We start from the raw sequence: 55,201 nt of genomic DNA, 5'->3' as shown, positions 1-55,201 counted from the left end.
TTTCTTTAAAAGGTTCCAAATCAATGAAAAATGTGATAGGGGATTCTTGGTGATTGTTGAAAGGAAAATGTTTCCCATAAGTCAAGTGTCATATCATATAGTTCATGTACTGTAAGTTCATAGAAATTGCCAACAAAGAAACCCAGCTCAGGGACACCTATGAAAATAGTAAAACCCTAGCCTAATGACATCAACCCAGCTCAAAAGTGATGAAATTAAATAAAGCTATCACATGGGTCAAGCATCAAGTCTCAATGTAGGTTTGAATATATTGGTTTTTAATAGAAATAATAAACAAATGAAAAAAAAACAGCTGCCTGAAGGTAATAATCCACTTGTGGGGGCGGCAGACCATTGAAAATTTGGCAATCCGTACTTAAAATATTATCTGGAAAAATTCTCTTCAACCATGGGCAACCCCACACCCAACCTTTTCCTTGCAGCCAAGCATGTTCTTAGTACATAATTTATTTCTTCAATCTCAATCTCTCCGTAAAGGGGATTATCTCTAATGTTAAACATAAGTTGACTTCTGAAGTTAAATAAAAGATCTTCTGACAAAATCAAAATTTTGGAGTGAAGACTCAGCTGTTTTTAAAATGTGTAGAACTCAGAGGAATTAAAGAGGCCAATGAATTTATAGCTGCAAGTATTAATTAGCAGACTTCCATGGCTGCCCGTTCATTAACTATTGTTTTGAAGCCAATCGAAGAATCAAGGGTCAGCAGGACACATTAACTATGATTTATTTTTTCAGATTCAAGTCTCTTCAGATTTGGCTTAACAGTGAAAATAGACAAGACTCCATGATTTTCTAGATTTCCAGAAAGTGCCTAATTTGTAACATGTTCGAATAGTGAAATGGCATTTGAGAATAAGCAAGTCATATGAGCCCACCTCTCTTTCCTACGTCATGATTTATTGCCAGAGGACACCATCGTTGAGCTAGATCATGGGCCACCATATATTACTGCAATTACTTAACTAGGTAGATGACTGATAAATTCTGCAGGAGGGTGAGCTAAACAAGCCTAACACTTGACTCAGATTTCTGTTCTGTACACAATCAATCAAACACTTAGAACAACATGAGACAACTTGTAACTAGCTTGAAACAAGAACACGTTCCTCCAACATGAGATGCAAAAATCAGAATGCTGTATTCGAAACCATTATGAGAATTATTTTCTTTCTTATTAAACCTTATCCTAGAAGGTGATCCTGCAGAAATGTGGTGAAATGGGGTGTTAAGATTCTTACAGTGGCATCCATAGATTGTTTGTACAGCTATGATACCCCCATCATCTGCAGTACCAGCAAAAGATGTGTTAATTACGAGCCAGTAATCAATAAATATTATGCTATGTTTAGTGCAATAAAAAAAGTGAGGTTAAGAAAAAGGTTCCAGAAGTTCAGAATAGATAGAAAATCAGATACTACACAAGTACCTACCATATAATATAACAAACAATTCTTCCATTCTGCTAATTATCTGCCCAAACTTTATATGACATTACACTGATTTTTGAGTTGTAAGTTCCCCATTCAATTTCATAGATATTATTACTCTTGGTGTTTCCGTATCATTTCACATTTCCCAGTCCATGTCCTATACCATTATCATTACAGTTAACAAGAATTGGAAATCATTGCATACTTTCTGTTTTTTTTCCTTGAGTCCTTATCCTTTACTTGTCAATGTCTCAGGGAGCAATTAATGAAGTGTACTACCTAATGTAAGAATAGACAAGCAAGAAAAGTTATGCACGAAGCTGCGGTTGCCTTGGCTGGAGTGAAGCTTGTGACAGTGGCAGACAGACAGCATGGCTTCAATCCCATCCTGTGGCTGGATTCAAAAAGGAAAAGTTACAGAAATGCAGTAACTTTGACTTTCTAGTTTACCTAAATTTCCACCAGCATCCCAGAATCACTTCAGTAGCAATGGTTGCCCAATACAGAGTTGTGGAGGCTATGGATCTTCCAGGAAGAAACTAGCATTCCGCAATTTGGATAATTCTTTTTGGAAGCAACTAGAATCACTTCAGTAGCAATTGTTGTCCAACACAGAGCAATTGTGGAGGCTGTGGATCTTCCAGCTCCAGGAAGAAACTAGCATTCTGCAATTTGAATAATTCCTTTTGGAAGCAGTTGCTCTGTAAGTAGTCCAATGTGCAGCGCAAATCCATAGAGCCGTAAACATTTTTCTAGGACCGACCCTTTCAATGGGTCTTTTTGGCTCTTCAATCCCAGAAAGCTGTAGCTAAAATACAGCTCACTATCCATGGAACCATCAATTTTTTTCCAGTCAATCTTCAACAGATCTTTTAGCTCTTCAATCCCTCCAAGCACAGCTCAAATTGATAAATCATGATCCAAGAAATTCTGGTTAAACACATACAGGTTGCTGAATATTGATGCAGGGAGGGGTTATTGTTTGTTTTGCCCAACCATGCTACTTTACTGCAGGTCAAATTTCATTGTAATAATGTTCCAGATCTATTATAGCCAGTAGCATGGCTGGAGGTCAATATAGGTTCCCATGGATGGCAAAACGATTTTCTTTACAGTCAACAACAAAGTGGTAGATTCAGTTTATGGTTGAGAATCATCAGTAGACATACACAGAACTTGTGAATATTGATGGAGCACAAAAGCATCAAAATTAAATTTTTAAAATTTTCTCAAATTATAGTAGCATCCTAATAAGGAACTTCCTCATGCTCAAGATCAAGATGGAGAGTCATAGTAAAGGGACAAAAAACAAATTGTTTTCCATGATAATACACCTTTATGGTTTCGGATGGAATCCTGCATTACAGTTTTGTTTAGAGATGGATGGTAATGGGCCCAATGAATTGACTCATCCCGTCTCCACCACAATTGGAAAGGGTTTGTGAATAAGATGAACAGGTTCAAGACTACGAGCTTCATAGCTTTGGATTATATTTACACATATTTCTATATCTATGCACACAAATTGATCTAGCAAAAACACATTCAATCTGGATAAACACTCTGAGTGCATCAGTACTTCCTGTTATCATCAATATGATGAAACATCTTTTCTTTCAGCAGATTGTCATAGAAAACCTACTTGCTTCCTCTATTCTTGAATGGGTGGCTCACCCATTCTACCATTCTCTCCTATTTCATTTCATTTTGAATTTTGCTTCACACCTGACATTTCCAAATTTCGCACATCCCATAATCACTCGACCATAAACATTCTTGACATCTCCCTCTTCAAACAAGCCTATCGATCCAATTCATTTGCTTGATCCACTAGAGATTCTTAATGGTATCTAACATTCCACAAGGAGTTAAATAGATTCCAAAAGGATGGTTGATTAAAGCCAAAATATGTGCTCTAATGGCACATATTCGATATGATTTGTGCACCAAAGGACATTCAAATCACCCAACTTGAACTAAATCGATGCTAAGGCCCTAACCATGAGTTTAACTTGTACTTTGGAGACTTATCTCAAATTCAAGGGAAGAAAAGGGTGCAAGTTGAATCACTTTAGATTTTGAAAGATCAAGAAAATGTTAAATGAGGAAATAAGTGAGTCAAGACTCATGGACCATGAGAACGAGGATATCATGAGTTTGGAAGATGAGAAATGACCATTATGGAGTAAGAAAGAAGGCAAGAAAACATAGGAAATGAGGCATGAAGCAAGATTCAGTTGCATGGAAATTTGGAACTCAAAATCTAGTGGTAACATGTACTCTGATTTTGAGGACAAATTTGGAGTACTTTCCGAAGTCCATTTTAGGCATACTATATATTGTTTCGAAGCTCGGGAAGTCAGAAGTTCAACGCTTCAAATGGTGTACAAATCAGAGCTGAAATAAAGAAGTTATGGTCATTTGAAGACAATTGTGAAAAGCTAAAGGGCCATTTCGAAATCCAATTCGAAATGACCCCAATTTCGATTTCACCCACTGTCACTTTGATGTTTTGCCTCCTCTACCTCGGGAATTACATCTAGGACACTCCATCCACTCTAAGTGGACCCCATATGACTAGAAATCACCATTTGATTATTTTTTATTCATTTTCTTAGATAATCATTTTTTTAATAAGTGGCCAATAAGAGTGTGCCACATGTTAGGTAATTGATGATATTATATAAACTCTCTTAGTTCTAAGTTTGAGGTATCTTGGATTTTTTTTCTGGAGAGTTTGACATTGAAGGTGGAAGAAGAGGAGAACTTTGGTTTGTTTTCTTTTTCTTCTTTATTAAATATATTGTTTTTAGTTTTTTTTTATTCAAATTATAGATTTTTACCCTATTATGAATTGTGAATGTGATATCACCCCCATGAGAGGCTAAGAAGCCAACTTAGGGTTTGAAACATGAAAACCTAAGGGCTAGGAAACCTATAGGGACAATGAGTAAATTATTATAACAATGAGAATAATTATTGGTTGGGTGATGATTTATCAATTTCGTTATTCTATTCTTGTGAGTTAGGTTAGGAAATGATACGGTAGGTTACTACCTGAAACTAGTGATTTTTTATAATTCTTGATCATTAGTTATCTTCATCTTCCCTATTGTTATTTGCCCCAAAACAAAGCTATAAGGAGTGGGAAGGATTAAAAAGTCAAATCTTAATATAGTAATCAATCTCATTCATTTGATGGTTTTAGGAATCTATTTTAAAAAAGAAAAATTAGGTTTCAGATGCAATTTTGAGTTATAGAACTCAAGTTGATCGCAAACGGCCAAGGATCCCAAAACCCTAAGATCAGCTTACTTAAGAAACCCTTGTTCTCTCTATTTCTATACCTTAAGTTGGATTGTGGAAAACCCCAAACTTGAATCGATTGAATTAAAAATTAATATTCAATTTGTAATTAATATAGTTTCATTCACTTAATCCCATTTCATAAAAGATAATCCCCAAATTGTTTTTCACTTTAGGATTTAAATAAAAGCAATTCATTTATTATAGTATTAACAATTTCCATAAGTCAGTCCCTAAAGACGATACTTGGAGTACTATAAAAGTCATAGTGACTCTTTTTCTAGTTTTTCTTGATCAAAGTTGCTATATAAAAAGGCTAAGAATTTTGGTACAACAGAGAAGTTCGGTAAAGAAATTGGCATCGTTGCCGAGGATTGGCAACTGTCATAACTAGGATATAGTGCATTGCTTTGTTTTAGTTCTTTTAATTTTTTTTTCTTTATATATATATTTTTTTCTATTTTATGCTTGGTTGGGAAAGAGATCTTTTAGGTAGACTTCAAAGAACAACTGAAGAATCTCAACCAAATATGGAGGACACTGAAGAGTCCAACAGCAACAACAACAAGCCACGACCACCTATGCAAGACCAAAGAACTATGAGAAAGTTTCTAAATCCTCCCAGGTTGAGCATACCATCATGTTTTATGCTACCTCCAAATCACGATCATGTTACCATTCGGCCTCAAGTGGTATCTCAACTACCCATTTTTAAGGGGACATAAAATGAAGACCCATACTCTCACATCAAGGAATTTGAGGACATCGTTTCAATTTTTTGAGAAGCCAACACTCCTTTGGAGATCTTCCGTATGAAGCTATTCCCCTTGTCATTGAAAGATAAAGCTAAGACTTGGTTAAATAGTCTTAAACCCTATAGTATCAGAAATTGGGGTGATCTACAATCAGTGTTTCTGCAAAAATTCTTTCCAACACATAGGACTAGTGCATTGAAAAATGAGATCTTGAATTTCAAGGCTATGGAGGATGATAAATTTTTTGCATGTTGGGAAAGATTTAAGGAGATGGTCGCAACATGCCCCTATCACAGATTTGACAATTGGATGCTAGTATTGTATTTCTATGAAGGCATGTCACCACCAATGAAACAACTTCTCGAGACTATGTGTAGAGGAGGTTTCATGAATAAAAACCCTAATGAAGCATTTCAATTCCCTGATTATGTTGCTGAGGTATCTAGAAGTTGGGAAGAACCAATTGTCAAGGAACCACCTAGAGATAGAATAGTGAACAAGGCAAGAGCTAGTGGAGTGTATACCTTACTTGAGGGTATAGATGTCTAAGCAAAGTTTGCGACCATTATGAGGAGGTTGGATGATTTGGAAGCCAAGGGAGTTTAAGAGATACAAATAGTCAATGAGGGCATAACTCAACTGTGCTTGACATGTAAGTCCACAAAACATGGTGTGCAATCTTGTCCCACTCTATTTGCAATGCAAGACATGTTTTCAAAGCAAGCCAATGCCTTAGGGACATACAAGCAATATTTTAACAATTCTCCATATTCCAACACTTATAATTTGGATTAGAGGAATCATCCAAATCTATCATGGAGAAGAGGTAACATGGCCAGTTTCAACAGCAAGGAAACCAATTTCAGGGTAATTAGACTAATGGGCAGCAAGGTTTTCAACCACAAGGTATGTCGTCTCAAATTTTTTAGCCACAACCTCAGACCTCATCGTCTAAATCAAGCTTGGAAGATATGATGAGATAGTTCATACAGAAGCAAGACAAACGTTATGAGGATCAAAGTAGGATAAATGCTCAAACATCTCAAGAACTAGCAGATATTTGAACCACTTTGAGCCAACTTGCTGTAGGCTTATCTCAAGAAAAATGAAAGTTTTCAGCTCAACCATAGAAAAATTCGAGATGAGTAAATGAAGTTTCTAAAGTGCAAAAGGAAGATTGCAATGCAGTTATCACACTCATAAATGGGAAAGAATATGAAGGGCCTAAGTAACCAATAAGTGAAGATATTTCTGTTAGAGATGAGCCAACTATAGACAAAAATGCTAGGAACGAGAAAGAAACTGAAAAATATGAGGAAACCATAGTGAGTAAAGATAAAGGGAGTGTTTCCAACCATTTGCCTTTCCCTTTAGCTATGTAGAGACACAAAGTGGGAGATAAGACTTTGGAGATTTTGGAAGTTTTGATGCAAGTGAAGATCAACATTCCACTCCTTGATATGATTAAGCAAGTGTCTGCTTATGCAAAGTTCCTCAAGGACTTATGCATTGTGAAGAGAAGAATTAAATTAAGCAAGAAAGCATTCCTCACTAAGCAAGTCAATGCCATCATTGAGAATAAGGCAATGGTGAAGTACAAAGATCCAGGTTGTCCTACCATCTCAGTCCAGATTGGAGACTCATTCGTGGAAGGGCTTTGTTAGATTTGAGAGATAGTGTAAATTTGCTTCCATATTCAATCTATAAGCAATTGGGATTGGGAGAGCTTAAGGCTACTACCATTACACTCTCTTTAGTAGACTGTTCGATTAACGTACACAGAGGAGTAGTCGAAGATGTCTTGGTGCAAGTTGAAAAGTTCTACTACCCAATAGACTTTGTGGTGTTAGATGCAAAATCATTGAAAAATGGTGTAAATTATATTCCAATTATTCTTAAGAGACCCTTCCTTGCTACAACCAATGCTCTCATTAACTGTCGCAATGGATTGATGCAGTTATCTTTTGGGAACATGACAGTGGAAATGAATGTCTTCAATTTATGCAAGCAATTGATAGACCATGATGATGTGGAGGATGAGGAAGCATGCCTTATAAAGGCCTTGGTGCAAGAACACACAAAAAAGTTAATGGAGGAAAATATAGATGGATTTTTCTCTACAATTGCTAAAGAAGAACGTATTGAAGTTGCTACAAAGTGGAAAGAAAAATGTACCATTCAATCTTTGAACAGTGTTGAGAATGATAAAGAAAGCAAAAAAGGGGAGGTTGAGATCAGCAAACCAGAGTTAAAGCCCCTACTGCATGGTTTAAAGTATGTTTATTTAGAAGAAAATGAAGAAAAACCTATGGTCATTTCAGTTACATTAAATGAAGAGCAAAAAATCAAACTTTTGAAGGTGCTTAAAGAGAATAAAAGGGCGATTGGTTGGTCCATTTCAGATTTGAAAGGAATATATCCCTTGATTTGCATGCATCATATTTATTTGGAAGAGAATGCAAAACTAGTGAGGCAACCACAAAGAATGCTAAATCCCCTTATGCAAGATGTAGTCAGAAATAAGGTATTGAAGCTTTTAGATGCAGGTATAATTTATCCTATCTCTGACAGTAGTTGGGTGAGCCCCACTCAAGTAGTACCTAATAAACACGAGATAATTGTGGTGAAGAATGATCAAGGAGAGCTCATTCTTACAAGGTTGACTACAAGTTGGCAAGTATGCATTGATTTTAGGAAGTTGAATCCAGTCACCAAGAAAGATCATTTTCCATTGCCTTTCTTGGATCAAGTTTTGGAGAGGGTAGCCAGCCATGACTATTATTTCTTCTTGGATGGCTATTCAGGTTACTTTCAAATTGCCATTGCATTGGAGGATCAGGAGAAAACCACATTCACATGCCCATTTAGCACCTATGCTTATAGAAAAATGCTTTTTGGTCTTTGTAATGCGCCGACCACATTTCAAAGGTGTATGTTCAGTATCTTCAGTGACATGGTAGAGAGAATCATGGATGATTTGATAATTTATGGGAAGACCTTTTATGATTGTCTCTTAAATTTGAAAAAAGTTTTGAAAAGGTGCATTGAGAAGGACTTGGTCCAAAATTGGGAGAAGTGCCACTTCAAGGCAACCTCAAATGTAGTACTTGGTCATATCATCTCTAGAGAGGGCATTCAGGTAGATCTAACAAAAATTGAGCTTATCTCAAAGCTACCTTCACCTACTATTGTTAAAAAGGTGAGACAATTTTTGGGACATGCAGGTTTTTATAGGAGGTTCATACAGGACTTCTAAAAAATCTCTCAACCTCTTTATGCTTTATTGCTTAAGGATGCAAAATTCATATGGACTAAAGCATGTCAAGAAGCTTTTGAGAGGCTAAAGTCACTCCTCACTACTGAACCAATTGCGAGACCTCCTAATTGGTCTCTTCCATTTGAGTTGATGTGTGATGCCAGTGATTGTGCAGTAGGAGCTATACTGGGTCAAAGGGAAGATGGAAAACCATATGTAGTGTACTATGCTAGTAAGACCCTCAATGATGCTCAGAAGAACTACATAACTACTGAAAATAAGCTCTTTGTAGTGGTGTTCGCACTTGATAAATTCAAGAACTACCTTTTGGGAACTTCAATAGTAATTTTTACTGATCATTCGGCCTTGAAATATTTACTCAACAAAAAGGATGCCAAAGCAAGACTTATCAAATGGATCATTCTTCTTCAAGAATTTAACATTCAAATCAAGGATAAGTAAGGGGTAAAGAATGTGGTTACTGATCATCTCTCCAAAGTTAAAGTAGAGTCGCATTTCGAGGAAGCACAAATTAATGATGAGTTTCTTAATGATGCACTTTGTTCAATGGAGAAGTTGTCTTGGTTCGCAAATATAGTCAACTACTTGGCAATTGGAGAGCTTCCCTCAGAATGGAACATGGAGACGAAAAAGTATTTTCTTTCACGGGCAAAACACTATGCTTGGGATGATCCATATTTGTATAAGTTTTGCCCATATCAAATTATTCGGAGATGTGTTCCAGAGGATGAACAACAAGACATATTGTGAATGTGTCATGAAGGAGTTTGTGGAGGTCATTTTGCTCCAAGGAAGACTTTAGAAAAAATTCTACAAAGTGGATTCTATTGGCCAACTATGTTCAAGGATTGTAACACTCGTTGTAAAAGTTGTCCACAATGTCAACAACCGGGGAAAATCAACACAAGGTATCAAATGCCACAAAATCACATTTGTGTTGTTGAGGTCTTTGATTGTTGGGGCCTTGACTTTATGAGACCATTCCCTCCTTTTTTTGGTAATCTCTATATTTTCGTGGGAGTGGATTATGTCTCTAAATGGGTAGAAGAAGTAGCATGCAAGAGCAAAGATCATAAAGTGGTGCTCAGATTTTTAAAGGAGAATATTTTCTCTAAGTTTGGCATTCTGAAAGCAATCATTAGTGATGGAGGTTCACACTTTTGTAACAAGCCCTTTTCCACTCTTTTGTAGAAATATGGAGTGAGGCATAAAGTGTCCACCCCATATCACTCTTAAATGAATGGGCAAGCCAAGCTAGCAAATCAGGAGATTAAGAGAATCCTGACCAAAGTAGTCAACACTACAAGAAAAGATTGGTCTACCAAGTTGAGTGATGCCCTTTAGGCATATAGGACAACCTATAAGACTATCCTTGGCATGTCACCATATCGGACTGTTTATGGTAAAACATGTCATTTGCTTGTAGAGCTCGAACATCGTGCATATTGGGCTATAAAGAAGATGAACTTTGATTATCTTTTATTTTATTCTATTTTATTTTTCCTTTGTTTAGTTTTGCATTTTCAATTAGTCATTAGCAATATGGTTAGCATTTTTTTATTTTATTTTTTATTTTTTAGTTGTTTTTAACTGACTAATGAGTTTATGAGATGTAGCTACTTAGCTTGCAAACATCCGGGTGATATAGAGAAATGCAAACTCCAAGGGAGTAAAAAGGTAAGCCTCACATGTGTTCAAGGTGACAAAGCTCCTACAAGTACGCTAATCCATATTTAAAACTATAGGTCTCCAAAATTTACTTGTGAGGATTATTGGTGAACTTTGAGTACAAATGATAGAGTACACAAACTAAGTGGCCCTTGGGAAAGATCCTAATTTTTTAAAATAAAAAAAAAAGAAAAAAAAAACATGAAGAGTTAAAGGTATAGTGGATGAGTTCAAAATTCCTTCGTTTTTAAATTTGAAATCTCAAATGAAGATGACGCTCTTGGAGACCACTCGTGGGTGATTTCAATATTATGATCCTTTCAAATTCAATTTTTTTTTCTTGGAATTGCAATTTTAAACCCACAGAAAGTGAATTCGAATTGAGATTGATTTCGAAATCACTAGTAAATGTTGAAATAGATGTTTTGAACTCACAAACAATGAGTTTGGAATACAAGGAATTTTGAGATGGATTTTGAATTTTGAAATGAGCAATTTTGATGCTTTAAAATGGACTTCAACACTCACAGCGGGTTATTTCGAAATGAAGGCAAATTCGAAATAAAAAAATAAAAAAAATGCAATTTCGAAATAGAAGTTGGAATCAATAGTGAGTCATTTCAAAATGGAGCTATTTTCGAAATCATTAGTGAAATTTCGAAATGGGTTTATTTCCCTACATTGAGGCTATAGTTAGCAAATTTGAAATGGTGGGCTTATCAAAATCAAATTTTTTGTTTTAGAATTGAGATTTTTGAACTTCAGAAGGTGAATTTGAAATTTGCCCAATTTAGAAATGATTTTCTTTCATTTCGAAATGATGTGTCTAAAATGTTTTTGTATACAGTGAGCCATTTCAAAATAAGGTAGTTTTCGAATCTAATGGTTACATTTTAAAATAGCTATTTTTTTTACCATCAATTAACGAATTCGAAATAAGGTTATTTGCGAATTCAATAGTTAAATTTCGAAATGACTCTTCTAAACCAAAATCCAATTCAAAATACCTAATTTCTATTTGGAGCTCATTCCGAAATCACCCAAACTCCTTTACAAATGGTCGTTTCCACTTCTAGACCACTTCATTTCCTCTCCCCTTTGTTTTCTCTTCCCTTGTTCATCTTCCTAGCTTCCATTGAAGGCAATTTTAAGGTTTCATGGTGGGTTTGTTGCATTCCAAGTACGCATTACACTCATACTCGTTTCTTGTTTATTTTTCATGGATTTTTCTTGATCTTTATGGTTTCGTTGTACGGTGTTGCTCCATATAAAATGCAGTGTTACCCAACTCTCATCAACATTGTTTAGGGTTTCTATTATTCCGGTTGGATAGATAAATCAAAAACGATAAATAACCCGAGTGTAGTGCAACAAGATTGATTTTGGTTTCACACAGTTCATTTGCTTTGCTTGGAAATTCAGGGCGTTAGAATTTTTGGTTTATACTTAGAGAAAATTTTTGAAAATTTTTTTTACATGATTCTTAGGGCTTGTTGAACATCTTAGAATACTTTGAGAGCAAAGTCCTTATTTTTCGATGAGTTTTGCATAATTGTTGCCTAATCTATGTTTTATATTCTCTGGAACATTTTAAACTCTCTAGTAGATTTTTCTATTTGTTCTGCACATTCTCCTAAGCTAACCAATCACTTTGACTTCCTTGTCACATGATATTTGAACTTAGGTATTGTTTGGATTATATCTAAGGCTTTAAAGACTCATGTTTTCATCATTGTTGGACACCTTGAATGTGCTCCCGCATTTTAGGAATGGTCTACCACTGTTTCACATGAATCCATAAATTTCATGAGCATCCAATTTTTCTCCACATACAATTTCTTTGTTTGTTTTATTTCATTTTTTTCTTAATTTTATTTTAGATTGTTTTCTTAACCCTAATGAATTTTTATATTTATTTTTATTTATTTATTTATTTTCCTTCTTTAAGTTTAGTTTGTTTTTCAACATTTATTTCAGATGGCTCGAGATAAAAGGAAAGTTGTTGTTCAAAGTGACAATGTGACCGGGCATTCCCCGAGGCAAAAGCGTGCCTGACCTCTTGTCCAAAGTCGAAGTGGCGTAGTGATTAGTGAGCCTACCGAGAGGCATGTCACTCGTTAAGCTAAGCATGTAGAGGCCAAGACGAAGGCTTGTTTTGATCGCCCAACCACTAAGAGGATTGAAGCCATGCATGTAGAGGCCAGGACGAAGGCCCGTTTTGATCGCTCAACCACTCCTACGACCACCAGGCCTACTACCACTCCTCCACATCCACGAGCAGCTTCCCTTACTCTAAGCCCAACACGTCCTCCATCTCTAAGAGTTTGGGATGATGACCCTAGGGTGGACCTATCTCGATCGGAGTTTGGTAAGGAATTCTCTTATGACAAAGGGATTTAGTACTTATAAGCCCAATGCACGATCCATGCGTCTCCTCGATCAATATTATTTTCTCGCATTGATGGATTTTCTCCCAAATTTTTATGCCGCTAGTGTATGAGAGTTCTTCTCTATTCTTGAGGATTGGAGAGGGGGGTATCGAGAGTTAAATTTTTCTATCAAAGGACGAGTTGATATTATTTCCACTAAGACCATTGTTGTAGCCTTTGGTTTACCATCATCTGCTCCTCTTGAAGCCTAATTTGCACCTTCGTCACAACCAACCTTTCCGAGGATTGCACGTATACTAGCACCTCGAGATACTCGTTGTCGTTCGCCCATTACTCGCCTTGAGATGCCACAGATCTTATGGTTTGTGGATCAAGTCATTAACACCAACATTTTTCCATTTGGACACTCTACAAAGCGCTCTGGTTTAATCTTATGGGGGTTATATCACATGTAGACGGTGAGTGGTGGAGTCCAACTCAACTCATCATGGATACCATCATTTATTTTTTTCAAAAGGTGAAGGAGAAACAGTTAGCTTCAACTCAAAGCAATCTCATTCCTTTGTCTCAATTGCTCTCATACTACTTGCTTCGCTGTGGACACTAGTTACCTGAGTTTGATTGCCGCATGGCTTCTCACACTTATGTTATCGATCAATGGACTCGAGTGATTCATTCAAGGTCACAGTTGACTACCCATGGAACTAGGCGAAAGAGAGCTTTGCATGTTGTTCCACTTCCATCTACTGCAGAGAGCCCACTTCCACCTACTCCTACTTTTGACACGAGCTTACTAGTGCTTCCTATTCTTTTTCCACCACCTCTTTTGAGTGCCCCAGAGCCTGTTGTTCCTATTTCTACACCAGTAGTACCAGTCTCTAATATCCCTAGACCTTCGCAGCCTCAGGTTGCTGATGCTATCCCGAGTACCTTATCGATCATGGCCCATCTAAACACACTTCAAGAGTTATTTGTGTCCATGGATTCCCGCATTGATGCTTGCTTAAGTAAGATGAAGACTCGGATGGATGACCTCACTTTTTTTGTATGGTAGTTCACTTCCTTGGTTATTCCACTTAGATAGAGGGAAGATTTTGTTACACCAGCTGATACCAACTTAGAGGTTGATGGTGGCCCAGAGGTGATTAGTTGAGGCTTTGACACTAGAGCACCGACGGTAGCCTATGAGACCATGCCTATTTTACAGACATCAGGTGATGCTACAACTAAGATTTTTACCTTGATCATTGATATTCCATATTCTACAGGTCAGGTCGATGGTGAGATTTTCATTCGAGTTGCTGACATTGGTGTGGAAATCATCATTAGCGATGACCCCCCTATGATGTAGAATGGTGGTGAGGCTATTACATCTATATTGGAGATCACTGATCAGGCTACTACACCTATATCGGAGGACATTGACCAAGTAGCCACCCCTGTGTTGGAGGAGATAGATGGAGTTGTTGTTCCTATCATTGGCGCTTGATTTTCATTTTTATACATACCTTCTTCGAGATGGTTGTATACACTATGGTATTTTTGGGGCATACTTATGCTCTTATACTTTCTTTTCGAATCTCACCATTTATAGTTTTCTTTATGCATACTTTTGCTATTGATCTTGTTGCTTTTGTGCAAGACCAGTTTATATGAAATCCTCATAACAAACTTCTCACCTGATGATCTGAAGGTAATATTTTCCTTTTTCCTTTCTTTTGACCCATTATCCTACACATTGGGGACAATGTGTAATTAAGGTTGAGGGAGAAGGTATATTAGCCCTAATTTTTATTTTTTTTAAAAGTTTGCATGCTATCTTTGGTTAGTTAATGAGATTCTTGATTTGCTTTGGTAATTCATGGTTTATTTTGCATGAGAATACTTTAAGTAGTATTATTTCTTTAGAATTTGAGAAGAAATATAGTTAAAGCAAGAGTATTAGTTCACATATCTCATCTTTCTATACCTTTAAGTGCAAAAATAGTTAGGTTGAATCCTTGGAATACCTTCAATTTTTCTTTGATGGTTATTTTCTAGTTAAGACTCAAAGCACACACAAAGCACGTGTACCCTTATGGTATCTTGATTAAGACAATTTCTTTAGCTTGAAAGGAGTTGTTCTTAAGTAGCAAGAGGAGGAGAAAAGAAAAACAAATTGAAAAAAAAAATTTGAAAATGACTGATTAAGCTTGAGCAATTATCCTAGGGGTAATTGCCTTATGTCTTCAAGCCTTGGCGCCCAAAACCAACTGGTTAGGAGTCATCGATATCTTGCTCGTTACACAAACTAAACTCAGTCTTGAAAAAATAAAAATAAAAAGGAATAAACGTTTAGGAAATTCAACCTTGTTCTACCTTGAGCTAGGGTGATAACTAAGGGGTAAGTGGCCTATAAAGGTCCTTAATACCTGGTACCTTGGGTGAAAACTCGGGAGTTGTCGGTGGATCCCTATTGAGCCATATAGAAGGAGATTTCCTAAACTAAGAAAGAAAAATCAAAATAAATTCTTCCCTCTTGAACTTAAAGAATGATGAAATTTGAGTTTAAGAAATGTTTTAAGAAAAATACTATGAAAGGACACCAAAATTAAGCACATGAGGTTTAGGTGGAAAGAACCAATCAAGGGAAAATCAAGAGACACTAAGGGGAATGCCAAACATTGATGCTCATTTTTGTATACGAAGATAAGGTGAGAAAACTAAAAAATTGCATATCTTGTGTCATCTTGCTCAATTCTAGGAAATTTGACTACTTAGGTATCTTGTGTGTGAAACATGTTATGTTGAGTCAATATGGTCTCATGAATCTCATTACATATTTTTCATTTTTTTTTTTTTACTTTTTTTATTTGCTAAGGACTAGCAAAGTTTGGGTTGAGGGGGATTGGAGCCAAATTATGTGCTCTAATGGCACAAATTCGATATGATTTGTGCACCAAAGGACATTCAAATTACCCAATTTGACCTAAATCAATGCTAAGGCCCTAGTCATGAGTTTAACTTGTACTTTGGCGACTTATCTCAAGTTCAAGGAAAGAAAAAGGTACAAGTTGAATCACTTTAGATTTTGAAGGATCAAGAAATGACTAAATGAGGAAATAAGTGAGTCAAGACTTATAGACTATGAGAAAAGGCAAAACGAGGATATCATGAGTTTGGAATATGAGAAATGACCATTATGGATTAAGAAAGAAGGCAAGAAAACATGGGAAATGAGACATGAAGCAAGATTCAGTTGCATAGAAATTTGGAATTCAAAATCTAGTGGTAACATGTACTCTGACTTTGAGGACAAATTTGGAGTAATTCCTAAAATCCATTTTAGGCATACTATATATCGTTTCGAAGCTCGGGAAGTCAAGAGTCCAACACTTCAAATGGTGTACAAATCAGAGTTGAAATGAAGAAGTTATGGTAATTTGAAGACAACTGCGCAAAGCTCAAGGGTCATTTCGAAATGATTTTGAAATTCAACTTATGACTCCCATTTGATGTTTTGTCAATGCCAATTTTGAATTCACCCACTGTCACTTTGATGTTTTGCCTCCTCTACCTCGACAATTGCATCTAGGGCACTCCATTCGCCCTAAGTGGACCCTACACGACTAGAAATCACCATTTGATTATTTTTTAATCATTTTTTTAGATAATTATTTTTGTAATAAGTGGCCAATGAGAGTGTACCACATGTTAGGTAATTGATGATATTATATAAATTCTCTTAATTCTAGGTTTAAGGTATCTTGGATATTTTTTTCCTAAGAGTTTGACATTGAAGGTGGAAGAAGACAAGAACTTTGACTTGTTTTCCTTTTCTTCTTTATTAAATATATTGTTTTTAGTTTCTTTTTATTCAAATTATGGATTTTTACCCCATTATGAATTGTGAATGTGACATCACCCTCATAAGAGGCTAAGAAGCTAACTTAAGGCTTGAAACATGAAAACCTAAGGGCTAGGAAACCTACACGGACAATGGGTAAATTATTATAACAATGAGATTAATTATTAGTTGGGTGACAATTTATCAATTTTTTTATTCTATCCTTGTGAGTTAGTTTAGGAAATGATACGGTAGGTTATTACCTAATACTAGTGATTTTTGATAATTTTTTATCATTAGTTATCCTCGTCTTCCCTATCGTTATTTGCCCCAAAACAAAGCTATAAGGAGTAAGAAGGATTAAAAAGTCAAATCTTAAACTGGTAATCAATCTCATTCATTTGATGGTTTTAGAAATTTGTTTTAAAAAGGAAAAATTAGGTTTCAAATGCAATTTTGATTTATAAAACTCAAGTTGATCGCAAAACGGCCAAGGATCCCAAAACCCTAAGATCACTTTACTTAAGAAACCCTTATTCTCTCTATTTCTATACCTTAAGTTGGATTATGGAAAGCCCCAAACTTGAATCGATTGAATTAAAAATCAATATTCATTTTGTTATTAATTTAGTTTTATTCACTTAATCCCATTTCATAAAAGGTAATTCCCAAATTGTTTTTCACTTTAGGATTTAAACAAAAGCACTTCATTTATTCTAGTATTGACAATTTCCATAAGTCAATCCCTGAGGATAATACCCAAAGTACTACAAAGGTCGTAGTGACTCTTTCTCTAGTTTTTCTTGACTAGAGTTGCTATGTAAAAAGGCTAAGTATTTGGTACAACAGATAAGTTCGGTCAATGGTGCACAACACATGGTACTTGGTTTTGTTTGTTGCCCTGTCATTGATATTGCTGGCTTATTAAGGCTTAAAATACAATATAAAAGCCTGATAAGTTAATCAAATATAAGTAGGTCAATAGCAAAATATGAGACTAACAATAAAAAATAAAAAACTCTCAATTTCGATGGGGCCTTCAGTCATATTAAGTGCACTACTGTCAGTGCCATTATCGATCTTATCGTCGCCTAAAATTGGACCATTGATCAACCAGTAGAAACTATCAGAAGATGTGTATAGGAACAATCCTCAGGTTTTTTCATTAATCTATTCCATAAGGCCCCTCCATATTCTCAAACAAACCCTTGGTGCTAATATCTTGGAATTCAACTCATATTCGTCACCTTATGGCTCATTTGGAATGATTCAAGGATTCAGATGTTTTCTTGTTCCACTATTGTATGTCAATGATATAAATCTAACCAAGTCTACTCCCCTGCATTTCACTCTTTTCATCTCATTCAAGCAGTCAGCTTGGCACAAACGGCAACTTTCACATCTTTTTTCTGTGCCTTGACATCCCACAAACGAATTACATTTTGCCTAACCCCAACTATTGCTTGAATACCTTAAGGGCTTCTCTACAATCATGTCACAATTGTGCCCTATACCAGAAGCATCTAGAAACTATGCACCATTGATTATGGTTATCCTCTCCAGGGTACCACAAGATCAAAGTCCTAGAGGATCTCCTAACTTTCTCCACCAAGTTCACATCACATTTTCATTTTCAAGCACCATTTCCAACATATGCATGCCGATGGTATCAAACTACCCACAATCTATATCCGCAGCAAATGATAGACTAATCCCTTCTGCATTTTAATTTCACTCCTTGGTGATCAGAACTTTGTTCAATTTCATTGCTACTATATTCAAAATGTTGATACATGTCAAGGAAAAGAAGAGAAAAAGAAATAAAAAAATGTTTCACTGTTAGTGATCTATTGATAATAACAGCAACAACAACAAAACACTCTGCTTATGAGAAAACAAACACTCTGTTTGATGGAGGGGGGAATGTACGGAAAGAAAGGAAGTAGAATTCTGATTCTTAGAGATTTCATTATGTAAGACCCAAGAAAACTGAAACCTCCACTAAATTAAGATTTAGGCTTGCTAAAGTTGCGAATTTTCTCTTTTCAATTTCCCCAGAACACAACAAAAAGCACACACGAATTCAAAGTTGACTTGATTTTCTTTTCTTCCATTGTCTCAACGACCAAGCAATCCGAGCAAAACCCTAGAGGGCAGAGTGTGCAAAGTAATCATATATCTCAAACAACAAAATGGCGGAAATCACATCAGAATCCAGAGGCACTTACCGCAATTTGGAGATTTGAGGCGTTACACGGCAACCAAAACCCGTTTACAAGAAAGAAAACCAACTCCTTGAGAAATTTCCAATTCCCTTTCCCGGGTACTTCACGAAAAATGAATTCACCCTCGAGAAAAGGAAAAAGAAAAGGAAAAGAAAATTAAATTATTTCCCCCCAATTCTTGTTTTTATCTAATTCGCCCCCACAGCAAATTCTTGAACATTTTCCAAGTACATCTTTTTTTATTTTGAAATTAAATTAATAATTTAATATAATATTAGAGTCCTAATTTCTGATATATATTTATATTTAGATGAAATTATAAGATTCAGCCTTAGAGTAAAAGAGTACACGAGAAAATAAATATTAATCATAAATTATGATATTATTTTGATCATAGCAAGCAAAATAACAACATAAAACTCATGAGTTGAATCCCTCCAAACAATCACTCTCTACCTTTCCCAAGATAACAACTCTACCACAGCCAAACAACTTTGCAGAAAAATCGAAATTCATTTTTTTTTCTATTGATTTTTATTCCCAAATGATGATCAAGCCTCTCTTAATTCACCTTCCCACAGCTCTTCCTGATCTCCCCTTCAGACCCAGTGAGTGGAGTGATATCACCCATCTTGATCATTCCGGCAACAAAGTCAGAAGTGAAGGTCTTTGGGTTGTTGACGTAGGTTTTAACTGTGGAGTCAGTGGAACCTCCATTGTAGAGAACTTGATCAGAGTGAAGAAGACCCTTTTGGTTGATCAGGTTCTTGTAGTAGTAGTTGTCAAAGGTGGTAGGGGTCTGAAGATCCAGAGGTGCCAGGTTGTTGTCTCCTGAACCAGAAGCACTCGGGCAGCTCGCTTGCCTTGTCTTAGCGAAGGAGCTATCGATGTTGGTTTCGTTGTATATCCTGGCCCTGAAGGAGGTGCATCTCGCTTGGCCTATTGTATGTGCTCCTGCAGGTTGATCCGTATATTAAAACCCGAGATATGATTTTAAAATATGCAATGCCATACTATGTAATTTTTTTATATATCTACCAGATAAAGCCACCATGTCCCGGGTTGAGAGGCCCTGAGCTTGGAACTTAGAGATGAGATTGCTGAGGCTAGAAGTGGGAGGGGGGATGTTGTTGTTGGCACCAGAGAGGCTAGCTGTTTTGGAATCTCTCCTTCCAAGCTTGACATCCCAGTCGGGCCCTCCAAGCTTTCATAAAAACCATGCCAAAGAATGATTAATTCTGGAGTCATGTATGATATATTTTGTAAAAGGAAAAGGCTAGTTAATTATGAACTCACAATCACGACCGAGTCGCGAGCAGCAATGGCTATGATATCGGCACAGGAGACTACACCAGGGCACACGCTCTCCACCTGCGACTTTATGTTATCGATCACATTTAGGCCTCTGATGGAGTTCTTATTGGGGACGGCGGTCTGCTCGCCAGTGAAGGAAGAGGTGTCGTCGAGGAGGACTGATGCATCGCAGCCCTGTAATTAAACACCAAGCATCAAACAGAGTAAGTATGAATTGGTCATATTAATAACTATAGCTAGCTTGTATCGTTTACTTTCTATGATAAATTAATGGAGAACAACAGTCTGAAGCAGATATTAATTATTAAGATGATTTTTTGTGATTTTTTTTTTTTTTTTTTTTAGTTGAGGACACCACCTCTTTTAAGCCTGTTGACTTTTTATTTCTTCTCAAGCTGTATCTAGGCCATTTCATTTGAAAATTGGGGTGTTCTAGCAACCAGGCCTTTTCATTTCAAATTTCATTTTCCAGGGCATGGCTAGAAACAAAAAGAATTAGTCCCTAAAAGCATAACAATTTAGTAAAACTATATTTCAAAAACTTAGAATGGTTAGATAGTAAGTCAATAATGTATATCATGACTTCATGGGTAAATTTAATACTATGCATATTAAGCTACCAACAGTTTGAACTATTATCATTATGGACCAACAATGTATATCAGGCTAATCCAAGTTAGTCCCGACACCTTCTTGCCTCAAAGATAGGTTTGAAATAATGATCTACAAACTCTCTCAAACTCACGACTTTAAGGACAAGTTTGATACCATGTTAAACTATAAATGCACCTAAAAGCATATTAAGAAGCTCTTGACCTGGTCAAGAACGAATCTCGAGGTGAGTTCAAGTGTTTAACTACGACCTTCCCAGCCAATCTGTTTAACCTACACCTCATGCAGTAGCTATTCGGGCTACCCCTTTGACCAAAGAAAAAAGTAGTACATGTTTAATGTGAAGGTTGGATGTCGGCAAGGCCCAAGACTCCGGAAAATAAAAAACCTAAGAACAAAAATTAAAACAGCAACCTCGTAAAAGACACTCCCAAATTAACCCAAAATTGAGCTAAGAATCCCTATGACCTTATCTAAGATTTTTCTTAGACTTCAAATATGAAACATGCATGACCCAACACTCAGGCCCATACACTAAGAACAAGAAGCTAGAAGGATTACATTGACAAAGCAATCATGGAAGAAGAGACGGAGGAGAGAAGCGCCCATGCGGCGTTCTTTCGAAACCGCCGATTGAACTCCAGATTTCACAGTATCAAAGACCTTAGGACAAGTTTTAGAGTAAAAGTTGGTCGAGAGTTGAGCAGAAGAGCTCCCCGCAAAGAGCGCGAGGACACCCAATGCCACAACAACAATGGAGAAAGAAGAGGAAGCCATAGGACTAATCAGCCAGAAAAGAGAAAAAGAAAAATTTAGGGTTTAAGAGTGGAGTGTGGTGAGCACAAGGCAGTCCAGGTAGGGTTTTATATAGAGGCGTATGGCCTTTGGCAGATTACCTAATCCTCATGACCAGTAGTGCATGGCCTGGTTGGGATCACATTTCTACGTTTGGAAAAGTAAGCAGGGGGCATTAATTAGTTGAGAACGATGAAAAATAGATGTCAATTAGCATCAAGACGCGTTTACGTGAAATGAAGCGGTCGCAATGTTTGATATTCCAGACAAACGCAAAATTTTTCAAATGTGGGCTCCATTGAAATGCATTTAATTTTGTAGGTTTGGTGCAAGACCCCATGCAGATGAGACCTTGTTGAGGTTGATTGACCGTTCAAATAATCAAGAGCTTCTACTTTATTTTACTAAATCAAAATTGATAGTTGTCAGAAAACAGTTTGTTGTTGGTATTTTGATTTTTGGACTTGGTATGAGAACACGAGAAGATATGAACTTTTGAAATAATTATGGTTTGTTTGGTCATGTTTGCAAGAATGATTCTTAGGAATCAATTTTTGAGAGTAATTTTTTAAAAATAGTTCTTCGTTGTATCGTATTCAAGAATAAGATTACATTGGAGGGGCAACTATAAAATATCATCTTGGTTGATGCGTTTAGTTCACCTTAAGATGATTTAAAAAATAAAGAAAATTTGTTCTAAAACCGTGTTTTAAATTTGAAAACGGTTCCTAAATAGACACTTAGACTTCACATTAAATTATCTTTGTCATTTTAAGTATGATAGTACAGTCGTACTATTGTATTGTTTTGTACTTTAATAAGTTTAATAGATCAGTTTTTAATTTGTTGTCATCGATCAAATATAACATTTCATAACAATAGAGATTTAACTTCTAACTGATATCATTCATGATAAGTAGTTATAAATTAATCTTCTAGAAGAATTATATATTTTACACTAAACGATAAATATTTCTAATCATTTTCAGTAAGGATGGACTGCCTTTTACTTCTTATTGATCATAAAATACTTAAAAATTATTCTAAAAAATATTCCATTCAACATTGTACTTAGGAGTTAGGACTTAGTTATTGCAAAACCCTAATCAACCAACCACCCACACAATATAAAACCTTGAAACATGGTGTGAAATGTTGAAAGCATTCCAACTACTATGGTGGCTAGCCACCTGCTCCTTGCGACCTCAATTTGTCTAACAAGTGGTGCATCCAATTTACTTGATGAGTAAGCATTACTACTACCTATTGAAATTTAGAAGAAAAAAAACACATGTGAAAATGATTGAAACTTAAGCTACTTTGATTGATTTGACAAATTTTTAGCCAGGACAATTTGGATTAGTTTGTGATTTTCTTGGTAGATATTTTGGAATAAAGACAAACACAAATCATATCATACCACCCAAGTGTGGAGCAACGGAATACCTTTGAGATTTTTTTTCCTTTTTTTCCTTTGGTTTCTTTCATTATCTTTAGGTAAAATGTTTTGGATAGTTTCTTTATTAAATGCCCGTCAATGATGGGACCAAACACAGAGGAGGAAAGGTTCTTGCAAGACCAGTCAAATTTTTTCTAGAGAAAGAAGGGATCAAATCAATCCCATAGACATTTGTACACCAAGAGAATCCACTTGAGTCATTACGCTGCATGCCTTAGAAATTTTCTAAAATAGTTTCTACTTTTTGCTTTTGGTCATGGCGCTAGCGTGAATTGGAGTATTACATCGCAACAAAAAGTGTGATATAATTATAAATGGTTACGTGATTGAAAAGAATCTCATTGCTTTAGAATTCATAAATATTTTTATTGTTTCTATATTTATGTCTTAGTTTTTTATACACCTCGTGTTTTTTCTTTTTTATTTATATTTTATTTTTTTAAATACTTTCACTCAATTATTCAAATTTAATCTTACATTGGCATTGTTTTCCCAACAAAAAAAAGTGGGCATTGTTTTCAATTTGTTTGGTTTCGCTAAATTTTAAAATAAATAAAAAAAATAAAAAAATAGATTAAAGATAATAAATTGTTTTTATCTCCTACTTTAAATTAATTAAAATTATATATACTTTTCTTAATACTTTCTAAAAATTAAATATAACTTTTATTTAAGTTATATTTCTTTATACCTAAATTTTATTTTTCTTAATATTTTAGTTAACTGTTCAAATTTAATCATATATTTTAACAAATTAGATGATAAGTTAAGTATAAGACCAAATTTTCCTACTTTTTACGCGTCAGTTGTTATGTGCCCTTTAAGTTATATTTCTTTATATCAAAATCTTACTTTTTTAAATATTTTTATTCAACGGTCAAAATTTAATCATATATTTTAACGAATCAGATGATAAGTTGAGTATAAGACCAAATTTTCCTATATTATTACATCTTTGTCGGCTCAGTTGTTACGTGTCCTTAAAGTTATATTTCTTTATATCTAAATCTTACTTTTTTTAATATTTTAATTTAACGGTCGAAATTTACTCATATATTTTAACAGATCACATGGTAAGTTGAGTATAGTATCAAAATTTCCTACTTTACGGCTCTGTCGGCTCAGTTGTTATGTGCCCCTTCCTTTCTGGTGGCTGGAAAGTAACGTGCAAATTTCTAATTTTGTAGATGTTCATTGAATGCTCAAGAGCAATGGGGTTTAGTCAATTAAGTATTGAAATTTGACCATGATTTTTATATAGTTGTAAGTAACTGAGTGACACGCTTCAAATTTGAAGCTATTGCTCAGTTGACTTGAACTAAACAACAACAAGAAGAACAAAAAAGAAAGAAAAAAAAATCTAAATTTTTTATTTGATTTATAATAAAAAAAATATGAAAAAAAAAATTCACTTAAATTGTTTAAAATCTTACATATTTCAAAATATCGTGTCATTTGTCATTACCCATCAACCATTTCCATTAAATTTCACTTTTCACTTTTTATTTTTCTTTGTTATTATTATTATTATTATTATTATTATTATTTTTACATTTTTTTTAATTCTGCGGCATTGTGTGGTAATTGACTTGTATGTGTATTGTCAATTAAAGCAGATGGTTATTGAACCACCATGGGCCCAATACAGCTATGAATGTGGCGAGACTATCTCCCAAATTTTGACTAGAAGAGAAAAAAAAAATGACATTTTTAAAAATAATAATTATGAGATTGACAAATAACCCCCTTGTTCTCTCTAAAAAAAATTATAATATTAATTTCATATCATATCAAATTTTTTATCTTAATCATTAACCATTGAGAATGTACGATAAAATGTCGGTCATTCAATAAAAATATAAACATATGAAAAAATAATAAAATTTAAATACAAAATGATGGAATAATATATAAAGTACGAAACCATGAAACCCGGATTATGAAACAATATGACGTATAAAAAATATATATCAAACTTTTGATTTGGGTCATTCAAAATATATAATAAAGTGAAAATTATTAAATAATGATATAAACATATGAGATTGTAAAATAATAATAATAATAATAATCAAAGTGTAAAGTAATACCACCATGATATAAACCCATCGAATTATACATGACACCTTGGCCGCACACGTGGCACTGCAGTGCTTTTCAAATAGCATAACGAATTTTGATTTCGCCACAACAGTCAATCTGCATGTGCATGCTCTCAATTAAAGGCAATTTATGATGGGACCCACCTAACTCAATGCAGCAACCTCTTTGTCTCGTTATCTTCCAAAATTTGACTTGCTTACTATATGGAAAAAGCCAAAAAAAAAAAGTAAATAAATAAATAAAGGGGACATTTTCAAAGTTAGGTATCATGTGATAAAGCTGCTCAATTAATAAAGGGGGATTTTTCCATAGAGTAGAAAGAAAAAAAGGGAAAAGAAAAAAAAAATTTTAAAGTTAGGTGGAAGGTTGTATCTACGCATTGATTATTGCATACATGACATTTTCAATATTCCATGTCTCTATCTAAATCATAACTTCCTTTTACTTTAAAGTTAATCTTAAATTATTAAATCATTTGTCATATCTTAAAGCTTATTGATTTGTAATCTTCATACATTTAATGGTAAAGTCAGTGTTGTCGGAAACTTAATCTAGAAAGATTCTCTCATTGTTATTAAGAAATTATTCGACTTTTGGTCATGGCAAAGGCCACCATAGTCCATTTTTAGGGCCCAATTTTGACACCAATTAATCAATCACCAATCAAAGTGTATTATTACTATAGATTTATTACTGAATCGATAAGATTTTTATGGCCAAAAATTTGTAATGTGATCCATATGTTGTGATGCATCTTTTTCTCTTTAAGCTTATCTTAAGCCACCTTGACTATATGCAAAGGTAGTATTAACGTTGATGTTAACATGTTATTTAAGAGTTTCATGATAGCATAAAAAATCTTTACAAAGGTAAATACAATCTTCATACAGGTATAACCAATTGTCAAATCAAGAATTCTTGAATGGTAAGTCATTGAAAAAGTATTATTATTATTATTATTATTTATTTTTTATTTTTTATTTTTTTGTCATGTGATTAGAAGAATTGATCAAATCATTGGTGAGAAGCAAAGTTTGTTAGAGATATGTTGTGTGATTCATACTTTGTGATGCATCTTTTTCACTTTAAGCTTATCTTAAGCCACCTTGACTATATGCAAAGGTAGTATTGACGTTGATGTTAACATGTTATTTAAGAGTTTCATGACAGCATAAAAAAATTTTATAAAGGTAAATACAATCTTCATACAGCTATAACCAATTGTCAAATCAAGAATTCTTGAATGGTAAGTCATTGAAAAAGTATTATTATTATTTTTTTTTATTTTTTATTTTTTTATTTTTTTTTGTCATGTGATTAGAAGAATTGATCAAATCATTGGTGAGAAGCAAAGTTGGTTAGAAATATCAATATGTTTTTTTATAATTAAGTTAATTAGTACAAGGAAAAAAAGGTAATCAATGAATTTACAAACATGAAAAAAAAATCTATTTTTTGCAATTTCATTTGTCTTATTTCAATATCATCATCAATTTTATTCTCATATTTACCTACTCCTTTACTCATTATGTTGAGAGGAACATCTTAACTGAGTGATGCAACTCCATCGATTTTGTAAAGGCACATCTCCTATAAATTTGACTATTGTATCTTATGTGAGAAAACATTGTTTGACTATCGTTTTAGACAGTATCAAAAGAGAGAAAATTATTCTTTAAAGATAGCATATTGCAAATCTCACTTGGTAGGTATTTTGTTTTTTAATTTCTATTGTTTAAAGTTGAATTATTTTTGTATGACTTTTATTGTTGCTAATAATCTTTAAATATTATTCTTCTAAGAGACTTCTAAATTAATGATACTCATACAGTTAAATGGCTTAGGCATAGTTATATAAACATTTTTGTTGAACATTTATGTATGATTGATGCATAAGGCAAAAAAGAATCTAGGTTTAGAACTTAAATCAAATGTTCATATTTAAAAGTAATATTAATCATTCCCCGAAAATAAATTGTGCTTGTTATTGAAATATCATACAATTTAATTGTAGAATCAAATATTCATCATTTTAGTTTTGATTAGATAAATAATAGTTCGTGTTATTAAACATGAAATTATACCTTAGAGATATGATTCTTATAGGTGTCAAATTAGCCTAAGTTGATACATTGTTCTTTGTATCTTTTTTTTTTTCTATTTTTTTTTCTTTTTAAGAAGAGGTCATTGGAAGAAAACTGCTAATAAACTCTATTAAATGATGAGCCATAATAATTTTCTAATCTCAATCTTATAATATATCTAGAAAAATTTGATCTCTAAATTAAAGATTCCATGCCATAAATTCTTTTCTTAATTAAACAATTTGTTTATATATGTTGATATTTATGCATATTTAACTTTAAAGTAAATTTCTTATATTCTCTATTAATATCATAATGGAATTAGAAACATCTTAAATTTTTAGATTATAGAGTTTATTATTTTTGTAAGTTATCATTTTAAGAGTTACACATATTGTAATAATTATTGATATATTACTTAGATATCCACTCACTCTCATTTTTATAAATCCATTGAAGTCTACTCATCCATCTTCAAGTATTTTTTTTTATTTAAATATTTATCAAGCCTGTGTTGATAGAAAATCTAAGATTTGTTCTAGGTGAAAGTTAATGGCAATATGTTTCATTCATGAGTGAAACACTAGGTTAGCGCTAAGATCAATTGTTCCAATATTGTCATAGTAAATCACAGGAGTGGCAGGAATGTGGAGATGAATCTAATCGCTTGGTTTTTTCGTCGTTTATTGGATCAAAACAAAATTTATAACCTAATTCACTATTCTAGAGTAGCTTGTACCTGATCAAAAATGGTTTTAGTACAAACTACCATAGTATAGTGGTTTTTAGGTGTCGTCCACTAGGATGGATTATTCTCGATAATTAAGGCTTGAATGAAAGGGTAAGAAATGATTGTGATCAAGTGAAATTGATTTGAAAATTCATGGTAAAAAAAATGAATTTAACAATGGTCTCAAATTGAGAAGAAAAATGAAATGTAAAATAGAAGAAAATTAATAGGAGATGAAATTTTCGGAGTTAGGATTTTCTAGAAAACAATTTTTATGGTGAATAGATATTGAGATCTACTTTTCATCAAGTTAGATTGAAAACCTAAATTTTCATCTAAATCGATTTTTTATTTAACTCTAGGTCTAGATCTAATTTCTCTTCAAATTAGGTCATTTAATCCAAGAGATCAATTCAAATCATATATTCAATTTATTTTAAATTATCTTCCAATGATTCACACGATGCAACTATTCAATCTCATCAAATCTAGTTTTAAGAATTTGATGAATCTACCTAGTTTGCATTGTAGAAATCATCCAAGACAATTTGAAGAGAAAAATCCTCAAAATTCAATTAATCAATCAATTGGATCAAATTACTTGTGTAATTCAAGCTCATTTATCTAATTCACCATATATTTTGCCTCTGGATTCTCCCTCCTCCGAGAAAAATGAGATTTAGCCACTCATGCTTGGAGATTTAGTCTCTCAAGGCATGTTTGGCTAGTGAGAAAATGAGAGAAAATGAAGAAAAATAGAGAATTTTATAGAGAGAGAAAAAATCTAGAAAATTTTACAATTGGAAATGTCTAAAAGTCCCCTAAATGAGAAAATCAAGTTTTTATTTATAGGTCAAGGTCAAGTGGACACTTAGCATCATCTAAGAGGTTTTACAGAGGCTTCTTCACCAAGAAATCTGGAGTTTAGTAATAAAATAGTCATTTCGCACAAGATCCAGCAATTTCGCATGATTGTGCGAACTAAAAAAATGCAACAACAACAATTTTCGCCTTCCTGGAGCATTTCTCATGACTATGCGAAAATTTTGCATGATCATGCGAAATCAGCTTTGAGGTTTTCCCTTTTGTTTGCAGCAAAAATTCATTCTGGTCCATTTCACATAGTCATGCGAGATTTTCACATGATCATACGAAATAGAAATATTTAATTTTTCAACTCTTTTGTCATTTCTTCCATTTCTTTCTTTTGAATCCACCTCAATCACCTCCAAATCAACTCCAAATCCCGGTCCAAACCAATTGCATTACTTCTTTCATTATGCATTTGGATCTTCATCAACTTTATTTGTTCTCTTCAATTTGATTCATTTCTTTTGTCACTAATTTATCAAAATCATACCTTGAAATGACTCTAAAATTTCATAAAACTTGTTAGTAACTCTTGCAAGGGCAACAACATGTTAATTGAGTGTTTTAGGTATAATTACTACTTAAAAGATGTGAAACTCATGAGAATTATTATCTAAAATATGCTCTTTTTGAGTAGTAATCAGAATCTCATGAATGAGATTTTGAAGTCAATTTATTTTAGCACCTAGCAATGGAAACAATTACTCTACATTTGGCTTCGATAGAGAAATGAGTAACAATGCGTTACTTTATGGAGCTTGAACTTAATGGATTTGTACCAAGAAAACAATGTACATCGATGTTAAAGTGCGATCATTAACATTTGTAGCCCAATTAGAGTCCGAAAAAGCATAAAAAGACATTAGAAGACTTACGAAGAAGAAGGTCATGGTGTAAGGTGTCTTTGAGATAGCAAAGGACTCTTTAACAATTGTCCAGTGATTCATTGAGGGACGATGCATAAATTGTGACTGTTTATTCTTAGCAAAGGAAATATCATGTTGAGTGAATGATAAGCATTATAAGGCGCCAACAACTTGGCGATATTGAGAAACATCCGAAGAAGGAGCACCATCAAGCAATGTTAAAGTTTCAGTGGTAGAGAGGGGCTTGGTAACTTCCTTTGCATTTTGCATATAATTTTTCTCCAAAAGATCCCGAATATATTTGTGTTGGGAAAGGAAAAGACCATTAGTAGTTCAAATAGCCTCAATGCCTAAAAAATAATTCATGGATCCAAGATCTTTGAGAGAAAAACAATTAGATAAGGAAATGATAAATCATTGCATTGTCTATAAATTGTTTCCATTGACAATGATATCATCAACATAAATGAGAAGTTATAACACATATTGTTCTTTATGCATGATGAAAAGAAAAGTGTTTGAGATAGAGTTGATGAAACCATAACTAATGAGAAAGGTGTGTAGTTTATGAAACCATGCAAGTAGAGCTTGACGAAGTTCATAAATGGCTTTGTTTAACTTACAAATATGATTGAGAAATTGTTTGTTAGTGAAGCCAGGAGGTTGTTGCATGTAGACATCATCATCAAGGGTGCCTTAAAGAAATGCGTTATTGATATTGAGTTGACTTAGAAGGATGAACAAGGGACCATGTGTGGTTTCGAAGGAGAGTATCAAATTCATCACTTATAGCAATACACCAATGAGGATATTGTTGTGCTTGAAGATAAGTAGTTGGTTCAGTAGGGTTGGGTATGGGAAGAGAGTTAGAGGTAAGACTAAAAATTTTTGGTTTGAAAATCTGATTTTTAGAGCATGTGACAATTATGCCTTAGGGTGGTAAGACGGGTGATGGATTTTTGGGTAGGGAATTAGTGAGGATGAAGGGACTTACCATTAGTGATTAAGAGTCAACGAGGCTACTAATTTATTGTTTAAGATGGGTAAGTTGGTATTAGTGAAGATGACACTGATTGAAGATGGAGGATAAAGGGAAAGTATGAGAATAGGAAAGTTAGAGGTAGGGTTGGTTAGTTTAGATGGAGGAATGAGAATTGTGGCCGGAGTAGTGGCAAAATCATGAGATAGCCAAGACTTAAGGAAATGTGTGGTGACTCTTGACTCATGGGAGACCGTATTTTGGCATGAGAATTTGTTTTCTAAAAAAGTTACATAACATGATATATAAAGCTTTCTAGAAACAGGGTTTATAGGAATTATATGGCACAAAATATCCCAAAAAAATACGTAGTGTGGAGTAGGGTTGAAGTTTGTGATTTGCGTAGGGTTAAAGCCAGGGATAACATCAACAATAGAATGCTTTTAGCTTGTTATAATTTGGGATATGTTGAAAAAGTTTCTCAAATGGAGATAAATTATCCAAGATTGGTGCAGGAAGACAAGTGATAGGATATGAGGTTGTTTGGAAAGTTGTAGACCAAAATTTAAAAGGTAAGGAATAATGATGCAATAGTGTTAGTCCTATCTCAACAACATGGTTATGTCATTGCTTGATTGTGCCCACAATTTGTGGAGTGTAAGGTGGAGAAATGAGATGTTGGATGTCATGTTTGGAAAATGTGGAATTTAAACCTTAAAATTCTCTTCTTTTATCAAAATACATTGTGGATATGAGTGCTTGAAATATTTTTCCATAGTGGCCTTTTATTTTTCAGAAACACTTGTGACTTCAAATTTATGTTTCAAGGGATAAAGCCAAGAGTATTTTAAAAAAAAATAATCAATGAAAAACACGTAATATGGGTAGTTGTTAACTGGGGTAATCAGAGAAGGTCCTCAAACATCCGTGAAAATTATTTCTAGTGGTCTAGTATTGATAAGAGTAGAAACGCCAAAGGAGAAACAATGGTTTTTATTTCAAAGACACGAATTATACACATCAAGGTTTGACGTTGTGGAAATAGAAAGAAAATTACTAAAAACAATATTTTTAAGAACTTTGGAATTGGGGTGGCCAAGATAATGATGCCATTGATTTATATGACTTTGGTAGAATTGTAGCATATGGCTAGGGGTTGGAGTGTAGTAGAAGAGGTTTGTCATTCATACAGATTTCCTTTACTTTGACCTTGGACAAGCAAAACTTCCATTTGTAAATTCTTCACAACAAAGAAAATGGGAAAAAAATGCAATGGAGATATTATTATATTTGAAAAATTAGGAAACATAAAACACATTCCTTTTGATGTAAAGAGCACACAAAACATTGTTAAGTTGAAAAATAGAGTTAGGAGTAATAAGCTTAATAGAACCAGTGTGGGAGATGGGAACATTATTATCATCATCGATGATAACGTCATCAACGCCATTATAGTCGGAATGAATAGACAAGTTCTGAAAATCTTATGTTATGTGGTATGAGGCATTCGAGTCCATTATCTAGTTGAGGTTGTTGGAGTTATTGGCCATTAAGTGAGCCTATGATTCTAGTGAAGAAGTAAATTGAGAACAACTAGTTTTGGTGAAGTAACCAATCTTGTCACATGGTTGACACAATTTTGGTTCATAGTACGCTAATTATGGTTGGAAAAATTGGGATGTTTTGTTTGAGATGAGAAATGTCCTGGATGGTTACAATTCATGGTGGTTCCTTGATTCAAGTGCTAATTCCCATAATTGTAGTTGTTGCACCCATTTCCATTCAAATTGTTACCTTTGTTCTTGGCATTAGAGTTCTTTTGATTGAATTGGGCTATTATTTGCACAGTTTCTCATTCAATAGTGTGCCTTTTGAGACGTCGTTCATGATCTGCCAATTTCTCATGTGAAGTTCTTCAAAGGAAATTGGTTTATCTTGGATTCAAACAACATTTATTTCTATGAATTCTTCTCCAAGCCCGTTCAATACAACAATGACTAAATCATCATCCTGAACAAGGTTTCCAACAAGTACTAATTCATCAGCAATAGTCTTGACAATTTGCATAAATTCTGCATATATCATGTTGTCTTTTATGAGTTTGGTAAGAGACTTTTTGAGGTTGAAGATGCGAGATCGTGACCTATTGGCATATGTCATATGCAATTGATCCTATGCTTTTTTGGTTGATTCAATAAAAGTGATAAGATGTGCAACTTGATAAGAAACAAATACAAGCATGCCATTAAGGAGGAGGTTGTCTTGCATTTTCTAAAGTTTGTTATCTAAATTTACAACATCAATGTCATTCTTCTTGATGGTTATAGGAGGTTCTATCAATATGCCATTTATATACCTTCTAAGATCATAGCTATAGAGCAATGTTAGAAATTGAGTTCGCCAAGTAGGGTAATTGGGACCAGTGAGTTTTACTGGTAGTTGTGATGTTGAGTTAAGAGTCATCAACATGTTGTTCGAAGTTCCTTCAGGAGTGATAACAATAGAAGCTTGATTTGATTTAGTTATATAGGACTTTTTTATCATTGTGGTAAACGAAGAGAAAAAATTTGAGATATGGAGCAAGAGAGATCAGGTGTACTCGTTGGAGCAATGATGCTCTGATACCATGAAAAGATGAAGCACATCAATGGATGAAAAATTGCTTGTATCCTAATTATTTACGAAGTATATAAAGAGTCGGAAACAATGGAGATATTTTATAGCCTAATTATGTGTATAATCACAGTTAGAATATACAATCAATGAAAGCTAGCATAAACAATATAAGAAAGGTTATAAGTTGGTCTCGTGCATTCCTTCTTAGTCATTACCTTCAGCAAAGAAATATCAAAGATGCTTTTAAAAATTAATTTATCACTAACCTAGGAATAACAAATTGCTTTAATACAATTTATAAAATATATATAATGATAAGTATAAAACAAATTTTTTGAATATGAAATATAAGTTTTAGAATATTAATTTAGTATTATACATCATAAGAAATATAAGTTGTATAAAATCAATTTAGTTTAGATTTCATCAATTAGGAAATAAGAAATTGAAAATTGAATAGGCTAAATTCATTTCTACATTTCTTAAATCCAATCAAACTTGGTTAAAAATCGATCTAATCCATTCTAGTTGCAGAATTTTCCTTTCACTTCATTGTGTTTACTTGGGCAATTTGAAGGAAAAGTTCTTTCCACTCATGATAGGTTCGGTTGATGACGTGGTGAGATCTGGGACGTCTAACGGCTAGGGTAGCACAGACATGTGTGCACCCATGGTCTTCCATTCCCACCTCTCCTACCAAATGCTAAATTCACCGCGCATTTCACCTATTTTTCGTGACCCTCTTCTTCGCTTTGGTCGAAATGTTTACACAGCCTCTTCCGGTGGCGCGTGCACGCGTGTTGTCTCCCGCTGAGATCGAGAGACCAAATGCAGATCCCAGCGGCTTGGAAGCTTCTCTGCTTCAACTTATCCAGGACCACCACCAAACTTCTCTCAAACTCCGCGATGAAACCGGTCAGTTCCTTTTCCTTTCATGCCTTTTCTTCTTTTTCAATTTAACTAAATTTGAGCTAGGTTTTGGTATCTTCAAAACCCTAGGTGTCGAGAATTGAAATTGGGGATTCTGTTTGGAATTTTTTTGAAAACAGAGAAAGCAAAGAACGATGCAATTAGAACAGCGATGAGGGTTTCGGATCTTTTGGTGGATACTGTGAATGGTGGAGTTCAAGAAGCGTTTATTAACGAGAAGCGAATTGAACTCGAAAGCCGAGCATTAACTGCCACCGTCATCCGCTTTGCCAAGCAGACCCATCAATGGCTGGCTGCTTCTCATGCCATCAACACTGCTATAAAGGTTCTTTATCTATACTTCTGAGTATCTTCCATTTCTATTCTAATTTCACTACATTTAGATCTTGCCTTAAAATTTGCATATTGATGAGCTGCATATGGAATATTAATCGCTTGAAATCGAAAATCATAAATTTGGATTGCGGTAGTTGCTCGATTATAATGTGTTGAAGTATTGACGACAAGTTATTGGGGATAACTTTGTGTTTAGATGTTACATGAAAATTGAATCCATCAACCTCCTCGCAAAATGAACGAGCTCGATATGATTCTTTTGTCTTTGTTGATTTATTTTGGGAGAGGTTGTTATTCATGTTCTATGGGTTTGAATGTGTAGGAAATTGGAGATTTTGAGAACTGGATGAAGACCATGGATTTCGACTGTAGAAGTATCAATGCTGCAATTCGCAACATTCACCAACCATGATCTTGATGGGTGATTTCTTAGATCAATTTTCGTGTAATTATTTGGAATTTGGGAGTTTAATTTTTGTTTATCTTTGTATATGGGTTCAATTTCTTATCTTGAACGGGAAAATCCTGTGTCTCAGAACATGACATACCTTAGTATTTATGAATGGAAAGTTTTATGCTGCCTCTTTATTTCTCGATTTTTTCTTGATGAAGTTGAATATAAATGGTGCTTCATCTTTCTTTCATGGACCAATTCTACGAACTGATGCCCTCAGGCCAGAAGATGAAGGGAGAAGGCAGTTGGTGAAAAAAACTTGTGCTTAGCTGCCTGAATATGCAATGTTTTGGTTTCCAGTTAAATCCCATTGTTATTGTAAAATTTATCCCTCAAATCATTCTAGTGATGTTCACATTTCTAACTAGACATTAAACACTTTTGTGAAAGATTGTGTCAATATCGTTTCATCTCCTCTGCATTCAGGAGAATCTATGCTGTATTCTTTGTTATCTGCGCCACTGTCTTGGTTGCTAAGGTTTTGGATTAATTGCATGTAGGCACATCTGATTGGGGATGCCCTCAGCTACTTTGTATCACACTTGAGAGAAGACTCACATTTGCTGTTTCTAAATTGTATTTGGATGATGGTAGGAGCATTCTAGCTGCCTGAATATGCAATGCTTTAGTTTCCAGTAAAACCCCATTGTTATTGTAATATTTATCCCTAATATTATATCCCAAATCATTGTAGCAATGTCCATATTTCTAACTAGATGGGGATGGTTTGTGGGAGGTTCCAGGTTCAAGTCCCAATGGGGAGAAAAAAATTTACCTATTAAAAAAATTATATATCTAACTAGATGGTAAACAATTTTGTGAAAGATTGCTGACATTGTATCAATATTATCTCATATCCTCGGCATACAGAAGAATCTAAGCTGTATTCTTTGTTATCTGTTGGGCATTGAGTGCCAGTGTTTTGTGTGCTAAGGTTTTGGATTAATTGCATATAGCCTCATCTGATTTGAGGGTGTGCTAGGTGTTTCAGATTCAGCTACTTTGTATCACACACACACACATGAGAGTAGACTCTCACATTTGCTGCTTCTAAATTGTATTTGGATAATGGTAGGAGCATTTTAAATATAGAAATGACTCAGTGTAAGAGGAAGGGTAAATGCAAAGTCTCTGTAATTTCTTGGAAGTTCTCTGATTTTGTAACTTTTATATGTTGTATTAAACATAATCCATCAATGAGTTGACCTCCAATTAGAAAAGCAGTTCTAGAAGCTGGGTTGGTGATAGAATAATAGTAATTAGAATAAATAACCCCTCCTATCAGAGCTGAAGTCTGAACTGTTCAAATCAGAGGATAAGAGTATGACAGTTGATTAGGTAACCTTTATGCATCAAACCATCACCAAAATAACTAAAACCATTTTTATTTCCCATCATATCTTCCCCTCCAAGGCTTTGACAGTCAGATCTGCCATTTTTGTAAGAGACTAAATTTTGGAGCTTCAAATTTTCTTTTCCTATTATATTTAATATCATCAACGCCGTCCATGGCGCAAGCATCAGTGTGAAAAGCAAGTACTATTGCAATAGCATACGTTATATGAGCATATGCTTCAGGCAGTCATGTTTAACATTGATTTTGCTTGGATCCTCATTGAAGATTGACTTAGTATTTGATCCATGCACATGTTAATGTTTTCCTAAGAACTGAACTCCTCTTTGAAGTATCTTATAGTAAGGTTGAGCAAGTCCAAGATCATTAGATTGTAACCTGAAACCAAACATTTCAATGTTTTCAATTGGAAAATCCCACTTGTTCTATACTTGTAAAGGTGAACTTTCTTTGCATTAATCAATTGAATTATGTTAATTAAAATAACATCGAATTTGATAGAAACCAGGGAATTGGTCATATAATTTTCACTCTATATAAACATATGCCCTTTGATCTGTTCTGTACTGCAATTTGGGAGAAACCTGAGCCGATAGCCATGTCTGCCTTTCGGTCTTTCTTCATGTGCTTTGTGGTAGCTGCCGCTATTGTGATCCCTATATCTGCACAACTCTCTCCTGATTTTTATGACAAGTTGTGCCCGCAGGCATTGCCCACCATTAGATCAATTCTCGAAAAGGCAATCTATCATGAGCCACGCCTTGGAGCATCACTGCTTCGAGTGCACTTCCATGACTGTTTTGTGAATGTAAGTTTAGTGATGGGTTTATTCTTCCATGACTGTTTTGTGAATGTAAGTTTAATGCTTTGTGGTATATATGTGTTTATGGTTGCACTGGCAGGGTTGTGATGCATCAGTTCTGCTAGACGACACCCCCAACTTCACTGGTGAGAAGACAGCCGGGCCCAATCTCAATTCCCTTAGGGGTTTTGAAGTGATAGATGAAATCAAAGAAGCCGTTAACTCAGCTTGCTGCGGCAATGTGGTGTCATGTGCAGATATCCTAGCTGTTGCAGCTCGCGACTCTGTTGCCATTGTGAGTGCCTTATAATTCTTTCATTTGTCCAGTTATTGGTTCCTTGCCTTAATCTAAACTTAACAAAACAGTATCAATTGTGTTTGTGCTATAGTTGGGAGGTCCATCATACCAAGTATTATTGGGCAGAAGAGATGCGAGAACAGCAAGTCTTAACGATGCAAACAGCGATATCCCACGTCCAATTTTTGACTTCCCAGCGCTTCTCTCCAACTTTCAAAATCATGGGCTAGACCTAAATGACCTTGTTCTGCTCTCAGGCGGCCACACCATTGGCCTTGCCCGTTGCACCAATTTCAGGGACAGGATCTACAACGAGACCAACATAAAACCCAAGTTTGCTGCCTCCTTGCGTGGGATATGCCCTAAAGAGGGAGGAGATGACAACACAGCAACTCTAGATGCTACAACAGCAAACTTCGACACAGAGTACTTCAAAGACTTGCTGAAACTAAAGGGTCTCCTCCATTCTGATCAGGAGCTCTTCAAGGGTGTTGGCAGTGCTAGCGATGGTCTAGTGCAATACTACAACAACAACCCAGGAGCCTTCTTTGCAGACTTCGGTGTTTCCATGATCAAAATGGGCAACATGAAGCCTCTCACTGGATCAGACGGAGAGATCAGGATGAATTGCCGGAAAATTAATTAACTAGGACTACATTATCATGTGGGTAATGCAACAAATAACCTGGAGAGTTGTTTGTGTGTAAATCTCCATCTCCTTCAGTTTCCCAGAGTGTAACTTCAGCTTATTTCTTCTCTTCTCCTCGCTCTCCCCAAGAGTCCAAGTCCATGTCAAAATCATGTTGTCTTCTGTGATATCCATTTCATGGATTCACAACTTTGTTATGTACTACCTTATTGTATTGTTCGGTGAAAGAAATGAGAAAACCACTTGTCCATTAATTAGTACTTGTTTTACACACAAACATGGCATGTTTAGCCAATTATTATCAATGAGAGCATACAGCAAACGTAAACTAAACTTGCAGGGTTGCTGAAATAGATATCACAGAGGGCCATGGCTCAGTTTATCTTCCTGCAATTCACACGAATCTGGCCTTTAGTTCCTGTAAGCGGGCTAATATTACCCATTTTCACCATGGCAGCTGTGAAATCCTTATAGAAGCTGGTAGCGCTGGAGGCATAAGATGAGACCTGAGAATCCGTCGAACCATTATTGAAGAGCTCTTGGTCTGAATGGAGTAGGCCCTTGTTGTCCACCAGATTCTTGAAATAACCATTATCGAAAATAACTGGGCTTGTATCATCAAGAGCAGATAGGTTGTCATCACCATCTGTGTCTGGACAGTTGGATTTCAATGATTCTGCAAAAGAAGAATCGATGTTGTCGTCATTGTATATCCTGTCCCTGAACACCAGGCACCTGGATTGGCCTATAGTGTGAGATCCTATACATTCAAGAAAAGCCCACAGGGTTAGCATATACTGTATTGAACTGAAAAAACTTTGTGACAACGTTGATAACATACCAGAAAGAGCCACCATCTCTTTGGCACTGAATCCTTTATCGGAAAATGCAGATATGAGGTCATCAAGATCCAGTGCCGGAGATGGGATGTCGGTCTCGGCGTCACTGATACTGGCTGTGGTGGAGTCTCTTCTTCCTAGCTGAACTGTCCATGTAGGTCCTCCCAACTGCAGAAAAATAAATATTGATCAAGTTGATAAGAGGTAGGTATAGATATGCAAAGAACCAATTGAATAGACAAACCAAATTAGCCCAAATCAATCAATTTTTAAAGATTCACCTAAAGTCAACTCCAATTAATTAATGGGTAATGTGTTGAATTTACTAAGAAATAACAGATGATTGCTTTATGGAGAATGCAAGGTGTTTCGTCTGCAATCCTACGTGACAAATTTGACCACCACCTCTTTCATTCAAGGGTCAAATTATGGTGGCCGAGTAGGATTTGTTTCCTTTGGTCAATTTAAACACACTTTTTTACTTTTTGTATCTCTTGAAAATGTTTATTGAGATAAAATTATGCTTACAGCAACAACAGAATCTCGAGCAGCAACAGCAAGGATGTCAGCACAAGTAACAACTCCAGGGCAAACACTCTCCACTCGAGATTTAATATCGTCTATCACCTCAAACCCCCTCACCGAGTCTGCGTTTGGCCCTGCTGTCTTCTCTCCTGTAAAATTTGCTGTGTCGTCTAATAAAATTGATCCATCACATCCCTGTTGCATCCAAACAAACCATTATGCCATTAAAATAATAATCAACCATAATAAGTTAATTTCATGTAAAAATTCGTTGAACCATTAATTTGATCATATATTCCTGCATGCTTAAATTAATAGTCCTGGCACCGTGCCCCATGCTCCGAGACAACCTTCTCTCTCGTGGGTGAATAGATGAAAATAAATGAACAATAACCTTAATTTCAACTCCTAATCTTTTACAAAGTACTTCAATCTTGATATTATACTAAGTAACTAATCTTAAGAATAGTGAGTTAAACTAATATTGATCATGCATACAAATATGATATCATTAACAAAATTACATAAAATTCACGGTACGTATGCATATAAAAACTACAAACATTTTAATAAATGAAAAATAAATAGACGAAAAGGTGAACACTTAAATTAAATAATCCTTCAAAATAGGTTAACAATGAATAAAATATGATATGTGTAAATATATAACAATCTGTTAAGCCCAAAGGATCCTCAAAGTTTTAAAATATATGTATACAATTAAGAATAATTCATATTTATATAAAATTATAAACTTTCTCCTGTATCTCATATGAGACATATAAACACGATATCTTCATAGTGTCTCATGACATTGTGGGATTAAACAGATAGACTTTTTTCATAGGGTCAAACAAACTCTCAATTAAGGTTGAGAATCGATTTTAATACCATTTGTAACAACTTCAATTTTAAAACATATTTATAGGGTTAAAGAGAACTCATACTTATGTAGTGTTACAAATTTTTTTTCATTGTCACAATATATATACCAAAATGACAAGGAAAAAAAATTATAATGTAAGAGGATATAGCACAAGGACAAAGAAAAAAATTATAATGGAAGAGAAGAGAGAGAAAACTTGCATTAACAAAGCAATCGTGGAAATGGAGACGAAGCAAAGAAGCCCCCATGCGGTTTTCGTTGGCCACTGCAGTATTGACTGCAGTTCTAATGGTGGAGAGGGCTTTAGGGCATTTGGCTGAATAGAAAGTAGAGGACAGTCCCGAAGAGGCCATGCCAATGGGTATAAAAGCAAGAAACATGTAGGATAAAATATGATGATATGGTGTGGAAAACCCCATTATCCTATTAGGGTTTATCTAGACCAAAGATGAGAAATTAAGAAGAAACCAAGAAGAAGAGCTAGCTAGGGGTTTTGTGTATGGCAAAGCTCAGTGTGTGAAGCTCATGGATATACGTAGCTATTTATAGAGAGAAAGGAGTAACTCAATGGCCTTTTATTACTGGTACTAGTCAAAACTCTTCACAAAGATTTCAAAAAAAAAAAAAAAAAGTGTTGAATGTGTTGATCAAAAGTTCAAAAATCCTTATTCTTTCTTAGTATTATTAGCAGTTTTCTCACCACTTTCGTAGTGGGGTTATATCATTAATATTCACATCCATAGTGGAGAATACGTACAAGGCACTAGCATAGATTAAGAAATATGTATTTTTAACCTAACTACTAGTGAATCCCTTACATTGACAATATTGAGCACAAGGCATATGAATAACATTATCCATGAAGAATGGCCTCATCAGCATTACATCATTTACATTCTGCTTGAATGGGTCAAGTTCAATCCAACAATGGCAATGTATATATATCAACAATGAACATATATATATATATGTTCAAAATGAAGGATAATAATTCTAATTAAAAATTTTCATTATTTTTGGTAGCCTTTTCAGCAAGACTTAGAACTCGTTTGATAATGATTTTAAAAAGCGTTTTTAATATTTTTAATACTTAAAATTTTTATCATTTAAGTATTAAAAATATTAGAAATGTTTTCTAAAATTACTCTCAAACATATTCTTATTCCATGTGGAATGGTTGTAATTTAATATTCGGATTTTATATTTTTAGCATTTTTAAGTCAATAAAATTCTACTTCACATGTTATATTATTTAAGAAAAATTAAGCACAAATCTCTTTTGAGTTTTCAAAATATAGGTAAGATTATGCAAGAAGATGTGGAACCTATCCAACACCTAGAAACAATTATGTTTCTACTCTAAAATATTGCTTCTAGTGTTTGAAAGCTCTTCTAAATTTGGGGTATAGAGCAATGCACCAATGCTTAAACTTTAAACAAACGATTGTCTGGTTCATCCAAGCAGTCCAAGAACTTAAGGTTATGTTTGGTTCTTGGAAAATTTGAGGGAAAATCCAAAGGAAAGAAAATAGAGAGGAAAAGTAAAAGGAAAGAAAAAGTGAAGGAAAATAAAAAATAGAGTTAAAGATGATAAATTATTTTTATTTACTATTTCAAACTCATTTTATTTATTTTAACTCATTAATATAAAGATTAAATAATTTTAAAATGTACAAGTTTCTAACTAATTTTAATTATATTTAATTTTCTTTGGAATATTTTATAGGACAACCAAACATGAGAAAATCATTTTCCTTAGCACTTTTTTTCTTTTCTTTGTACTTTCCGGGAACCAAACATAACCTAAAAGAATTTATCGTAATGAAAAAGGGTTGATAGTTTAAGCTACTTAGAATTTTGAGAATTATTTTAAAAGAGTTAATGTTTAACTAAGAAAAAACAAAACTTAGAAATGCATATGACAATGAACTTTGGAAATTAATTAGACTTGTGTTTTATGGTGTTGGCCATGTCCCAACTTCATCATTACACTAATCTCTGATAGCCTCTGGTTGGCTTATGAGAGGGAAAAGGATAAAGAAGAAGAAAAAAAGAGGCAGGCACCATCTCATAGTGGAAATGGGCTTTTGACATTTTGGTGATTTTGACAATTACTTTGAATGGTAATTGTTTAGTGTGTGAACATATCTTTTGGTGAGGAATCTGGTTGATTAGTCAGCCTAAGATCAATGGGTTTTCAATTATTTTTGTCCTAATAATGGGGTTTTGCATTAAACTTTAGTTTTTGGAGCTACCTTTTGCAAAATCCCCTAACTTTAGAAACTTCTTTGTCAACCCAACTTTTCAAAGTGGAAACAAAGTCCAAAACTTTCATATTAGCATGCTTGCTTACATGAGTTTTAATACTTGTGTTTTTTTATCCACTTGAAGTTCCTCTCCAAATTGTAGAGTCTATGTGAAAATATGTTTTAAAATAATTTTCTCTTCTTTAAAATAAAAATTATTTTCTTGACTTAAAAAATAAGTTTGATAGATTTTTAATGGAAAACTGTTTTTCGAGGATTTATTCTATAAGAATAATTAATTTTTTAAAATAAATTTAAAGTATTTTTTATAGAATGTCATGAAAAAATAATTGAAAATATTAATAATAGATTGAAAACTTCCGTGTACCGAAAAAATAGTTTTTCATATTTGAGTTTTTAATAAAATTTAGTTCTTGAAAATAATTAAGAATTATATTTCAAAATTATTCTTAAAAATTAATTTTTTAAATATTACCAAATAGACACCCAACTCAGATCATGTATAGTATGATGTTACTTCTCCTAACCAGTGCTAGCAACACAAGATTCAAAGCTAAAGCTTCTTGTCTACCTAAAATTCCAAACACCCATGTCAGCAGCATTCTTAAAAGTATAACCAGAGCTAAGAATAATGCTGCTACTGACCATGGATTTTCTATGGATTACCAATGCTCACATCAATGAGCTTTTGCGAAATCATATACACTACAAAAAATCTAAGCTAATGAGATAGGGTACTCCCTCATATAAGGCCCGACCAACACGGGTAATGAGCGTGATTTATCTTTGTAATAATTTGGTCAACAAGTTCACTAACTCCGTATCTTTGGGTTGTTCCCAACAGTCAAGGCTGTGGATTCCCCACCGGAGGTTGCCACGACTATTGGGCTTCAAGGCATGCAGCTTCCCTTACAAAATTTTCAAACTTGCTACAAACAAAGATGTGGTGACTTGATACAGTCCTCAGTTTTTTTAAGACTTTGTTTCGGATATGGTATTGCTTGTGTTGAAGAAGCAGAAACAATTACTACTGCGATACCCTCGCATTTTATATTTGGAATTTGAATTTAAATATGCTTTTTATTAAAAATAAGGATAAATTTGATTTTGGCATCTTGTGTTGAGGACTCGTCAAATCAAGTTCAAAGGGTGGAATCCATGGACCATGGTTTTCCAAGGCTATTATTAGCATTTGAGAAGCTCACCCAAACCGGAGTTTAAGTCAAGGGGTCCGAAGAGACTATGGGGATGGTGGAGAGAAGACTCAATAGCTCTGAGGTTTCTAGGATAGTTTTAGGGGTGCGTGCTGTTGTTTGAGGGCCAAAATTCATCCTGCCCAATACCCATGCATTTCTTCAAACTTTGTATTAAACCGACTAGGGGTCTCCAAAAAGCCCGCGGCCCGCTTTAGGCCCGGCCCGGCCCGTAGGCCCGCCCGTAGGCCCGCCCTTAGGCCCGCCTTTAATTTTTTTTAAAAAAATAATATACTATATTTTTATATATATATAACTAATTCATTTAATAAGCACAAAAGAAATGTAGCTCAGTTGGTTAGAGCCTTGAAATTTAAGCTTGAGGGGAGGGATTCGAATCCCCCCTCTTCCTTCCTTTATTTAAAAGCCATTTTGGCTTATTTAAAAAAGCCCGCGGCCCGGCCTATGAGCCCGCGGGCTGAGCTCGGCCCGGCCCGTTGACCAGTCAACGGGCCCATAGGCCCGGCCCGCCCCGCCCGTTGGAGACCCTTGAAACCGACCCTCTTGATGTCACCGAGGAGTCATGTAAATTATTATTATCCTTTTTTAACCTAGGTCTCCTTGTTTGAAATGCCTCGTAGTATAAAATCAAAAGTGGCATTTTCAAAATACGATTTCACATAACATCAAAAGTCTAGCATTTTGACCATGCAGCTTTGATAAAGATTAGAAGTTGTACTTTGAAAATGCAGTTTCAGCCTATTTAAAACCAGAAGACAATAAATTACATGGCTCCGGCTAGTTTGGTAGTAAGTTAGAAAGCCACTCAAAGCCAACCCTTCCAACAACTGGCCACTCAACCATGAGTGCTTCATCTAGCTTTGGTGGTTTTAAGACATTGCAGAGGTGGGCTCTGTAACATAAGGATATAAGTCATATAACTGAACTTCAAATTTCTAAAAACAAAACAATGGCCCAGGATATCAAGCATTGAGAATTTTATTTATTTTTAAGAATATTCGCACACGATAATTGGTATTAAACATCTATTGATACCTTCATGCCTATTTGGAATCCCAGACTGCATTGGCAAATTGTCACTACTAATCACCCTATTGTTTCTCGTTTCTGAAGAAAAGGGGCCGACCAAAAAAGGGGAAACAAAAATGAGCCATGTGCTTAGAACGTTGCATCTCATTACAGAATCTAAAATACAAACTCTTCCTCTGTTCCGATTTGCAGTACTCTGTCTCCCATCTCTCGCAACGTAGCTGCAGTTGAATCGCTTATGCCCAGCAGGTACTGCAAGCGGGACAGTTTTTCAGGAGCTGGGTCACTCTTCATGTATATAGCAAAAAGATCAGCCAACTCCTCTGTAACCTCCCATGATAACGGTTCAGAGGGTACAGCTTTGTCACAAGCTAGCAAGTCATTAAGAGAGGAAACCTGAAGACAGCAGAAACATGTATTAGATCTAGCTATGCATTCAAACTCTATTGACAGTATATTTAAGGAGTCATCTAATTGAAGTCACAAGAAACCAAGTTGGGAAAACCATACCACCCCTGAACTGTTTCTCTGCCTGAGCAAGGACACAGCCTGAATCAGGGAGTTTGATAACCTAGTTCGTGCAAGCTCATGAACAACCCCTTTTGCCTTTTCAGCATTAATGTTGAGATCTAAAGGGATCTTCTCATAGACTTCCTCCCCATCAAATTCTCCGGTGCCTGATGAGAACATTTCATCAACAGTTTTTTTGAAGACGTTCTCTCGTAAGCTCTCAGATAACATGCTATCTAAATCAACACTTGCTTCCTTGAGTTCTCGTATCTGCTTTATGTTGAGCCTTCCCTGACTGACAGCAGTTTCAATGGCAGCTCCCATTTTTGTAGTTGTGATATTCTTTATAACCTTTTGTGCATACTGTGGTGGCAGTCCAACTTGCTTCTGCACCTCATTGAGCTGCTCGATCCTAGCTTTGGTCAATTGCCCATCAGCTAAAATCACCTCAGCTTGTTGTCTGAAAGCCTGCTCTGCTAAGCTCCGATGAACTTCCACAATCTCCTTATCAGTCAAACCTAGGATTCCACCAAGCTGGTTCAGCAGAAGATACTCTGAATCATCTTTCTTTGTGGTGATTTGTGCCCCAAACGGAATCTTGGTCACTTCCCCAGTCAGACAGAACAATAAGTATGTCTTATAAAGGTCAGTCCTATCTCTTTCTGGGAGGTCATCTTTAAGAGTTATCTCTGTTTGCCCTCCTCGTCTCCCCAACTTTGCAGTAAGTTTCTCTCTGGGTTTTATTTTTCTGAGTGTCTCAAGGGAATCCCAGTCATCATCCTCTTCGATTTGTACCTCTTCCTCCTTAATAGGCTCTTCAGAAGCAGCATCAGATGATTCTCCTTTTATATCTGCTACTAATTCAGTCACAACCAAGGAGTTGAATGCTATCATCTTCTTAAGTTCTTTGGCGGCTTCAATACGGTTCCCAGCAGCTCGTGATCGTTTTACATAGTTCATGAAAATTTTCCGGACCTGCACAGATTATAGTAGTTAACTAAAGCTACAGATTATAGTAGTTCAACAATATGTTGCTTAAAATTTTTTTGATGTGATGGATGGCATGCTATTTAGTTGTGCCATAGCACACCATCACCTCCATCCCCCTCCCTCTTCTCTGTCTCCCCCCCAAACTCAGCTCCCTCTCTCATCCCTTCCTCTCCAAAGAAAAGGATTAACAAACAAATGCCAATTTCCCACAAAAGAACAAAAACAGGGGGCAAAGGGGAAAGACAGAGAAAGCAATCAGATTGGATACTTACTGCTGTACTAGCAATAGACATGGCAGCCTCCCTTGTTAAGCGTAAGCCATGAGCAGCTTTTCTCACAGATTTCTTAACATCATCATCATATCCATCAATACCAGAAGCAATTGCATCCTTCACAACCTGGAAAAGACAAGAAAAATAAGTTACTTTAGTTCAACAATCCTCTAGGCAATAGACTAGCAGGAATAATCAGTGATTGCTAACAAAGAAAATAAGAACGACAATTTCTACTATGTTAAAATTGAACACAGAAACACCACAATAAGAAATCAACAGGTCTTCAAGTAAAGCTACATATCAAAAGGTTCTACAACAGTTAAACTAGAGAAACTAACTCCCTTAGGAAGAATGCTTTGGAGTTCCAAAACTTTAGGAATATGGATGAAGCCATGAATTAATAAACTTTTCTAAACCTTATTTCATAGCCTATCTAGAGCACAATCAAATAATCTTGACCCTAATTATTTCTTACACCATCCAATTCCAAGTGAATCCACTCCTATCCAAACTGAACAATTTTTATCCACAATGACTAATCAGAGTGTTTCCTAAAACAATTGGCCTGTCATAACTTTCAAAACATTGGTCTAACATGCCATCAAGAAACAATAGCAATAGCTAATTGTTGCATTCAATGTGGTCAGCCATATCAACAACATACTGGATACATCCACAGAAATAAAATGTTCACTTTGCCTTTCTGCCAACCGGCAACCATACTGACAAACCACAGTATTCAAACTATAGGCCAGACCTTTTCACGACTCAAACTATAGGCCAGACCTTTGATCAGACACGAGCTATTACCACCTTATTGGATCTAGCAAGGTTGCAAGGGCAAACTGTTCACAATATCATCTCAACACTGCAGATTATACTCATATATCGTTCAAAGTGGCAATTACTGCTTCATGAGCAATCTGTGTGGGAATTATTGAGCTGCTGGCCAATGCCAAATTGTGAGACCACAAAAAATCCCATTTCTTCATTAACAACAACAAATTGAAAAGCATGTGATGGTACTAAAAGTGAGACGGGGCTATACTGATTTTTTTAACAGGGTCTTCAGATGAGATGGAGCTATATCATTCAATACATAAACCCATAGATTCCTCTTTTGAAATAAAACCATAGAAGGCAAACCAACAGAGGAGATGGTCCAGACAAAAAGCATTTCAGCACAATGACAAGCAGGAATCTTATATAACAAACAAAAGAACTAAAGAAAAAATTATTACCTTTTCAAACAAGCTGCCACAAATATCAGCATGAGCTGCTTCAACAGTTTGCTGAGGAACACAGAGCATGACTCGTAACCGCAACAAAATGGCAACATCCTCCTCATTCAGCTCTCCATCAGCTACACATTGCTGGAGCTTTTGCCGATAAATTTCTTTGGAAAAAAAAATGGAGCACATCAGACACTTTTATGGCACATAAGAAAGGTACAATTGGGACAAACAACATTAAGAAACAGGACATAGAATTTTTCATTTAGTTTTTTTTCTTTTCCCTCCAGCATCTTGTAAAACATGTTGCACTCTACTAGTACCAGTAGAGTATGACAAGTGTTACACCTTATACTAGTATTAGCGCATGTGACATGTAAAACAGCATATGCTGATTGTGGTGTCAGCGCATCATAAAATTTTCGCTCCTATAATACCTTCATGGATCTCACTGGCCTTCTTTGGATCAAAGTGCAACTCATCACAAATATTTTGGAGGAAGGCAGCTTTGCTATCTGCAGCTTCTAAATCACCACCAGACACAGACTGTGCAAGTCGCTTACGATATGCCTTTGAGGTAACATCAAGCATAATGCCTTCTGTTTCTCGTTTACCTAAACCAAATATATTCTTCAATTGATTCAACGCAGCAAGCTACAAAACGACAATAAATAAATAAATAAAAGAAGGGTCACATAAAACATAAACAATTATCAAACACATTAACAAAGCCAGCCACAAACAACCGTTTGGCCAATAACACCGTCACAGAGGGCCCCTTCCCATGCGACTTCCAGTTTGAGGCCCTGGGAATTGAAGTTCCCAGAAAGGTGAGAAGCCCTAAGGTGTCTAGCAGCTTTTATTAAAGTTCTTTCATTTTACCAAAAGCAACTTATAGATGAGCCTAGGGATAATAGAACAAACTGGAAGCAACTCAGCTCTAAACAAAGACAAAAACATAGATGAGCCTAGGGATCCATTTTGATGGTGTGAAGTGCTAAGGCCTTTCTAACATCAAATAAGAAAATCGTAGTACTAGTTACCTTTTAAGCATAGTAGTTCACACCCACACTGCACATCCAAGTGATAAAGATGTCTTAACAAGAAATGAAGGCAGATTAAAACAGTTTGGAACCTCTAAAAATGAGAATAGAAGAGAAAATGGAGAGAGAGGTTTTGAGTATTTTGTTCAGTTATGAACAGAAGTAGAGAAAGATCCTAAGGTAAATGGTGAGGAATCCTACAGAAAAGGGAAATGGAGACAAAGCAAGGGGAAAGAAAGGATAGGCTTCATCCAAGATCTTGTATAAAGGGCTTGTACCTAGTCCCAGAGATGTTGAACCCAATTTCCCTTCTCCAAATGACCTCACTTTTGAAGTAGTAGTTTTGGTGGGGCCATAGAGAAAATTTTCTGCCAGTTAATTACTAATTTCTCTTCTTTTGCCCTTATTCACAAATTGAACAAAGGGAAATGGGCTTCTAAAGGTTTCTCTTCTTTTCTCTCAAGTCCAAAGAAAACTATAAAGATTACAGTTACTTAGTTCACTTGGTTCGGTATTATCATCTACATATCACTACACAGGTACACAGAATGGTTCAAATAAAAGGGACTTCCAAAGAAGAATTATCCAACAGACAGATTTGGGTCAGAGACGTATTATGCCATAACAAGAACTACCCTTCAAAATCTATCAGAATTAAAAGTTTAGTTTAAAAAGCCAGGACATTTGCCACAGGACATAGAGACTAGAAGTAGAGTTTCTCACCTTATTTTCCACCATACGACCACTTGATAAAGAATCAGCAACATATGCTCTATATAGAAGCTTCAAATCATCCATCTTTCTGTCACCATCATACTCACCACCTAAGTGAAAGATATAAATTGATAACAGCTACAAGGTTCAGAATGCTAAAAATACATCAGGACCATGAGAACTTAAAGGCAAATTTTTAGCTATCATCCTTACCCATCAAAGAAATTGGCCCGACCCCACAAGCAAAGCGGCCTGCATCTGGATGATTCTTCAATGAGATTAGCAAATTATTAAATGCCAGTGCTTTATTAAGCTCTTCCACAACTTGTGTAGCTCCCCTGCTGAATAACCTAATTTTATAAGATAGGGCAAATGCTACAACTACCAAACTACAAAGAATATACAAAGCCCAGACAAGAGATGAATCAAAACTTCTTATGCACAGTCAATTATTTACAACGGAAAGTAAGTCCGAGAACATGCATGCTCTCACATACACATCCCTGAAGTAAGATTCAATCAGACTGTTTTTTAATTTTTTAAAATGATGCATAGAACTGCTTTCACCAAAGAAAAGAATATCTGATAGGTTCCACAATACATGGATACACTTATAAGTTGCTTTAGAATAAAGGAGTAGTAATCATACACTGCTCTCGTCCTAGACTTTAATATACTTAGCGCTGTTGAAATGTTTTCCTCAACCAGTTTTCTTGTATGCTCCTTAAACATATCCTCAGCAAGCTGTCACAGACAGAATCTACCAAGTGAAGAAACAATTATAAGACATCAACCATGCAGAAGTCTATTTATCGCAAAAAATTTTGGAGGTACCTCGTCGGAAAGCAGACAAGAAAGTTGCGCCTCTCTAAGGCTAACAAGCTGATTCACATCAACATCTAAACAAATATTTCAATTTTATTAGTGCTCATGGAGCATATCAAGTATGACTAGTATATGCTTTTAGAATGGATTTCAACATTATAATAAATAAAGATTATCACCAATCAAAGAAATTAAGTCACTAACAAATTATTCCTGGTTCATCTATGATGAATGGGATAAAATAATTATTAAGGTAGGCAACCCCACCATATCACAGCATATTACAGATTAAGTAGTCACAAAAATGTCTGAATTGCTCAATCTTCAGTTTCAAAAAGACATATCATTGATGCATAGCAATATTGCTCCAGCCTTCATAACCAGCAACTTTAATTACAGCAAACTATTCTTTATCAATTAAAGCATAAAACCACACCTCAGCTTCAGTTTCAAGGACTCAAAGCCTTCAAAAATTTACTATTTCACTCTTGCAGATGATGCATCAAAACAAACAATAGGGGCATTTGCTGATCCTTGAGATCCTTCCTAATAAAATTTCCAGGCCAAACTAGATGTTATATATTTTCTTGTAACTATCATCATATTAATTGTTGCACATTACAGGTTTCTACCTCTTAAAACATTCAACTTTACAGGTTTTCTCTCCTCGTTTCACTGTCTATAGTTGTATAGCATATTTGCTAGATCCCCTCCTTATTTTTTCCTGTTCTTTTATATCCTATATTTTTTCTTTTTTCATTCTAATTGACATAGACAACCTTGTGCCCCACCCAGTACAAAACCAAACCCCCCACCACAGCAAAATAATATCCCCCCTATAGGAAGAAAAATATTGACTATATTTTAGTACTTACCTTTTGGAACTATGCGCCCATTTGAGAATGATTCTACTAAAGGCGCTTTTAGCTAGTAGCACTTTAGTGAATAACACTTCTATTAGAAACAAATTTAAGGATAATTAATTTGGATTTAAAAAAAAAAAAATTGATGATTTTTTCTAGAATATATATCACATGGAAAAGAAAATAAATTTTGAAAGGAGCACCTACCGAGTATTAGTCCAAAAATTATTTCAATTGACTCTATATTCTTGAAAATGATTTTTCAAATTTTGTTAGCTTCGATTTTTTGCAAAGAAAGTGCTTCCAAGCCTTGAAACACGCTTCTAGGCATTGGAAAGCGCTTTCAACCCTTTTAAAATCACTCCCAAACAGTTTCTAAGTTTGCTCATCAATCTCTCTAAAAGTATCCTAGACATTTTGTCTTAGCAACTGCTTGATTAACAGAGTATGACCTTCCCAGCCAATCTTCTTACTTCAAATGGGCCAAGTAGCATCCAGCATTGCCCCTAAAGTAGCTTGAAAACAAGAATCCCACGTCCCAAGTGCACAATGCACAAAATAGGCTCATCACACAAAACAGTGATGGTATACACATTATTTTGTTTCATATTGAATCTACAATTACAATACCACACTTAAGACGAGCATTATCATTGTTTGAGGCGTTAAAGCATTGTGCATTTACCTCTGCCAACTGATTTTAGCTTGAAGGCATACAACCGCTGTGCATTATCACGGACAGCAACCTCAACCTGGCAGGCAGAAAGTTTAGTATTAACATCAGGAAAAACTGGAGAGACTTTTAGTGAGGGAAAACCACGTGATCCATGTAAAGATATGAAATAGGCACCACCATCAACTTTTAATAATCTAAAACAGAAGAACAGGATTGGTGTTGTTGACAATTAGGGATGCTATTAATAAATATCTATCAAACATACAGGAACGAGATTGCAGAATATTAGTAACTGAACTAAACACAAAAAGCAATTCATGACTACATACCTGAGAATCAGTAACCCTGAAAACACGTTTCCAAGGTAAAAGGAATTTTGATGCTTCACCAAACACAAGAGTTGAGACATAAACCAGCTTCTGAAATGCCTGCACTGGAGACTTACTAATAATGGTCAAGCTCCATATCTCCATTCAGAAATCATATAAGTAGATTAAAAATCAAAGTTGTCAAGAGATACAACTACAAATAACTGACCCGACGCTGCTCTATGTCACCATCACGATCCCCAGTTTCAAGCCTTTGCCTGAAAATTCGCCTACCAATCTGTAGCAACAAAATTTACAACTGAATTTGAGAAAAATATAAACAACCCCTGATTCATGTAAGACCAAAAACATTTTAATCTTACAACAACTAATGAAAGAATACCTCCATATGCATGGCTGCTGCGTCTGGATCATCAATTCCAAGAGAACTTTTAAATTTGATAATTGTGTCAACTTCATCACCTTTGAGATCTTCACTCCCCGGAGGAACGACAGAAGTTACAAACCTGAAAAATTATAGGCAAAGCTCAACTATATTCTGATGATTCCAAGAAACATCATAGCATAACTCATCAATAGAATCAACACAGCATAAATTTGATTCGGATAACTGTAAACAGAAATTTGACAAGCAACAACACTAGATAATAATGAAAAGATTAACAGATATAAATGCCCAGGTGGAAATAAATTAAGGGAGAAACAAAATTACTTTTTCAGACTACAGAAAACTAGCTTAGGGCTGCCTGACCATTGAGATATTTCTGAATATTAAATTGGGATGTACCCATGCTTGTTGCTCCCACAATTAACCACCGCCCATACCCCATGAACTTGAATACTGCAGTCTGCGTATTGAAAACAAGGATGCACACCTTATACTCTAGAGATGTACTCACCGGCAATACAAGTCACAAAGCTCTGCATTAAATGCTTCATCCTGTTTGCTAACACCATACCTGTAAATTAAGCATTGAGAAATGGATGAGGTTTTAGGCTTCCTGCGATAAATTGGACAGTCGATTCAAAGAACTATCATACTAAACTAAAAATTGCAAGATGTATATTTCTCTGTAAATGCATTCTTGGTCTTATTGAAGTAGAATTATGCTTTCCCTAATGCGAAATGTGTACACAGATATGGGTAATGAAAGAAACAACAATCACGATTACTCACTTATTCGCAATTTCTTCAATATCTTCCTTCTTCACAGCCCCAGGGTCATCACATCCGGCGACGTAATTATGCAAATTCGCCGCGGCAACCTCCGGAACGCAAGCGTTCAACGCATACGCAGCCGCACCACCGGCCGCTCCAATAGCCACAGCACCGCCCAATGCGGTGTTCCGAGATTTCCCGAACCGAAACCCCAGGCCGTACCCGGCGGCGATGGCGCCAGCTACAATGAGAGCGGAGCTAACTAGCCTGAGAGGCGGCGACAAGCTGTCGACCAAAGGCTGAATCCCCGAGAGCTCCCTCCGGCCGCCGAAGACATCGGATGTGACGGAGGGGGGTGACGAGGTGAGAGGGTCGGGAGGGGTGGATGAGCTCCGAATGAGTGAGATTCGATAACGACGTCGTCTTGTGAGGGAGGTTGTTGAGAAGCGGAAAGGTGTGGGATTGAGAAAGGGAGAGGAGTGTTGAGAAGGAGGAGGAGCTGTGAGAAGAGAAGGGTTCATACCTCCTTCAGAATCTAGGGTTTGGAGCAGTGGAGAGAGTAGGGTTTAAGCAGACCCTGAAATGAGGAAGGGGAAGATGGTATAGAGAGCACAAAGAGAAGATAAAATAAGGGTGTGATAGTATTGACAAGTGACAACTACTTCACCAACATTGTAAACTCAGAACCAATGGGCCTTTCTTTGGGCCTAAAAATGGGCCGCAATGTTTGCTTGTGAATTTGGGAACGAATAACTTTATTGGAATTTTTCTTTTTCTTAATAATGGGAGAACTAGGAATAATTAAAACAATTAACCAAATCGAAACAAGTTAGTTTTAAAAAAAAAAATCAATTTTACTAGTTTATTTGAAAAAAAAAATATTAAAAATTTCAATCCAATTTTTGAGTTATAAATATTTTATATTAATAAAAACCGAATTCACTAAGTGTGATTTGTATTATTATAGAATCATGTACTGTTTCGAGTTGAGATTTTATAAATATCTACTCCACATGTTATGTTAAAAGAAAAAAATATGAATTTCTTACTTCTTTGAGATGTCTCAGAAATATGGATACATCACGTTACAAATTATTGTGCTCATGATTGAGAATTTTATTCAAACCTGGTACCTATCAAAATTGCATAATTCATTTAGTCCTATAATTAAAAAAACATGAAAATCATCTTTGCACATCATGCACCAAATGCTATTCATTAGGATCACCTATGAGATCTCTTATCTTTTATCCTTGGGGCTACTCAAATATTCTTCTACAAATAAAATTTCTAACTACAGGTTAACTCAATCATAGAATTACTTAAGCTTTAAATTAGAGGTTCTTTGATTTTCATTTGAGGGGTTTGTGGAGCTTAAAGGTTTGTTGTCGAAACTTTTGATCTAAGAAAGTTTCAAATCGATTATTTTGATTTCACCAATGGGCTTGTATTCATTCCTTTCTCTAGGAAATTGAAAATTTAATCATTCCAAACTTATTAGAAGGATTATACTTTATCAAAAGTGTTCAATAAAAGGATTGTTAATATAAGCCTTCAAAAAGATTATGATTTAACCTAGATACAAATAACATATACAACAATGTGAATGGGGTAGAGAGATGATACGATCTCTTTTCATTCTTACTATAGTAAGAAACATGTTTGATACGTGAGA

At 35.2% G+C, this 55,201-nt stretch overlaps 5 protein-coding genes across 6 annotated transcripts; 2 read left to right on the top strand and 3 right to left on the bottom strand.

The window, feature by feature from the left end:
- Nucleotides 1–19,262: 19,262 nt before the first annotated feature.
- LOC100257005 (Peroxidase 4) lies at nt 19,263–21,662 on the bottom strand. The gene is made up of 4 exons (NM_001397750.1): nt 21,387–21,662; nt 20,196–20,387; nt 19,938–20,103; nt 19,263–19,853 (listed from the first exon to the last, which is right to left on the bottom strand). The coding sequence occupies exons 1-4, from the start codon at nt 21,600–21,602 to the stop codon at nt 19,462–19,464; spliced, it is 966 nt and encodes a 321-aa protein (NP_001384679.1). The 5' UTR covers nt 21,603–21,662; the 3' UTR covers nt 19,263–19,461.
- A 12,331-nt stretch (nt 21,663–33,993) lies between these two features.
- Nucleotides 33,994–35,181, top strand: LOC100251874 (biogenesis of lysosome-related organelles complex 1 subunit 1). Its single transcript, XM_002269992.4, has 3 exons — nt 33,994–34,242; nt 34,377–34,582; nt 34,916–35,181. The coding sequence occupies exons 1-3, from the start codon at nt 34,089–34,091 to the stop codon at nt 35,003–35,005; spliced, it is 450 nt and encodes a 149-aa protein (XP_002270028.1). The 5' UTR covers nt 33,994–34,088; the 3' UTR covers nt 35,006–35,181.
- Nucleotides 35,182–35,291: 110 nt separating this feature from the next.
- LOC100246743 (peroxidase RIP1) lies at nt 35,292–38,404 on the top strand. Of its 2 annotated transcripts, none has more exons than XM_002270032.5 (3): nt 35,292–37,209; nt 37,304–37,498; nt 37,593–38,404. In XM_002270032.5, the coding sequence occupies exons 1-3, from the start codon at nt 36,946–36,948 to the stop codon at nt 38,145–38,147; spliced, it is 1,014 nt and encodes a 337-aa protein (XP_002270068.2). In that variant the 5' UTR covers nt 35,292–36,945; the 3' UTR covers nt 38,148–38,404. The 2 variants fall into 2 exon arrangements, with proteins under 2 accessions (XP_002270068.2, XP_019076148.2); XM_019220603.2 differs by lacking the exon at nt 35,292–37,209 and adding an exon at nt 37,216–37,254.
- Nucleotides 38,382–43,269, bottom strand: LOC132253881 (cationic peroxidase 1-like). Its single transcript, XM_059737223.1, has 5 exons — nt 43,191–43,269; nt 40,601–40,755; nt 39,518–39,709; nt 38,992–39,157; nt 38,382–38,910 (listed from the first exon to the last, which is right to left on the bottom strand). Exons 1-5 carry the CDS (start codon nt 43,267–43,269, stop codon nt 38,525–38,527), a joined length of 978 nt encoding a protein of 325 aa, XP_059593206.1. The 3' UTR covers nt 38,382–38,524.
- Nucleotides 43,270–44,838: 1,569 nt separating this feature from the next.
- On the bottom strand, nt 44,839–54,173 carry LOC100257043 (protein TIC110, chloroplastic). Its single transcript, XM_002276760.5, has 15 exons — nt 53,545–54,173; nt 53,267–53,326; nt 52,750–52,873; nt 52,576–52,644; nt 52,368–52,466; nt 52,048–52,114; nt 50,509–50,573; nt 50,324–50,418; nt 49,888–50,015; nt 49,684–49,784; nt 48,355–48,571; nt 47,927–48,081; nt 46,683–46,808; nt 45,421–46,395; nt 44,839–45,306 (listed from the first exon to the last, which is right to left on the bottom strand). Exons 1-15 carry the CDS (start codon nt 54,045–54,047, stop codon nt 45,067–45,069), a joined length of 3,024 nt encoding a protein of 1,007 aa, XP_002276796.2. The 5' UTR covers nt 54,048–54,173; the 3' UTR covers nt 44,839–45,066.
- Nucleotides 54,174–55,201: the final 1,028 nt, after the last annotated feature.

The sequence above is a fragment of the Vitis vinifera genome, chromosome 6 (assembly GCF_030704535.1).
Source record: "Vitis vinifera cultivar Pinot Noir 40024 chromosome 6, ASM3070453v1".
Lineage (NCBI taxonomy): Eukaryota > Viridiplantae > Streptophyta > Magnoliopsida > Vitales > Vitaceae > Vitis > Vitis vinifera.
The sequence above is the reverse complement of the archived record's forward strand: the minus strand, read 5'-3'. Positions and strand labels throughout refer to the sequence as shown.

Coding starts and splice junctions, on each gene's coding strand:
- LOC100257043 (XM_002276760.5), bottom strand. CDS start 54,047: ATGAACCCTTCTCTTCTCACAGCTCCTCCTCCTTCTCAACACTCCTCT. Junction 52,467..52,575: donor GTGACATAGAGCAGCGTCGG/GTCAGTTATTTG, acceptor TCTCCAGTGCAG/GCATTTCAGAAGCTGGTTTA. Junction 49,785..49,887: donor CGGGCCAATTTCTTTGATGG/GTAAGGATGATA, acceptor TCTTTCACTTAG/GTGGTGAGTATGATGGTGAC.
- LOC100257005 (NM_001397750.1), bottom strand. CDS start 21,602: ATGGCTTCCTCTTCTTTCTCCATTGTTGTTGTGGCATTGGGTGTCCTC. Junction 20,104..20,195: donor CTCGCGACTCGGTCGTGATT/GTGAGTTCATAA, acceptor TTTTTATGAAAG/CTTGGAGGGCCCGACTGGGA. Junction 19,854..19,937: donor GGACATGGTGGCTTTATCTG/GTAGATATATAA, acceptor ATCAACCTGCAG/GAGCACATACAATAGGCCAA.
- LOC132253881 (XM_059737223.1), bottom strand. CDS start 43,269: ATGCTGCTGACATGGGTGTTTGGAATTTTAGGTAGACAAGAAGCTTTA. Junction 40,756..43,190: donor TGTGTTGCTAGCACTGGTTA/GGAGAAGTAACA, acceptor TTATACCCATTG/GCATGGCCTCTTCGGGACTG. Junction 39,158..39,517: donor CTCGAGATTCTGTTGTTGCT/GTAAGCATAATT, acceptor ATTTTTCTGCAG/TTGGGAGGACCTACATGGAC.
- LOC100251874 (XM_002269992.4), top strand. CDS start 34,089: ATGTTTACACAGCCTCTTCCGGTGGCGCGTGCACGCGTGTTGTCTCCC. Junction 34,243..34,376: donor CAAACTCCGCGATGAAACCG/GTCAGTTCCTTT, acceptor TTTTGAAAACAG/AGAAAGCAAAGAACGATGCA. Junction 34,583..34,915: donor CCATCAACACTGCTATAAAG/GTTCTTTATCTA, acceptor TTGAATGTGTAG/GAAATTGGAGATTTTGAGAA.
- LOC100246743 (XM_002270032.5), top strand. CDS start 36,946: ATGCCCTTTGATCTGTTCTGTACTGCAATTTGGGAGAAACCTGAGCCG. Junction 37,210..37,303: donor TCCATGACTGTTTTGTGAAT/GTAAGTTTAGTG, acceptor TTGCACTGGCAG/GGTTGTGATGCATCAGTTCT. Junction 37,499..37,592: donor CTCGCGACTCTGTTGCCATT/GTGAGTGCCTTA, acceptor TTTGTGCTATAG/TTGGGAGGTCCATCATACCA.